At 31.1% G+C, this 69,871-nt stretch overlaps 5 protein-coding genes and 1 long non-coding RNA gene across 10 annotated transcripts in view; 2 read left to right on the forward strand and 4 right to left on the reverse strand.

The window, feature by feature from the left end:
- Positions 1–1,899: 1,899 nt before the first annotated feature.
- On the reverse strand, positions 1,900–2,368 carry LOC111700883 (uncharacterized). The gene is made up of 2 exons (XR_002765067.1): positions 2,230–2,368; positions 1,900–2,076 (listed from the first exon to the last, which is right to left on the reverse strand). It is a non-coding gene; the product is annotated as an uncharacterized LOC111700883 (long non-coding RNA).
- Positions 2,369–4,795: 2,427 nt separating this feature from the next.
- LOC111700880 (putative serine protease F56F10.1) lies at positions 4,796–16,255 on the forward strand. The gene is made up of 14 exons (XM_023471944.1): positions 4,796–4,854; positions 5,625–5,666; positions 7,353–7,444; positions 7,955–8,034; positions 8,361–8,442; positions 9,214–9,323; positions 9,772–9,862; positions 10,612–10,707; positions 12,028–12,192; positions 12,726–12,888; positions 13,005–13,147; positions 14,794–14,902; positions 15,741–15,814; positions 16,090–16,255. The coding sequence occupies exons 1-14, from the start codon at positions 4,801–4,803 to the stop codon at positions 16,220–16,222; spliced, it is 1,434 nt and encodes a 477-aa protein (XP_023327712.1). The 5' UTR covers positions 4,796–4,800; the 3' UTR covers positions 16,223–16,255.
- LOC111700879 (uncharacterized) lies at positions 16,248–26,748 on the reverse strand. 2 transcript variants are annotated; one of them, XM_023471942.1, is made up of 14 exons: positions 26,615–26,748; positions 26,295–26,404; positions 25,849–26,024; positions 23,770–23,858; positions 23,168–23,207; positions 22,434–22,581; positions 22,080–22,197; positions 18,785–21,602; positions 18,363–18,682; positions 18,245–18,305; positions 17,915–17,983; positions 17,784–17,854; positions 17,499–17,567; positions 16,248–16,456 (listed from the first exon to the last, which is right to left on the reverse strand). In XM_023471942.1, exons 1-14 carry the CDS (start codon positions 26,668–26,670, stop codon positions 16,417–16,419), a joined length of 4,185 nt encoding a protein of 1,394 aa, XP_023327710.1. In that variant the 5' UTR covers positions 26,671–26,748; the 3' UTR covers positions 16,248–16,416. The 2 variants fall into 2 exon arrangements, with proteins under 2 accessions (XP_023327710.1, XP_023327711.1); XM_023471943.1 differs by lacking the exon at positions 17,915–17,983.
- Positions 26,749–27,958: 1,210 nt separating this feature from the next.
- On the reverse strand, positions 27,959–52,585 carry LOC111700867 (uncharacterized). Its single transcript, XM_023471926.1, has 24 exons — positions 52,447–52,585; positions 50,962–51,019; positions 50,091–50,132; positions 49,867–49,941; positions 49,384–49,516; positions 48,566–48,634; positions 48,460–48,534; positions 47,873–47,945; positions 46,937–47,078; positions 46,204–46,298; positions 44,312–44,363; positions 43,661–43,805; positions 43,310–43,381; positions 42,790–42,902; positions 41,429–41,507; positions 41,106–41,207; positions 36,651–36,727; positions 36,283–36,427; positions 33,386–33,565; positions 31,022–31,130; positions 30,113–30,248; positions 28,937–29,084; positions 28,793–28,856; positions 27,959–28,685 (listed from the first exon to the last, which is right to left on the reverse strand). Exons 1-24 carry the CDS (start codon positions 52,508–52,510, stop codon positions 28,042–28,044), a joined length of 2,892 nt encoding a protein of 963 aa, XP_023327694.1. The 5' UTR covers positions 52,511–52,585; the 3' UTR covers positions 27,959–28,041.
- Positions 52,586–56,512: 3,927 nt separating this feature from the next.
- On the forward strand, positions 56,513–67,440 carry LOC111700870 (4-coumarate--CoA ligase). The gene is made up of 20 exons (XM_023471929.1): positions 56,513–56,605; positions 57,024–57,097; positions 57,769–57,822; positions 59,470–59,551; positions 60,128–60,193; positions 60,305–60,358; positions 60,729–60,794; positions 61,282–61,370; positions 61,615–61,680; positions 61,953–62,042; positions 62,412–62,532; positions 63,733–63,822; positions 64,152–64,301; positions 64,612–64,699; positions 64,922–64,997; positions 65,307–65,399; positions 65,723–65,805; positions 66,584–66,645; positions 66,864–66,998; positions 67,344–67,440. Exons 1-20 carry the CDS (start codon positions 56,570–56,572, stop codon positions 67,383–67,385), a joined length of 1,617 nt encoding a protein of 538 aa, XP_023327697.1. The 5' UTR covers positions 56,513–56,569; the 3' UTR covers positions 67,386–67,440.
- Positions 67,441–68,291: 851 nt separating this feature from the next.
- Positions 68,292–69,871, reverse strand: part of LOC111700871 (uncharacterized) — a 7,402-nt gene continuing 5,822 nt past the window's right edge. For all 4 annotated transcript variants that reach the window (XM_023471933.1, XM_023471931.1, XM_023471930.1 and 1 more), the window contains 3 exons: positions 69,145–69,365; positions 68,513–68,593; positions 68,292–68,455 (listed from right to left, as the gene is read on the reverse strand). In XM_023471933.1, the coding sequence (XP_023327701.1) occupies positions 68,425–68,455; positions 68,513–68,593; positions 69,145–69,365 (333 nt within the window). In that variant the 3' untranslated portion in view covers positions 68,292–68,424. The remainder of the gene's footprint in view (positions 68,456–68,512; positions 68,594–69,144; positions 69,366–69,871) is intronic.

Genomic DNA, 69,871 nt, shown 5'->3' on the forward strand with positions numbered 1-69,871 from the left:
TCCTGTAACTGCGACCATAATTCTTAAGAAAAAATGTCAGATTTCGCAGATTTTCTTTGAATTCCACCAACGTTTTTTTAAATTTAAATCTTTGTTTAGACTAATTTAATTTTCAACAGATATTTAAACCTTTCTTGAGTCCGATCGGTTCAGCCGTTTTGTCGTTTATTCGATGCAAACAAACAAAGAAGCAGTCAAGACAAATAAATATATACAAAGATGTAAACGCAACTAAAGTGTACTGTAGTTTGTTGGCAGAACACTACAGGGTTACCAACAAAGGATGAGACTTCAGAGACGATTGTTTAGTACCTTTTCTTATATTCAGGCTCCCCTGCAGGCCATCACATGGTTTATTTCTGTGAAATTAATAAACTTATAAGCAATTAGAATTATCATTTTTAAACAGAAACCAAAAATCAAACTGTACAAATCGTCATGTTTTAGGAGTTTTGGTCGTCTTTACTCTTTACAGGCTCTTTCTTCATGCATTAAGATGTTGTACAAGAATGTAAAAAAAAACACATTAGTAAAACAAATTCAAAATCGAGTTTTACAATCGAAGAATTGTATTTTAAGAGTTCTTGTTTATAATTGGATATATTGTATCCTCTTCAATATAAATAAATATAAATAGACACTGAAGAGTGGAGGGAGGGGAGGTGGGGAGAGGTCTGTTTAAAAAAAAACAAAATTACAATGTGAAATAAAAATAGCAGCTTGAAATTAAATGCATTAAGCCAAGCTATAACAACCTTTTTTTTCGAATTTTATTTTTAAATTTCATTTGTTGTACATCTATATAATAAAACAAGACATTCGTATATGTACATGTTGCGTAAAGCCGGCAAAACGGGTGGAAAGAGAAAAATTAGAGTCAAAAACCACAAACCATCTTTAACAGCTTATTTTATAAAGGGATTTCAACTTTTATGTGATCATTAATGTAAAAGATATCTGCACACTGTATCTGGTAAACAAACTTTAAATTATACCATCAGTCCCTTTAATCATTAATATATTTAGCTGCACACTGTATCTGGTAAACAAACTTTAAATTACGCCACCAGTCCCTTTAATCATTAATTTATTTAGCTGCACACTGTAGCTGGTAAACAGACTTTAAATTACGCCACCAGTTAATCATTAATTTATTTAGCTGCACACTGTAGCTGGTAAACAGACTTTAAATTACGCCACCAGTTCCTTTAATCATTAATTTATTTAGCTGCACACTGTAGGTGGTAAACAAACTTTAAATTACGCCACCAGTCCCTTTAATCATTAATTTATTTAGCTGCACACTGGAGCTGGTAAACAAACTTTATAAAAAACACTGATTAATAAAAACTAATCTGTAAAACTTGATTTTCAACAAAGACACGGTACATAGTTCAAAAATATTGATGTTAACAAATTTAAAATGATTTAACACATTTTAGGAACTGTCAACAGTGTTAAATATAAAATGGAAATGATTTTTACATAATTATACGGAAAAAAAGTTTGAAACATATTTTATAAATTATGTTTAAATTAATTAAACTTTTCTGTACACCATAAACAATGTTCAACCTGCTACGTATTTACAGTTTACAAAAATCATTTGGTTTGGCACAATAGGGTGAAAAAACGTTAAATTTATGTAAAATGTATGTATTGGAAAATCCGCAAAATTATTTTTCACAAAATACTGAATAAATTTAGACATATATTTAACATATTTTGATTCTTATTTAAACTTTAAGATTTGAAGAAAAAGTTATAATTTTCCTAGCGGGGGGTGTCGTATAGACCAGATTTAGTTTTTAGAGGATAATCTTTTCTATACGTAAAAACCTCTTTAATGAATCAGAATTATTTCAGTGCATTCACTGATAGAAAATGATTGCTATGCAATAAATTTGTACAATCGTTTATTTCAATATAAAATGACAAATAAACGAGTACTCGACCTTTCCAGGGGGGTTGGCGAGGTCGTCATCTCTAGCTTACTTCTATACTCCAGGCTCTCAGTATGCAGAGAGTCGAAGTATGAAGGGGAGGAGGGGAAGAGAGGAACGCCCACTCTAACCTCTACCAGTGATTTTAAATAATAGAATAATATTAACGACGATTGGCCATGTACTTTATAGTAAACCCTGAAACTATAGAAAACATCAAGAATAGAAAATGTAATCTTGTAATATCGATTTATGTGAAATGGGCTTTAATTAGTGTATTATATACCTAAATATTAATTCTGATTTACCAAGCAGCAGACTTTTGTCAACTGAGACCTAAATCTGGCTCAGAGCATACTGCAGTACAGTGTACAGTGCATACAGTACATGTTTATTTTTGTAATCAGGTTTCTGTATATTCATCCTTCTCCAGGGTCCCTGCAGTACAGTAAGGAGCGGGGGGAGAGAGAATATTCACACATTATGTTCAATTTCTTCTGTATTGTACAGCTTGTACAACAGGGAGGGTGGGCTTTTTAATTTTTCTAACTTTTCTGGAAACCAAAATTATTTTACAAGGGGAGGGGTCATACCCCCGTAGCCCCCCCCCCGGCAAATAAACTTCACATTAAAATTTGTTCACCCAGAAAATCTATCTCTTTTGAATAAACCACATTTTGACATAAAACATAAACTTTATTTGAAATATATTTAACAAAAGATAATTTATCTTTCTAGCATTGAATATAAATGATGATTCATTGTGAGATTTCTTACTGTATGCTGTCTGTAAAATATTCATGTCGTAGAAAAGGAATTTACGAAAATATTCTGACAAAACATTGAATAAATAAATTGAAAATATTAATAAAACTTTGTTCCTTGCTTTGTTTCAAATAGAGCTTAAAGAGACTGCAGACGTACTTTCAATTGACCCTGCAGAGTGCAGTTATACACAGTTTAAAGGGACTGCAGACGTAATCAAGATAGACAGTGAACTATTTATTTCAGGGATTACAAGAGTGATTGTCATTATTATTCATTTTAAACTTTTTAAAAATTTGTTAATTTAAACAAAAAAAGGGTGTTTCATGACAAATAAATTTGATTTTAAAAATAATGAATGCTTTTAGTGAAATTTTCCAAACAAAAGGAATCAATTAAAGAACTACCATCTTAACCCTATGTATAGCCTTGGAGGAGGGGCGTTTGGCGCCCCCCCTAGAAAAAGGCCTTAAAGAATAGGCAAAGGGTTAAAATGCATATTCATGGCCCAATTTTTCCTGGCGAGCTCAAAGAAAAAAAAATTAGACCGATAACTTTAACAGCTTGGGTGCTAGGGAGGGTGTGAATGCCTAAAAAAGGGTAAAATAAATGAAAAAAATCTTTTTTTTGTTTTAAGCAAATATTAAAGTGTGACACGTGTTTCTACATGCATTTTTCAAGGGCTTTTAAAAAAAAGGTTTTAGATCTGTAGCGTTAGTCACAAAAAAGTTATGGACCATTTTAGCTTTTTTTCACAGACCGGATTTTTTTTCCGTCCTTTACCCTACCCTATAAATTAAAGACGATTAAAAGTCACAAAATTTCACGGTGATAGTGTCAAAAATGAGAGTGCTAGGACAAAAAAATCTACAGTATCACTGGGGAGGGGGGGGGGGTTGTGGAAAGATTTCCCCGCCTTTTTACGGTTGAAATATAGTATATAACATTTTATATTTACTTCTTAGTTTACAGATCTGTAAAATCTATATAGTTGCAGTCTTTAGATATGAAACATATTTACAAATCTATATAATAAAAGAAGACATTCGTATATATATATATACATATATATTGCTTATAGCCGGCCAAACGGCTGGACCGATTGGGCTGAATTTTTTTGTGGACACTCAGGGGTGGTCGGGGAGTGTTATAGGCTAAATAAAAGAAAAAAGAAAATTTTCTTTTTCAATTTGTTTTTTTCAAAAAGAAAAATTCCACGGGCAACGCCGGGCTCTTCAGCTAAGTAAATAAAGGATTATTTATTTGAGACCTGAAAGAAACTGTAAGCGTTCTTTCAAACTACCATCCTTTCAAAGATTTCAATGCCCGATTTAAAACGGTACCTTAACACCTTAATCTGATCAAATATGTGGAAGATAACGACGGTTTCTGACTCGAACAGGATTTAAATCTGAAAATTTCTCCATTTTTTATCAGCAGGAATTGCGCATGTTATACTTTAACAGAGAGTCCAGAAAAAAAATAAAACATTTTAAAAAAAGCTTGAATATCTAAAAAGTAATTCTAGATTTAACAAACTTTTACAGGGTACCTTTGTAAATCAGACACTGCAATCTTCCCGCAGAGGGTCACTTGAGATTAGGCTTACAGTCCCTTTAAGATACAATGTTTCATCTCGGTTGGACTTTCGTAAAATTTTCCTTTCGGAGAAAGTTTCTTTCTGAATGTGAAGTAAATGTTTATCTTTAAAGAGAAGCTTCTCGTAAATATGTATTTTTAAATAAACATAATAAATGATAAGGACCTTAGTAGAAAAAAAGAAAAATGAATTTTTTCAATAAAATTTCCATCTACAGTGATAACCAGAAAACTCTGGAATAGGAAGACGACTTTCAAATTCAAGTTGTGACTTTAAATAGTCCAACGAGCATGAGACGCAGCAATTAAGCAGTGTAAATAGAACCACTTCATGTGATAAGTGATTTAATAACTTACAAGTAAAGCTATTTGCTTTGAAACAACACCAAATGCACTTCAATATTGCTATAATGTCGTCTTCCTATTCTACAGTTTTCTGGTTATAGCTGTAAGATATAAATAACATTTATACCACTAATGATTTCAGATGAATATGTTTTTTTTGCTTTTCTTATTTCACTTTTCTCATGCTAAACTGTTTCGTCAGGTAATTTGAAGAATTAAAGCTTATCTAAATTCTAATCCATTATTTGCTCTAAAATTAGGCCTTCAAAAGCAGGCTTAATACTCGAAAATGTCTTTCTTACATTAATGTATATAAAAAGGAGTGGCCGGCAATTTATGAACTGAGAATGTTGTATTGTGGACATTATTTTAGGATTCATTTGAGACATAATAATCGTTTTAATGATATATGATTACTGAGTTTGAGCTCAAAGTCAAGGTTCAAAATTATCCATTGAAACGTTTTGAGAATCGATTTTTTAAAATTTATTAAATAAAATTCCAGGAAATCTACAGAAAATGTTTGTAAACAATGAGACAGAAATCAATTACTGAATAAGATTACTTATTTTCCATGATAATAGTTAATTTTTGTTTTCTCAACCTGTTCCTAAACAACTTATTAGTTTACTGAATAATTTTTACTACAGTTTTCGTCGTCGTTATTGAATAATTTTTTAAAAACCGATTTTCAAAATCATCCCTCCAAAATGAACAATCTGTTAGGATTTCTCCACAATACTACATTCTCAGTTCAACTACCATACATTGCCGGTCCCTCCCTTTAATAATATCATTTTATTTAAAAGAGAACTTGTACATCTTAGAATATCAGAGCCTTAGGACATTAAGAATTTCGTTAAGATATGTAAAGCTTACAAGTGGTTTAACATTTTTAATATACATTAAGTTATTACAACGCCATTGAGTGTATCTTAATTATCATGTTTAATAACACACCCTGTGTTTCAGGGCCTACTACCTCCCCCAATGACCAATGTTCCTGTTCCGCAGGTACTGTTTTTAACAAATGAAACAAAAATATTTTTTTTAAAATTTCATTGTCACAATTTTGCATTTAAGGTTTAATTGTAAAAGTACAGAGGACGGTACGGTAACGAAAGCAAAGTTGAAAGAATTAAATTATTTTTACAAAAAAGTCATTTTTTACAAAAAATATCCTTTATCAATTGTTATAAAAATCATTATTCACATCAAACGATCTTTTTCTTTTTTATCTGCGAAATCGACAATTAATAAAATAAATCAAAAATCAGTATTTTACATTAATCATGATTTTTATTAAGAGTTTAATTAAAATCTAACGCATAAAAACTGTAAAAAAGTTTATAAAATTTAGATTTTCCAGCCCTTTTACTATTTATATATATATTCAAAATTGTAGATGGCGAGAAAAAATTCTTTACATTATTAGGTTTTATTGACATGATGTAACAATTTGAAAACAAATCTTAATTGTTTCTTTGAAAATTTTCCCTTTTTATGCCAAATCATGAGCTAATGGCTTGTTTGTTTGTTTGTTGGTTTTGGCGTTTATTTGTTTGGAAATTCGTCAAACAAATGTTTAAAAATCTGCAAGTTGTTTAGTTTTACAATTTATAAAATGGCATCAGTTGAACTTAAAAGATGAACTCCTTTAAAATAATAATATAACTTTTTTTAAAATTTATTATCAAGGTCCAAAAATTGTTTTATATTTACAAGATCTAAAAATTGAACATATGTTTAATTATAATTATAAAATAGAAAAACTTTTAAAGTCATCAAAAATACACTAATTTGAGTTAAATATCAACATTAATTAGAACATAACCATTCCTATCCTTCTCATCATTCTCATTATAAGTTAGAATAGAAAGCACTCTCAGCCTTTCATTGTTATTGTAAACATTCATTAAACATCACAAACACCAAACATTCTGCTAATGTTATAATTTCTGCAAGGGATGGGTGAATAGGTGAACTAAAATCTAACATAATAGGATTTAGGACGCTTGGTGCCCATCTAGCGTCTAAATTTCTACTTTTAATCGTGGCTTTATCTGTGAGCATCTTCTTTTTGTAACAATATAAAACAATAACAAAAACGTTCGTGGATTTAATAACATTTTGAAAATTTATCAAAAATTAAGAACTTTTGGACACACATTTTTTAAGTTTTGGTCATTCACAAACCTTCCTTATGTGAGGTCCTACACAAAATTTGGGCCGAATCCGTTCAGCCGTTTTGCAGTTTATTGAATACAAATGGTTTGGTTTGTAACTTCTAAGTTTAGTAAGTTAACTTTTGTAGAGAAAGTTAAGTATCCAAACAAAGCTGGGGTTTTCAGTTAGTTACTAAAATTTTCTATGCACAAAACAATTAGTTCTAATATTATGCAAATTTAGGATAAAGTGATTAGAGAAACTGATTACCCACCTCAAACTCTAATTTTCAATACTTGATCACGTTGACCCTAACAAGTTTTCAAATAATGAGGAGATAGTTTAAAAAGTTTTAAACTAGAGTTTGAAGCGTGTTAAAATGCCTTCCAATATTTGAATTTACAGTGATGACACACATGTAAATGCTCATATCTAGTATACTATAAACTGTCTATAGGAATCCTGGTTCAATTAAACCTTAGAATATTTTAAACCTAGAGATACAAGATCTAGTATACTATAAACTGTCTATAGGAATCCTGGTTCAATCAAACCCTAGATCATTTTAAACCTGGAGATACAAGAACCTGGAACCAAAGATATTGGATAAATTGGGAGCATTTCAGGTATTCATTTTTGTAAGACATAAACTTTCTTATAAAACATTTAGCGTTTTATTGTTGCTCTTCAAGTTGCCATTCTTTCTTTGTATTAGTAAAACTTAATTTTTTCATGGATTCTTCTTTTAAATTGGTATATTTTGAAATAATAAATGTCGAATTATTTTCTAGACAATATTTTTCACCTTTCACGGTCAAAATATCTTACCTGGGGTCATGTGAGTTGCAATAAATAATTTGGACTAAATCGGTTTTAAGTTTTTTTTTGATACGGACATCTAGATATTTAAACTTTTATAATCTCCTGCACATGTATCCAATAAACGATAAAAGGGACCCTAAAGGAGGTTTTGGCTTGTCAAAATTTAAAAACTTTACAAAAAAGGAAATCTGCGAAATTTGAAATGTACATACAAGAAAAGGTAGATATGTCAACAACAAGCTATAAGGTTTTTGAGAAATCAAAGAAATCTCTCCTCTTAGCCTATAAGTCTTGTAAATATTCCTTGATTTAAGACCTGGAGGCCCTGTTCTGCTGATGATTGGAGGAGAAGGAGAAGCGAACCCTGTTTGGTTAAATGCGGGTTCTTGGCTTGGTAATCTTTAAATTCAATTATTTTGAGATTTTACTTGTGTTTTAAAATTCCTCTTTTTTCTGATAATTTAATGCTTAGAAAAAGTCCTAATACGAAAACAAAAACCTTAGCTTTTCTCCCTCTTGGGTGTAAAATCTTGAGAAGTTTCAAGGTCTAAATACCTGTAAATGTAATTACTTTTTTTATATTGTCATGAAACAAAATAGGTAAATAACCCGTTAAAAGAACTTAGAGCATAATATAAAAAAAGAATTATTGTAATATTAAATAGAGACAGTTGCAAGAAAACTCTAGAATATATAACTCTAATAAGTGTATCTTTAAAGATTATGCCAAGAAGAATGATGCAGCAATGATGTTACTGGAGCATAGATATTATGGGAAAAGTCACCCTACTCCAGATCTGAGGTATAGTTAACAATGAGTAGTAGCCAGTTACTTGGTTCCCTGTTAAAAACCACATTTTTGTGGAGCCTTTAAATAGTAGGATTGCCACAAATTCTGCATTTTTTGCGCTTCCATGTGAAAAGAAATATTACTCGGAAATTTACTATTTTGAGCGGAGTTTGTTGCAAATTGGGGTGTGCAATCAAATACGCCAAGTTTCGGTATAATTTTGACGCAAATAGAGCGTGAAAGATGGAGCGCAAAAATTCAAATGTCAAATTATATGTCAAGTTTTCATTCGCTGGAAACCCTATTTTTGATGTAGAGTTAAGATCAATTCGTTTAAAAATGGTTCCGCCGTTAATTTTCAGAAAATTTTAAGGGTTCTGTATTTTCTTAATCATGCTTAAAAGCTTTAGGAAAGGTTCCGTAACTCGGAAGACCTATACGGATCCAAATTGATCCCCCCAAAAATCCTAGACTTCATTCATATCTACTAGTTAATTTTTAAATTCTCCAATTACTAGAGTTGTAAGTCCTAGATACAACAGTAACCTTAAAAGCTTTGTCAGATCAAGAATAAATGGGATATCACGTATCTCTTTGAAAATTGATTATTTTCAAATTCTTTACAAAAAAAACGTTTGAAATTATCAAGACTACAAAGCTAGAAAAACTTTGATTTTCCACGTCATTGATTATATTCAGATTTAAAAAGTACCATTGTGAATCGGACATGAAGGGTCACTTATATATCAACGACACTTCAGAGTGACGTTTACTCATGTTTAGTGTGAAGAATTTGAACTGGTTGAGTTCAAAGCAAGCTCTGGCCGATCTTTCCAGATTTGTTGTAGAAATGCAGGCAGCGCATAATCTTACTGGAAAATGGATTGCCCTGGGTAATCATTTACTTTATGTTAACAGAGATACAGAGAGAACAAGAAAACATTATCATATTGATACGTCGCTCAGAATAATATTATTTATTTTAAACATTTCTAAAACAGTGTCATGTACACCTTCAGTGATATAACAGTTGCAACAATTGCAGCAAATCACAAAATACAGTTCTTGAATAAAATGGTTAACAGCGACGATATTCAGTTCCTATCCTGGGTCTCTAGCAGCTTGGTGGTCCAGACTGAAATACATCTTATTATATAGGAGGTTCCTATCCTGGTTCTCTAGCAGCTTGGTCCAGACATACATACCTCTTATTATTTATGAGGTTCCTATCCTGGTTCTCTAGCAGCTTGGTCCAGACTTAAATACATCTTATTATTTAGGAGGTTCCTATCCTGGTTCTCTAGCAGCTTGGTCCACACATAAATACCTCTTATTATTTAGGAGGTTCCTATCCTGGTTCTCTAGCAGCTTGGTCCAGACTTAAATACCCTCATCTTATTGCTGGAGCAGTATCAACCTCAGGCCCACTTAGGTACACGTACATTCTACAAGAGTAGGATTTATAAAATCTCTAAAGTAATTGAGTCTTTGCCACAACCTCTGTAATTCTAATCCTTTAAACTTTGCATGACCAACTGTTATAGACATTAGATATTTCAAACTATGAATTTTGTTAGAAAAAATATTCTTGAAATATCAAAGGTTTACAACATCAGAGTCCGAAATTTAAATAATTTGAACCGCGTCGCTGAACCGCTAATAACCGGTTCCAAAAGAGCGCCGATTCATATCTCGAAACACTGATCATAATTTCAAGTGGAACCAACCATGTTTGAACCGCGTCTCATATTTGAACCACGTGTAGACGCGGTTCCAATGATTTAAACTCGGCCTCAGGTTGAAAAGAAAAAGATATGAATTTGAGTTTGTGGCTAAAACTCAATTGCTTTTATGAAAAAATCAAGAGTTTTAAATGTGCCCCTTTGTAAATTTTTTTTTTATGGATAATCACTTGAAAATATAAAGACGAGAACTCAAAGGAATCAGAGGAGCAGACAACATTTTAGAAATGGCAGGACTAGGAGAATTTTGGGGTTATTGTTTCAAAAATCAGATATGTTACCAATAAATTCAAAGATCAAAGACGACTGTCATTTTTCGTGAGACACCCTGTAGGAATTAGAAAATTTGAGTTTGTGGCAAAGACTCAAGCTCTTAAAATACAATTGTCATCCATTAATTTTCCATTGATTACTTCTCTGATTGTATTGAATTGTTTAGAGCTAAAACCAACTTCTATGAGTACCTTGAAGTGGTTCAAAATGCACTGGAAACTACCAAACAAGGATGCTCAGAGGTCGTGAAGGATGCTTTAAAGTAATTAAATAAAAGATTATATCAAGAATTCTATTTCAGGTTTCAACGAATTATACACACATATATATATACATAAATATATATATATATACACGAGTCGTATATTGCAACTTTCTGAATTTGAATGGAAGCAACGTTCTTCAGTTTTAGTCTTTTTTAACAATTTTCTAATTATAGAAAGTTTCATGCTTTAACTCTTTCGTTTTTCAAATTTAGGTTTTTAAATCTTAAAAAATTATTTTTTTCTAAATGAAACTTTTTTAGCATTTTATTCTTGTGTTTTTACTCCATCCCCTGTTGTGTATACAATACACATATACATATATATATATATGTAAACTCATATGTTTGTACTTATATTTATAGAAAAATTAGAAAGGTGTAAAACTAATTTGTAGTGATTTTAGATTTTGCACTTGCATTCGGTTAAAAGATGTAGTTCACCACTAGCAATTGTTTTCTATATACAGGGNTTATATTTATAGAAAAATTAGAAAGGTGTAAAACTAATTTGTAGTGATTTTAGATTTTGCACTTGCATTCGGTTAAAAGATGTAGTTCACCACTAGCAATTGTTTTCTATATACAGGGACACAAAGTATAAAACCGATTTTAGGAGATTGTTCAGTCTTTTTTCCCCTAACATTCAAGGTTTTCTGCAGCAGTAAACTTGCTTTTTTTTCTTTACCAGAGCTGGAAACTCTTGTATTGTGAATATCGAGATCAATGCTTAATCTTGATATATCGTTATTCTGGAGATTAATTTAATCTGTATTCGATATTCACAGTGTACATGCAAATGCACCTTTGAAATGCATGAATAGATTAAGGAGAGATCCTCAAAATCAAAGTACCCACCTCGGATATCGGAATCAATTTAATGCATCGTGAAAAAAAATACAGTTAAGACAGAAAACACAATCCAAATATAAACTGTTTGTGTGCAAAATCTCAACTATTATTCGTCTCTCTCACAAGGAACCTTGAATAGTTTTAAGAATAATGAATTTACCCTAACAGAGTTAAGAACTATTGAACAAGATTTAGTTTAGCTAACAGCGAACCTCCAAAACTTTTGAGTTTAATTCATCAGATTTAAATCTATCTATTATCATCCATTTTTTTATTTTCTTATCTCTTCGGGATAAATTAGAAAATTCTTTATCTTTTATTGGAAGCTCCAAGCTTTAGCCAATGAGGTAAAGGAAGAGGGATTCATAAGGAAGAGATCACGACTTTAACTTATAAATTAGAAATTAAAACTTAATCTATTTATTCAAAAGTTACAACCTGTTTTATGATTTATCATTATTATTTTAGGCGAGTCAAGTATCTGACAGCCCACCGTGTAGGATGGTCACTTTTAACCAAAAAGTTCAACTTATGTACACCATTTGACGGCACAGTATTAACTGATGTAATAAACCTTTTTGAATCTCTCATTGGAAACTTTGAAGGAATTGTTCAGTACAACAAGGATAACAGGAAGGACCAGAAAAAAAACAATATTATTTGAATTTTTTTTCTCATTTTTTCAACGTAAATTGAAGTAACCCTTAAAAAAGTTTCATGTCTGATTCACAACAGTATCTTGTAAACCTGCGAATGAGAAAACTGTTGGAGATATTCTTGTTTATTTTCTTTCTTGAAAATGATAATTTTAACTGCGGTAGAAGTGACATGGCATTTATGCAGCTTTAGAGAAATATAGAATTTGTTTTTCATTCAAAGCTGCCCCTTTAGTAAAAGTAAATTCAACCTATATGAAGCATAAAGTCTGGCCGCGTCAACCTTGTTGCACCGGCTAGTCTTGTCCAGGACTATCCGGTGCAATAAGGTACATATAGTACAAACTGGGACCGGAAAGGTTGACCCGGCTCGGAAATTAAAATTTACTATGGCTGCCCGTGTTTTTCAAGTTAGAAAAACTATGACATGTTATTCAGATAGAGGGTGAAAAGGCACTGTTGTCAATCGTGCATAACTTCCATATAGAACATTTCTGAACCAACAACTAGAGAGTTTGAAGGAGCCAAGTGGATGAACATAACAGTTGAGACTCTCTGTAACATTATGACTAATCCGACAGAAGGAACCTCCCTTGAACGATTAAAAATTGTAAATGATTTATCTCTGCTCATGGCGGAGGAAAAGTGCCTAGATCACACCTATAAAACTCAGGTAAAAACAAACAAGATGATTCGTAGTCCTCTTTTCAAAATTTTTTTAAAAATTTCAAGTAAGCAAAAAATGTTAAAACGATATAACTTGCAACCTTTGGACCAGTATATGTTTAGTTAGAAGAGCTACAGGGCACACTTTGGAACCAAACCGCAGCAGTTGGAGGGAGGCAGTGGACTTACCAAACCTGTACGGAGTTTGGTTGGTATCAGTCATCAGAGAGTCCTTTAAATCCATTCGGAGATATTATACCAGCAAGGTATCGTACAGTGGTGGCGTATATATCAATACAATGAAGACAACTTTACTATATTTTGCTTAAGAGCTTTTTCAACTTACAAGTTTACAAGTAAACAAAGAGAAGATGTTAATGGACAGTCTCTCTTTGTTTAATTACAGGGTATCCCACGAAACATGACAATTGGCGAAAAGTTTAAATGTCTTCTTCCATAGTTTGTTAAGTTGTTTAAACTCCAAGAGAATAATATGAAAATTTTCATGCCAGCCATAGTAAAATTAATTTCAAAGTAAAATATTTTTGAGTAAAAGATTTTTAGAACTAAAGTCTATATTATCTAAAAAGGATATGGAAGAAGATATTCAAAACTATTCTCAAACTGTCATGTTTTGTGGGACACCCTGTATGTTTATGTGATGTTTGAAGACTTCGTAGGAATCACAATTGAGATCGAAAGTATTCTTCATTGTTTTGCTACTCACGACGACGACGACTGAAGTATAATTTTGTTTACCGAAGCATTTTCTGGGTTGGTTTGTTTAATTTAAGAACTTCTATTACATTTTTCTTTACATAAAGAATATCTGTTTCAAAATTCTTGACAAGAAGATATTGATATAAATATTCTGGGTGGCTTGTTCAATTTAATAACTATATTACACATTTCTTTTTATAAAGAATATTTATTTGCAGTTGCACACTTCACATATGCCCATTTTGTACTTTTGCTGCAGGGTTACCCACAAAGGACAAGATTTCAGAGACGCCTGTACAGAATTTATACTGTCTATATCCTAATATGTTTGATTCTCAGCAACTGTAAACTAGTTTCTTTAGTTACCAAAACATATTTAATATTAGTCATTAAAAGACAATATTCAAAGCAGAAGACTTAATTCAGCCTTGCAAAAGTCAAATTTTAAGAGTTTAATGTCGTCTTTACAGACGCACCTTTTGTGGGTACCCTGTTTGTTGTCCTTTTGGATTGTTTTGTCTCATTGACCTCAAATAATTATTTGTAGAGTAAACTTTTTTTTTTATGAATGTAATTTTAACAAAGATTAACAAAATCTTAGGCTTGGAATAATAAAAATTAAAGATGGGATCTCAAGTAAAAATAGATTTCTAATCCTTAGTAAGTGCATTTACAGAAAAAGAACATTACATACATCGGAATTGCATAGTAATTCAATCATGTATGCACCTTTTTAGCTCAATACAATTCTTTTTAAATTCTGCAACTTACAATGGGTTAGAACTTACCAAGGTTGTATAATAAGGGTAGTTACTCTCGATGCGCTCGACAACGTACGGAAAATGTCGTTTCCTAAGATAGATAGATAGATACCAAATATGACGTCAATGATTATAGAGGCGATGAATGACTTCATATTGAGTACTTATCTAATCTAAAAAACTTATCTATCTAAAATCTTAAGTTTAAATTAAAAGGTATTAACTTCTTTGTCATTGCAATGAATTTAAACTAATACCTTTTGATATGGCTTTAAAATATCAAAGGTCTTCTAGAATTCCAAGCTCCAAAGGTATAAACAAATTTAAATTTAAGGGCAGGGGTGTATGTTTTCGTGAAAAATCATTTCCCTCCTTTTGAAAATGGTTTTGTTCACTTGACTTGCAATGACAGTCCTTTTTTATATTTTCAGGTTTTTTGAGTATATGTGTTCTGATATATTTGGGCCCAGATTTGATATTAGCTTGCTTGAGAGAGGGGTAGAGGATACCAACACTTACTATGGGGGACTAGATATAGAGGTATTAATTCATTGATGGCTATCGTTCAGGTCTCTTTACAAACATTCTAAGTTATTTAATTTTTGATTCATGGCTTTGAAATTTAAGGGTTTACACCATCAGGTTAAAAAGATATATGGATTGTCAATTCCTTTATTTAAAAAGCTTCAAAAAGGATTATAACAGTACTTTTAAAGCTTTAACATTGGAATCATCCTGTTATTTAATCTTTATATTTATAACATTAACACGTGCAGTAAGCTGATTCTAGATTGTGCTACTATGGCGCTTTACGCCCATCTTCGATTTTCCCTTCTCACACTATCAAACAATCACAATTTTTTAAAGGATTTATTGATTTTATTTTTTGTATTTTGAAAAAATCGTTTTTCAGGCAAATTTGTTTAATTCTGATAATCCACAAACTTTTCCTTGGGTCATGTGAGGTTCAACAAATTTTGGCTAGATTGGTTCAGTCGTTTTCACGTTTATTGGATACAAACAAACAAACGAACAAACAAACAACCAAAGTGTTTAAAGGGTTTAGAGGGTTTAAAGAGTTTAAATGGATTAAAGGGTTTAAAGGATTTAAAGGGTATAAAGGGTTTAAAGGGTTTAAAGGGTTTAAAGGGTTTAACGGGTTTAAAGGGTTTAACGGGTTTAAAGGGTTTAAAGGGTTTAATGGGTTTAAAGGGTTTAAAGGGTTTAAAGGGTTTGAGGGTTTAAAGTGTTACTGTTAGTTAGTGAATCATTTTATTCACAATATACATTTATACTTGGACCAGCATGAAATACTTCTATTCAACCATATTTATCAATTTATTCTAATTCTATTGTGTAGTCCAGATATTTATTTAAGGTGACAAATGTAGTATTTGTCCATGGCAGTATAGATCCTTGGCATGCTATGGGAATAACAAAAACAAACAAAAGGAGAATTAATTATGATAATCATATTTTGTAATTCAGATTTGTATTTTCAAAATCTACAAAATTGAAAACGATTTCTTAAAATCTCGACTTCTTGGGATTGTTTTCCATTCTAAAATTCGAAAAAAATTTTAAAAAATTAAATAAATTTAAAAAGTTCTGGTGCAACCTCTGCTTTTTATATTTCCAAGATTTAAAATTTTCAATTTTTATTCGAATATTATTTTTTAACGTTTTAATTCTACTATTTTTTTTTACTCATAAAAGATTTTATAAAGTGGGATGGAAGCCATTTTTATTGAGGGTACAGCGCACTGCGCCAACATGTATCCAGGGAGCAAAGACGACCCAGAACAGCTGAAGAATGCACGGAGAAGAATTGGCCAACTCATTTCCCAATGGGTGAAGTAAAAGTAAAGTTTGAAATAAATGAATGCAAGTTTCCACGCTTTATTTTGTTCTACAATACAAATCCAAATACAAATATCTAAATATTAATTATGAATACATTACAATAAAGAATAAAATACATTTTGAGTTGCGAAAAAAATTTCTAAGAATGTCAAAATCTGTAAATCTGCATCGAGATCGAGATATCCACAAAGCTAGAAAAATGAAGTGTAGTGGTATTCAGTCATCTTTACCCTGCGAAAAAGTGTTATTTTAAATTGGAATTTGAAAGTAAACATAAGACATTTTTTTGTAACATTATATAATATTATACAAATCCAATGTTTGATGTCCAAATATGACAATTGATACATCATTGGAAAGGTCTTATATGCTCTACTTTAGAATCTTCAAAATTTCTTTGCAAAGGAATTGAGTCTTTGACACAAACTCTGATTTTCTAATTCCTATATCTCTGCAACCCAGTGTCGTAGACCTTAGATATTTCAAACTATGAATTCTGTTGCATTAAATTATCTTAGTTTGAAATATTAAAAGTCTACAACATCAGGTTCCATAGATATAGGGATTAGAAAATATGAGTTTGTGGCAAAGACTCAATTCCTTTGCATTTTTTTTTTGCAAAATCCAGTTTGCAAAATGTTTGCCAAAAACAATGTCCAAAAAATGATACATTTTTTAAATATGCAAAAGTTTGTGCAAAATTTAAATAACCTGATGTGTAATTAAGAAAAACTAAAATTGTGTAAATTTCTTTCGACTGGTTGTACGTAAATACTTTAGCTAAATTTCTTCGTAAATCTAATGCAATCTGTTTCCTTATGGGTCAAAACAAAGATTTACTTTTTTTATAGGAAAAAGTAGTCATTCAGGCAGTGTGCCTGAGGACTCAGGCAGTTAGTATAAAAGCTCAGTTTTAGACCTAAAAAGAGGGCTATGAGTATTTTGGAAAAGTAAGAAAATTTCAACCGCCTCATACTAATACTTTTTGAGTTATGTAAAAAAAATAAATTAGGGGGGATTGACCCCTCCCCCAGCAGGACTAGGGTTACGCCTTTTTGTTCTCATTGGTTCACAATCAAACCGAATTAAATAATAAAAAATAGAAAATCAAACTGACTGAGATGGAAGTGTAAAAGCAATCTGCATTTCCTACTTTTCTAATCAGCTCGGCTTTGTGAAACAAATTGAAATCCTTGAGTAGAGTTGATTTTACATCAAGAAATAATTAAAAGTATTTGTGAAATCTAATCTTGAAAAATAATTAATTTATTACTTATAAGATGCCGAATTCTCTACAGTCTCTTCATGATGCTTTATCTCAATTTTACTGGGAAGTGGAACACTGAAAAATAATAAAAATTTCAAGAGTTTTTAGAAAAAAACATTTTTACTTTTTGGAATATATTTTATTCATCTCCTCATTTTAAGAATTGTTTTTAACATTCATGAAAATCCTGACTAATTTTGATAAAAATATATTTAAAATAAATTAAATAATCAAGGTTAAGTAATATTTCCTTTTTTTACCCCCAAATAAGAATATAATTTTAATACTGACTTTACTGAGATGTTTGCTCTAAGTCCGACAACTCCAAAAAGTTTACCATAACACCCTTGGCAGTAAATTCTCTAAACAAATTATTAATCTTCAAAGTTATCAATATTGTTATCAATAAAATATTCATTTACATTCTCTGCGCCTTGGAGCAGATTTGTGATCCCCAGTTGCCGATCACAGGAACAACATTTTAGACAGAGCTAAAATATAAATTTTAATATATTGGATAATATTGTTTAAGGAACCTTTATAGATCAATAACGGAGTGTATAGGTCTTCTACTAGACAGGGGTTGCTTTTGAAAACTTTTTGACTGTTATTATTATTAAGCTTTGATTTTTGGTTTTTAAGATTTTGTAAGTCCAAGTCCAAGAATTGTAAATATATAAAGGTAAGACATGCACTACACAGAAATAGCATTAAAAGATAAAATTTAAGTAATATGATTATCCATTATTCACCTTGTGGTATGTGTATCCATTAGTACTCACACCTTCTGTGGGATAAACAGTGCCATGACACCTAAATATAGACAGGAAAATTATAGCTGAAAACACGAGCTTCATAATCTTAATATACCTGAAACAACCTGACTTTTGATCTTTTGATTCAACATACATTGATTGCATGAGTTTCATAGAGTTTTCTTGATTGTAATTTCTCATAATTGGATCGTAGAGTTTATTATAACAACTGCTACATACTAACTGTTGGTTGAGTCCTGTACAAGAAGAGAAGGAGTCCAAACCTCGAAAACATTCAGAGCATGTAAAGCACAGACGATGATACGCATATTTTCCTGATGAAACTCGTTCAGCTTCAAAAACCTTTCCGCCACATTTAGGACATTTGTCTTTATCATCATCTCCTGCTTTTATTGAGGATGTATACACCATTGACTAAAAATAGAAAAAAAGATAGGAGTAAAAATATAGAGTAAATGTTCACAGAACATTTTTATCATAAATTGATTAATTTGTAAAATGTAGTGAAATTGTTACCTTAGTTATTATCTGGTGTCCTTCATCACTATCCAAATTGAAAAGAGAGTTCTCTGGAGATTGAACTTGGTTCCTAGATCCTGGACATGATCGTGATCTAGACCTTGGTCTACGGGAATATATTCCATATTCTTCCTTGTAGCAATTTTGGCAAAAGATTTCCCCATTTGGTCCAGCATTGCAAGTATTTGGGCTTAGATTACAAGAACATAAGTAGCAAGTGAAGCACTCTTTATGAAATAGCCCATTACTAGTTAACATTTTTTCTGCTGCAAATACCTTGCCACTGCATCTTTTGCATCTGTTGGGGTCTAAATTTGCTTCAAATTCAGTTTCGTTGAATTCTTTACGACTTACTGAACCAGCTCGACCTCTGACACCATATTGATTGTTATAGCAGTTTTTACAGAAAATCTTAGATTGGGGCCCAGTAAACAATGAACTTCTGCTAAGTGAGGCTTGACAGTTAAAACATTGAAGACAGTAGTTATGGTAAACACCATTTCCGATAATTATTTGATCAACAACAAATACTTTGTTTTGACATTTTAAGCAACAGTTTTTTTCAGAATCATTTGCTTTCACGTCTTTTTTTTCCAAATAAGCATGTCTGGTGTTAGAGTTTACATCTCTCTGATAACATGTTTTACAAAAGATTTCCCCATGTTGACCTTCTATAAATGTTGATGCATCTAACTTATGTGAACATAAACTGCAAGAAAAACATGCTTTGTGGTACATGTGATATTTTGTTTGTAGTTTTTCAGCCTCAAACACCTTGCCTTCACACCGGGGACAACCATTTTGTTCATTTGGGTCCGCTTTAAGTATATCAGTTGACTTATCTCTGTTTGGTTTGCAAGTAGCCAACATCATTGTGTAACATGACTTACAATATGCATCATCATTTTGACCAAGAAAAACCTTTAAAGTATCTAAATTTGTTCGACAGCCTGCACATGTAAAACAGTATTTGTGGAAGATCACATTTTCAGAAATTCTTATTCGTTCAGCTTCATAGACTGTTTCCATGCATCTAGTACAGGAATCCCCGTCACAGCTTTGTTTGATTTTAGAATTGTCTGTGTAACTCTCAGGAATGGTTCCTTCTCCAAAGGCTTGGAAGTAGCATGAGTTACAATAGATCTGTTTGTCTGGTGATTTGAATGCTGCCGCTGAAGCTGGTGATAATGTTGTTCTGCATCCATTGCAATAAAAACAGAATTTGTGCCAAACACCTGTTGAACTGCTTATTCTTTCACGCTCAAAGACTTTTTCTTGACACCTATTGCAAACATTGGGATCCATTAAGCCATTTGTCTTAAAAACTTTCTTCACTTTTTGATTTCCATCAACCCAATTTTGGGTCATAGCGCCCCTGTATGTAGAACTTCCAAAAAGCCTGGAATAACATCCGGTGCAATATATAAACCCATCTGCACCATTGCAAACACTTCCAGGTGTAAGTCGTGTAGAACATAAAGCACATTTTGTGCATTTTAGGTGATATGCTTTCCCATTTAGCATATTTTTTTCAGCTTCAAAAACAGCTCCTCCACAATTTGGACATCCAGAGCCATCAGATGGTTGACAACTTTGAGTTTTGTATAGAGCTTCTACATCTGTTTTAAATGTTTGAGGACCAAAATTCTTAGAATAGCATGTTGTGCAATACAACTGCAGATTAGGCCCATCAGTGGCCAAACTATAATTCAAAGGGCGACAGCATTCTATGCATGAAAAACATTTCTTGTGATAACATCCACTTTTCATTTTCATCTTTTCAGCTTCAAAAACTTTACCAGAACATCTTGGACATTTAAAAGGATCTCCATCATCTGCCGGTATGGTTTGAGATTCTACAATTGATTTAGCAAATATCAAGCTTCCATCCTCATCATGACCAGCAATGAGAGATTTAGATCTTTCTCTTCCATAACATTGTCTGCACAGAACCATTCCATTTCTTGAGCAAGCAGAGTTTTGGCTGGTGTGAAGGCTTATTGAACATTTGGTACACCTGTAGCAAGAGGCATGAAAGAGGCCAAAACATGTGGAAAACTTCTCAGCTTCAAATATTTTACCATGACATCCTTCACATTGATTTGGATCTGCAAGATCTGCTTGAAATGCTGAAACATTGACAGGGCCTCTTGACCTGGAGCGTGATCTACGTCCATGCAATGCATCATAGCAATTTTTGCAAAACATACTTTTGTCAGAACCCAGAAAATAGTTTGCTGTGGTCAGAGTTTTCAAACAGTTATTGCATGACAAACATGAAATGTGAAAGTCTCCGTGCTTAGTTAACACCTTTTCTACGTCAAACACCTTGAAACCACATTTTAAGCAAGCCGTCGCTCCTTCGGTTGCGGGTAGAGGATTCTTTTCTAGATACTTATTCTTTCCATTTGTAAAGAAAAGATTTAGGTAACAAGGTTTGCAGAAAACCTCCCCTTCTTTACTTTCGTACATATTACTATAATCTAATATGTGCTTACATTGTTTACAACAAAAGCAGGATTTATGGAAGATATATTTTCGAGTTTGTATTTTCTCCGCTTCAAATACTTTCCCTTCACATCTTGGACAAGATTCAGATTGAGAGCCTTTAATCAAGGATGTACTCGTCATCAGATTTAGAGGTTTATAACTTACTTTGGGATAACAGGTCTTACAATACACCTCCTCCTCATGCACAAACACTTGAAGTTTGTCATTTAGATATTTTTTACAGTGTTTGCATGTAAAACAACTTTGGTGAAAGTTTCTTCCCTTTTCCACAATTTGCTCTGCCGAAAACACTTTGCCCCCACACCTGAAATATGATAATGAAAAGTAATTATAAAATAATACAGAAAAACGTAATCAGAAAATGCAGTATTTTAAACAAAGCTTTAACAAATTATCCTTATCTTTATGAAATAAATATTGGTTTATCAAAAATTATGGTGGTGTAAAAATGAATTGAATATTTACATCCATAAATATTAGATATACTTTGCTTATTTATCTGTTTTTTTTGCATCCAAACATCAAACAGTCAAAAACATCAAAATGGTTGAACTGATCGGATCCATTTTTTTGTTGTATCTTACATGACTCCAGGAAATGTTTATGGCTGGAAAATGATGTCAACATTAATTATTTATAAAGAACAACAAAAAATATGCGAAATATTTTTGTTATTGCTGAGTATGATGAAAAATGGCATCTTGAAAAGAAAAGCCAAAATTGTTATTAAAAAGGGGGCGCGTAGAGTCCTACGGGCTTAGTTATATGATGTTTTTTAAACCTGGGACATCCATCTCCATCCTTCGCCACAATAGCTTTTAGATCTGCATAGGAAGGTGGAATACTCACACCAAACTTTTCACCATGACACTTTTTGCAGTAAACTTCCCGATCCGGTCCTAAATACTGTACATTAGAACCAACAATAGAATACAAATCTGACTTCCATTTTGCAGTAAACTTCCCGATCCGGTCCTAAATACTGTACATTAGAACCAACAATAGAATACAAATCTGACTTCCATTTTGCTAATTACTTTTGAATTGAAATCCTAAACATTTTAAATTATTCTTGATATTTTCAGTTAAAGTTTTATAAAAAAATCGCAAACATTTGAAATATACAGAAAATTACCAATGATTGCTCGAGCAAGATCCACATGAAGTGCTGTTTTACATTCTTTACAGTTGAAACAATCCTTATGAAAAGATCCTGTCTTTGTTCGAAGCAATTCACAGTCGAATACTTTCCCCTCACACCTTACACAGCTAGTGTCTCCAGGCTACAGAAAAAATCATCAAATATACTTTTGTCTTCTAAAGGAATTGACATGGTTAAAAAAAGTAGGGATGGAAAAAATATTAAACGAAAGTAAACAAAAAATGAACTGAAAGTTTCTTTAACAAACAGAAAGGAAAGTTAATCAAATAGTATCTAATTCGTTAATTAATTAACTAATTAATTAGTTAATTAATTCGTTAACTAATTTGTTCATTATTATGCAAAAACAATTCTTATTTAGAAACTATTGATAGCAAGTCATTTTAGAATGGTTACTTTGATTGCGGCTAAACTAAGGATCAGTTGAAAAAATCACATCTATTTTTAAAGTATATAATCACGGTGGACTAAGCCAGTGGGGTCGGTCAAATAGGCTTAGGATTAGGCTGGGTACTGTAAAAAGTCTGAACGCACCATGGGAGTTGTCTTGTTAGCCCTCCGACGGGACTATGCCATGAAAATTGACCCCTGTCGTATGTTAGTCTGGATAGGCAGGGCAGGTCCTGTTCGAATTCAAATTTACTACGGCCCAGAGTGTAATAAGTCTAAAATTGCAGATGCTGGTATATTGGAATATTCCTACCCACCTTTGGTTTTATTGATTGAAGCTCTGATGGTGTTGAAGGTCTAAAAGGAAAATAAATAAAAATCTTGATGATTCAAAATTAAACAAATTTTACAAAGAAAGGAAATGAATACTCTAGTTTTCTAATCCTTATATCTTTGCAACTGGAGGAACTTTGTTATTTCTAGAAATTCTGCTGATCATATTAGTCAAAGTTTGGAATATTTAAGGTTTCCAGCATAAGGTAGAAAAGATAAAGAGATAATAATATTTGAGTTTGAAGCAAGTTTTTATTCTATTAACACTAACACTTAAACTTTGCGATAGACGACTGAAGTTTAGAAAAAATCCAATACTTATTAGTTAAAAACTTTTTAGAGATTTAAATATTTTCATTTAAAAGCTGCAGTATTTGAAATTTTTTCCTTTATATTAAGAAACAATTATGGTTTACATAAATGTTACATGCATTTTTACAATGTAGTCTCAGTTATACTTTAAAACTTAAAAATTATATGTTCCCTTACTATGGCATAACACATTTTTTGAAAGATTTTAAACAATATCAGTTTAAAATACTGTATAAATTTTTTCAAAACTTAAATAAGAAACCTTAATATTAACCTGAGGATATGAGCAGTTTCTGAATCAACCCAAGTTCCGGTTAGAGCTCCCCTGTATCCTAAACCTCCAAATTTTCTTCCATAGCAAACCTATAAATTCATAGTTTTCACCCTAATGAGGGGGGAGGGGTGACCCCACTTTAATTTTTTGCCCTAGCACTCTCATTTTTGACACCTTCACCTCGATTTTTTTTCTTTTGAGGAATAGTAATTAAGAAAGAATTTTTGCATTTTTTTAAAGCATAGGTTTAGGTACAGAAAGGTAAAAAGGCTGGTCGATGTAAGCAACTCTTTTTAAAATTTAAGCTAAATATCTAAAAATAAGATTTTTGAAAAGCCAAATAAGCTTACACCCATAGATCCAGACTACTATAAAAAGTTGCAAACATTTTCAAAACTTTGAAGTGTCGTCATTCCTTGGCCATTAATTTTACCTCTCTAACTAACTTATACTCCTTCTTGCTGATAAATCAGGATTTATGATATGAATAAATTTCATCAGGTTTCATTCAATTTCTCAAGATAAAAATTGATTCACTTTGAACTTGAAAGTCGGGTTATTTCATGACTCATGGAAAAGCTTTTACACCCTGCTCCATCATAAAAGGTTTGCTGTCAATTATTAGAAAATATTACGAACATTTTACTTTAGGCCCAAGGGGGGCATCAAAAGCTAAATCTGCAATGAAATTCTGATAAAAACATCCCTTTTATTTGTAAAAATTCATAAAATTTAAATAGAATTTGTTGTACGAAAGATTTGATATCATGAATGCATCGCAAACGTTTAAACAGTTACAGTATCACATTTGCAAGCAAAGTAAAACAGATTACAAAAAGCTAAATCTTAAGAATTTTGATTATTTAATTTTGAATTTTTGATTAAATTTTAGTTTTAAATTTTAATACAACATTTTTTTCTAATTTAGTGATTTGCTTAGCCATAAAAAATTGAATGATTTGTCTATGTTTTTCAAATCAAAAATGTTTAGTATTTGCATCATTCAGATGTAACTTTGATATGTGTATTTCGGCAAGTTATACAATCGCTATTAGTGTTTTCTAATTCTGCTGATTTATCGCTTTAGTCTTTTCTAATCTATGTTCAGGTTGAGTCAAAAAAAAGTGTGATTTGCGGCAGCTGGTGCAAAATTGTGCTTTTTTTGTGCAACTCTTCTGTATGGTTTTTTTAAAGCGATAATTCAGCAGAATTAGAAAACACTAATAGCGAACTTATTTTTGTTATTGTTTTATATTGCCTAATATTTTATATTTTAACTGCTAAAGCTAGATATCCATATTTTGCAAAATACAAAACTATTAAGATATTCTAGAGAAAGGTTTTGGAGCATCTGGATTTTATAAAACTCCTGAAAAATAAATTTTTCATAATTTTGGGAAATTTAATTCCATCCCTGTCGGATAATAATCCCGGTGAAGCTTATCTTGTCCTTTTTTCTCACCCAATTAATCCAAATTTATATCTTCCCTGGGAATTAAAGGAATCCAGAAACTATTTAATACAGTGAAACCATCAATCTTCAGAAAAGTAAATAAACCAAATTTAGAATTTTAGATGAAATTTAATACTTCTAACTAAACCACCGGAACTCTAACAAAAAGTTTAATTTTAATTTAGATAAAGATTAATTTTATATTGAAAATTTTACATCAAAACGAAATGCTTATTTTATAACTAAATAAATAAAATAAACCTAAAAAACACGGTAAAAACTAAAAAAAAACATATTTCTTTTTGTACAGTGTTACTCACAAAGGACGAGGCTTTAATGACAACCGATAATGCTTTACAAATAATTACCAATTTATATTAAAGGTAGAACTTGGTCATCTGCTTTAATAAAGTATTTTAATGAATAATTTATTAGGGTTTGTTTTAGAAAGAAACAATTGCAGGGAATACGGAATAATAGAAAAAACAAATTCACTATTTTGAAAAAACAATGTAGAACATTTTAATTTAAACTTTAAATCTACAAATCTTAATAAAAAATTTCTTGTCAACCCTAACTTGAGCACTCAGAAATATATCTCTGAAAAGTTTTTATTAAAAACTTACTTTGCAATATACTTCAGTATCTGTTCCCATTCCTGGCAAGTAAGACGACCTGTCTAGTCCAGTATGACAGACAGCACAACTGAGACATCTGGCGTGAAAAGGTGTTCCTTTACTCAGAACCTGTTCAGCAGTGTACACAACACCACCACAGCGTGGACATCCCTTCACTCCAGGCCCTGAAAACAAATTTAGTAATTTACAATGCTATATTAATGTATGGGTGAACATTTTTAGATCACATCACATATAAAAACCCCCACTTCTTATTTACAAATACACATGGTTTGATTTTTATATAAACGTTACATTTTAGCTAGCAAACTCTAAAACTAAGTCTAATTTGTGTTTAAAGTTTTTCTAACGGCTGAGCAAAGTACTATCAACAGATACAAGTTTAAATTAATCAAAGGTTTTGTTACAAACAGATTCGTTGATTTTTGGTTTGCCTGGTTTAATAATTGAAGTATTGTTTGAATGAACTAGATCTTGAGCTTGAACTGTATTCCTTTTATAACAGTTCATGCACACCAGTATTTCTCCCAGGTCATGTGATGAACTAATAAAAAATTGATTGTTTATAAACAACAACAAAAAATAGCAATTAATCTACATATTTCATATAATTTTGTTGGAATAATTAGGCTTTTCGGTATTTATGAAATTATTCTGATGTTCAAGAATAAATAAATGAGTATTCTTAATCTAAAAAAAATTGCAAGTATGTTAAAAACTAGTTTATTATTTACATAGTGTAGATTATGTTTACCCAGTCTCGAGTTTTCTTCTGCATAATGTACAGTAGAAACAATTATCATGATACATTCTACCTCCTGACTCCCTTCTTTCAGCCTCAAACACTTTCCCACCGCAACAAGGACACCTAACAGAAAAAAAGTATAAAAAGAGTCTGAAACTTTTTGGACTGAAACTTTATATTCAACATAACATTACATTATATAAATGTGAATTCTTAAATAAGCTTACACCCATAGATCCAGACTACTATAAAAAGTTGCAAACATTTTCAAAACTTTTAAGTGTCGTCATTCCTTGGCCATTAATTTTACCTCTCTAACTAACTTATACTTTTTTGTATCCTTTGACATGTACAGTTTAGCCTATAAAGCATTTGTTTTCAGTTTTAGTTTTAATAAGTAATTTAGAAAATTCTCATTGATTTTTGCATAAGAAATTGAAACTTTTAAATTACTCTGAGTGTGCACACTATAGACTATATTATTTCTCATGTATCCCACCAACATCCTTCTTCAGGTAAATAAGTAGTTCAACTCAACTCAATCTTTATCACCGAAAAAAATCTGTAATGACAGTCATTGTCATCTAAAATTTTTTTATCGATTTTGATGGTTATTATATCGTTAGAACTGACGAGGGTCAACCAAGACCGAAATATATTTTCAATAAAATGTGGAACTACAATCTATTTTTTTTACTCTACAGAGGTTTGGTCCATCACCATCACCGAATTTTAAATTATAGAGCGTACAAACCTGTAAACCAACAATGAATGTGCTAAACAGTAAGTGATTATTTGTTAATTATCTAGTTTTAAATGGTTTGGTTCTTGCGGAAAAACAAATTAAGGAAACAATTCATTAGTTTCTGCTGAGTAGTAAAGCCTTTACTGCTAAAAACTACCAATGCAGACAGTGTGCAGTTTAATCTTTTCTAATTTTAACCTGGCAGGAGAGAATTGGAGATTTTAAAGGCAAGCCCATTTATAAAATGAAAATTTGATAACTCATAACCAAAATCTAATCAATCAGATTTTGAAGTAGCGTGCACATGTATATGAGTACAGACTACAGACATTGACCATGGGAACCATTACAAATATGTGATATTACTCTATTCAAGTTAAACCATGCAAGTAAACATTTTAAAATTATCATTTAAAATATTTTTTCTAAAATACACATTATTATAATCAATATTAAAGGTAAAGGAATTGAGTCTTTTCTCAAATTTTTTAAACTCTATAATATCTTTACAACCTTATTGTGTAAATCTTTGATATTTCAAAATTAGATTTTTTGATTTACCAGAATAAAGTGTTTGAAATATCTAATGTTTCCTAAATTTAGTTGGAAAGATGCAGAGGCCAGAAAATCTGAGTTTGTGGCAAAGACTCAATTCCTTTGAACCTGTACAAAAATTTCCCCCTAATGTTTTTTACCTAAATCGAAATGCTTGAATTGCATCAAAAACTCTGCTGCAGTCATTGCACTTGAAACAAGCTGGATGGAAAGCACCAAACTGAGTCAGCATTTTCTCGGCCTCAAACACTTTTCCGTCACACCCCATGCATTTCAGGTCATCATCTGAAGCTAGGAAAAACGTCATCTCTACAGATACCTTCTGATCTAATCTTCCATGCTTCACAGCACAACATGCCTTGCAATATATCTTCCTATCTTTCGCCTCTAAGAAGTTTGAAGAATTTAGTAGACGATTGCAATCTGAACAAGATAAGCATTTCCCGTGGTACTTCCCATATCTTGTAACTATCCCTTCTGCCTCAAACACATGAATAAGACATCTTGGACATCGATCTCCAGATGTATCTTCACTTTCAACCATATTGGAGTAGTCTAAGTAGCAGTTCCTTCCACCAATAAAGAATTTATGAAAATAGCAAGTTCTGCAATATATTTGAGAATCAGAACCCGTGTAAAAGTTTGCCAGGCCAAGGATTTGGCGACATTGAACACAATTAAAGCATTTCTTATGAAACATTTCCCCCTGTAAACAGAGTTTCTCTGCTTCATAAACTTTTCCCAAACATCTTGGACAGGTATCAGAACCACCTTCCTCACCTACAAATAATTTTTGAGCAGAAACAAGAATACAATTGTTATTTTCAAATTCAATTAAATTTTATGGTTTTCAAGCGAAGAAGAAAGAAGAATTTATTTTTGATTACCTTTTATGATGGAAGTGTCAGTGTTCAATCCAATTTGAGTGTGCATTATTTGTGGATAACAACCCTGCAAAACATTGGTAATTAAAGATAACCTTAGTTAAGTTTCTTAATAAAATGAGCCTAAAAGTTTAAAAACTAATTAACCTTGCAATAAATCTCTCCGTCAAAACCAACAAAAACTTGCATTTTGTCTAGTTGAGGTCTGTTACAAGTTTTACAGGTGAAGCATCTCAGATGGAAGTTCTTTCCTTTCTCCACAATCTCTTCAGCCTTAAACACTGCTCCTCCACATCTAGGAATCAATTTAAGTATTTGATATTTGGGATTATAGGTTGGAACTCATAAATTGTGAATATTGAGATCAATATGCTTGATTTCGATCTTGTTTTAATCCTAAACAGTTTGGGACCCTGTAGTTTTTTTGTCCTAGCACTCTCATTTTTGACACTATCACCGTGAAATTTTGTGACTTTTAATGAAAAGTAATTTAAAGGATTTTATGTTAAAAAAATATGTATTATGTATATGTATTACAGGGTAGGGTACAGGGTGGAAAAAAATTCCGGTCTGTGAAAAAAAATATAAAGCTACAGATCTATAAAACTATAATTTTGAAAATCCCTTCTTGAGTAATGCATGTAGAAACATTTGTCACACTTTGACATTTGTTTAAAAGAAATTTTTTTTTCTACCCTTTTTCAGACATCTTTTCAACCCTCCCTAGCACCCAAACTATTAAAGTTATCGGTTTAATTTTTTTTTCTTTAAACAGGCCATGAAAAANTTCCTAATAGATTCAGACACCCGGCCTTTATAGGGTTTATAAATTTAATCTTTATTCAGTATACTGTCAAGTGAGGAAAACAATCAACCAATAAGAAGCCATGGAATTATGCATTCACCAGGGAGAGAACATAAAGTATAGATTTCCAAAATCAAGAGATCAAAGATAAGAGCTGAAAACTTTAGAATGTGATATCCTTAATCCCGATCTATTAATTAATCTGTAGATTATTTTCATGAGGAGAACAAGCAATATTTAATCTGGAGATTAAGAAAAAGAGTGGATCAAGCATTAATCCAGATATCCTTCATTCAAAAGTTTTCAGCTCAGGCTAATGGGTATCCAACACAGAAGAGCAATCTAAAGTAATCAGTTGAAACTGTAAAATGTTTCGAAAAAGAGGACGGCTGACTGATTTTAAGTAAACTTTCCTTTTTAATCTTTAAATGGCTGTGAAAACTAAAAAACTAACCTTATGCCAACAGGGGGGGGGTAAAAACAATCTTTCTAAATTATTTATGGCAATTTTACAATACCTGGTACAACCTTGTCCCTCCCTCGGTTGGATGGTGGTAGTGTCTGCCCAAAGCTTTGGAGTTGTCCCAGCTCCAAACTTTGCGGAGTAACATTTCTTACAGTACACCCTCTCATCCGGGGCTTCAAAAGCATAAACTAACAACAGATTCTGTTAAAGAGACTGTTAACGTAATTTCATGTGAACCTCGATTCACAATTGTACCCTTGTCTGATCAAGTGAGTACTGTTTATAAATATGAAAACAGTCTATTTTCTATTGTGTTTTTTTTTTACTTTTCTACTTGGTCAAATTTGCGAATGAGTAGAGAAAATAAATAAAAAATATTAAACCAGTTGTAAATATGTGGTTCTGTTAGATTCGGTTAGACAATTTTCTACATTTTGATATAAACGTTGCTGGAGTGAAATTTCAATTACAGAACAATTATTACTTAAGAGTACTCCAACCCAACATGGTACTTAGAGAAGTGTATTTCATATAATACAATTCGTATCTAACATTTTTCTTTTAGTTTTAGTTGATTTTATAAATCTTTAACTCCAAGTTTGGTGCATTTTTTATTTTATTATGGGTAATTTTGTTTCTTTGCTGTTACATGGCAACCCTGAACTAAAACTAAATTGCGTTTTGAGTTTTCAAGTATAGTACAGAAGATTCTAACTTTTTTCATTTTAAATTTAATAACTAGTGTTTCCCTTTACAAGGAAAAAAACTCTATTATAATTTTGATGTGATTTTTATAATTTATCTTTATAATAAACGGTTTCAAGTAAGATGGATCTGAGTATACTGCACACTTGCTGCCTTTCATGATCATTGAACAATCTTAAATCATAAGATAAGTCTAACATTCGTATTCCTATTCTACAGTTTTATAGATCCCATTGTACAAGAAAAGTTTACTCACCTAGGGTAGAATCTAATTTTTTAGAACAGCCTTGACAATTAAAACATGTTTTATGGTAAACCAGGTTCCCAGAACTTATCTTCTCTAGTTGATATACAACTCCACCACACTAAATATAGCATATATTATAAATACACATATTTTATGGTAAACCAGGTTTCCAGAACTTATCTTCTCTAGTTGATACACCACTCCACCACACTAAATATAGCATATATTATAAATACGCATATTTTATGCTAAACCAGGTTTCCAGAACTTATCTTTTCTAGTTGATACACCACTCCACCACACTAAACAAAGCATATATTATAAATACACATATTTTGTGGCAAACCAGGTTCCCAGAACTTATCTTTTCTAGTTGATACACCACTCCACCACACTAAATATAGCATAGATTTTAAATACACATATTTTATGGTAAACCAGGTTTCCAGAACTTATCTTTCTAGTTGATACACCACTTCACCACACTAGATATAGCATATATTAAAAATACGCATATATTGTGGTAAACCAGATTACCAAAAGATGTCTTCTCTATGTTGATACACCACTCTACCACACTAGATATAGCATATATTATAAATACGCATATATTGTGGCAAACCAGGTTTCCAGAACTTATCTTCTCTAGTTGATATACCACTCCACCACAATAAATATAGTATATATTATATATATTATGCATGCATATATGTTGTGGTAAACCAGGTTTCCAGAACTTTTCTTCTCTAGTTGATATACCACTCCACCACACTAAAACAAGCTAATACATATATGCATTTATGTAAATATTTTATGCTTGTATGTTTGTTTGGTTACCAATTNAAAGTCAACAACTAGATATTTTTTATATATTTAAACTTTTTTCCTATCAAAAAACGTAAAAAGAGCCAAACCGCTGGGCCTCATAAACTTTATTGGGAACTTTACATTATGCCCAAGGAAGGTTTTTGAACAACGAGGAGAATGAAAAATGTTACGAAAAAGATGCTTTTAAAATTAGCTTTTTAATTTTGCTGGTTGCGTAAGACAAATATTATACTCTCCGTTCAAAAAAAAACCTTGTATTAAGAAAACACAAAGGTATAAAGATCTTGAAGAAAACTATGTCTTTTTCAGAAAACCTTATGATAGAAATATATGAAATATAAATCGAGAACTAAAGTTTTATTTTCAATATCCTAGTGTCGAGATTGTATAATATAAGCTGGTGAAAAAGATGTAATAACACACAATTTCATCCTTTTTATCATAAATTGAGGAGAAAGGGGAAATCTGTAAAAAATCTGCTCGGCTGGATATTTAAGTTTGTAAAGCAAATGTTAAAAACAAAACTTATTAATTTCCATTCTAGATATCATGCACTGCAGACTAAACATAAGGAGACGGACAAATTTATGCGACATTACTAGTATGACTTTGTTACTTTTGGGACATTTGTTTCCTTTAATTCGGATTTTATGCATAAGTATGAGAATAGCAAATTTATTTGGTTACATATGAGAAATTGAAATCTTACGTTCAATTTATTTTAGTTTAACTTTCATGAAATCTGATGATTGTTAATTTTGATGAAACAGCAGAAACCCATGTTTGCTAAATTTTACAGACGCCTGACATAACNAATAATCCGTGATTCATTCCTAATCGTACAAAATTTATAATTATGTCGCATTAATTTGATTACTACTTTTCATAAGGGGTAAAAAGGTGTCAGACGAAACATGACAGTTAAGAGACGGCTCATGGAGGTCTGTTTTGATATCTGATAATTATTTCTCTCATTCATTTGTTTACCTAATTTTAGAAGTAAAGTTCCTCAAAATTCCCCTTGTCCAAATACTTCAAAACTATGGCCTGTTTTTTTTTATTTAAAATTACTCAAGAAACGAAGAATTTTCTTCAGAATTCGACAAGTTTGATTTTATTATAAATTGAAATATAAACTAAATTTTTAATATCTATGTTAATATTCTAATGAGCACATGCAAATCAAAACACAGACCATATTTTGGTAATGCCTGGATTAGGAGAATTTTTATAATTGTATTTGATTCAGGTTGAATGCCGCATATTATTTCAAGGATCAAAGACGACCTTTAAGTATTTGCTCAAAAATTATGTTTCGTGGGACACCCTGTACCTATATACAGGTGTTAACAGTTCCTGGTTTCTTTAACCACTTTGACATTCGATCCTTTGAAAATTTGTTAATTGGAGCAATTCCCTTTAACTTCTTAAACATTTATAAAGGTATTTATTGCTGCTGGTTCCCTTTCGACCTTTCACATAGTTGTTTTTGTTATAAAATATGTTTAATTGTAGCTCCTGTTTCCCTTTAAGCTTGTTACATACCTTTATACAGGTGTTAGTATCTCCTGGTTCCCCTTTAACAGCTGTAACATCTGCTGTCTGATATCCTGGCTGTTGAAAGACAGACGAGTGACATGATTTACAATAAATCTGTCTGTCATTACCAACTGTTGCTGTCAAACCACTGAGATGCGTTGTGCAGAGAAAACAGCGTAAACAGCCCTAAAATATTAACAGACAACAGTTAAAGAGATGCAACATACATATTTTATAAAAAGGTTTCATATTAGAGTTTTTTTTTAAAGGGACTGTAAGTGTAATTTCAAGTGACCCTCCATGCAAGAGGGCAATGCCGCATTGCCCTCTGTCAATGCTCGATTTAAAGCGGGAGCCATTAAATGCTCGGATCCATTTTGAATTGTGTATCTAAGTATTTGTTTCTTTTATCTGTATTTCAATTATTTCAATTTGTAGGTTCTCTGCTTAACTACTTTTTGAGCAAGACAAACTTTTAATTAAATAACAACTATTTCGCTTGTATTTAGAATGAATTTGTTTCCATATAATTGAATGATTACTCGCCATAAGATTTAATTTTATTAAAAAATATCTTTGCAACCAGATGTTTCAGACCTTGGATATTTTTAACTACAAATTCTGTAATTCTGCTGGATCAAAGAGTCAAAGTTTGAAATGTCAAGTATTTAAGGTCCAAATCTGTTGGATTTGAGCTGTGCTCTAAACTAATAAAATGAGCTGAATCTTTGCCACTAGCTCAAATATTCGAACTCCTATATCTTTGCAACCTGAAACAATGCTTTGATACAAGAAAATTACAGTTTTAAATACATAAGCTTTCTGCACAAGGTTTTATAGTTAAAGATTTTTAGAAAATCAGTTTTTGTGGTAAAGACCACTGATTTGATTTGATTTGATTGAAGGATTTGAATAGGTGCTTCGAATTTGAACCGGTGGTAGGCAGTTCAAATTCATTAAATTCGGTCATATGTTGCAAAGATATGAGGATTAATAAGCTAGAATATGATGCATAGTAATTTAATTTACTATAAAGTTTATACCACTGGAAACCCCGGTTGTTTTTTAGTCAGATCATTTTTTTTATTTTTAAGTCAGATCATTAGATTTGCTACAGGGTGTCACAATAAACATGGGAATTGAGAGACGACTTGAAAGTCGTCTTTGATTTCTGATATTAAATGCATGGCACAGAAAGCAAAATAACGGTAAGCAAAATAAAGTGTTCTATTTTTTTGTAATTTAAAAATTGACGAAGATATTCGATATTTAGACAATTTTGATTTGATTAATAAATTGAAATTTGATCAAATTTCGCAAAATCTCTGTGAATTTTGAAGATACAAAAATGGTAGACCACATTTTGAAAATCTAAAGACCTGGCTTTTTCGATATTAAATGTTTATGCTGGAATACTGCAATAATTGTGTTCATAAAAAATGCCCCATGGATCGAAGACGATATAAAAGTCGTCACTGAATTCGACCCATGTTTATTGGGACACCCTGTACATAAACTCTTCATGAGTTTCTGTGAAATTAATAAGTTCTAATACAGGCTCTCTAAGCATCAATTAGTATTCAAATGGTTATTTTAAACTTTTCCTTTAAACATTTACTTCCTTAAACTTTGTCTGAGCTAGTGTAAAGTTTTCTAGCTGTTGCTGCGTAGACAAAACGTTTTTATTTGTTTTTAAGATTTATGAACAGACAAGTTATGGCGGAATTTCAATTATTTTTAGCAAAATTCTTTATTCTTCAAAGCAATAGGAGTTTATACTTTTGGGTATTTCTAAAAATTTGCACCTTTTGTAGTAAATTAATAAGCCGAGCTTTTCATAAAAAAAAGCAATATTTAAAGTAGTAAAATTCTAAATTATGGATAATCGTCTGAACTAAAAAGGAACTCAAATATTGCCTTAGATTATAATTTTCTTATTCAATTATTTCTTTGGTTCATGAAAAGGATTAGAAAGAAATGGAGTTTTTGCCACAAACTGAAATTTGTAATCCCCATTTCTTTTTAATCTGTTTGGGCAAACTTTAAATATTTGTTTAAAATAAAAAGAAATGTTAACCTATCTAGCAACCTTAAAAAGTAATTTAAAAGTAATTTCTTCCCAAAAACAAGCATATGGGANCGAAGAATTAACTTGGTATACCTCATATATTTTCAAAGGTGAACCTGTTATGTAGCATAACTTTTAGCTTCTTCTTCTGTCAAGATATATATACATATATATAAGTATCTAATAATCATTGCAAAGAAATGTTTGTAATAATATTTTAGAAAATACGCAATATGTGATGAAAAAATCTTGGAATTTTAGTTGTTCAAAGAATTGTAGCTACTGAGGATCGTCATGATAGACGTGAAACATTATGTTTAGTATAATTCTTTTTTTGATAAAAATGTGAAGTTTAAAACTGAAATATATATATATATATATAAATAGTTTGAAGTGTATAGTGCAGTGTATCTATACATAGATATAAAGTTGTAATCTCTGTTTGCCTGTCTGTTTGTTTTTCCAATCATAACTCAGGAACCCCTTTACTGATTTGCCTTAAATTTTAATTTGGGAGCTCATGGAAATGTTCCCGGTAAATTCGAGTAAACGGCGGAATTAACTATGAGTACTCTGGCATCGCTGGGTTCCCAAGCTATTATATCTATTTATATAAAGTTGTAATCTCCGTTTGTCTGTTTGTTTGTTTTTCCGATCATAACTCAGGAACCCCTGGACTGATTTGCCTCAAATTTTGATAAAGACACTCGGGAGGACTACGAGAATGTTCTTATAAGCTTGGTATTTTAAGTTGAGTGGATCGACTTTTATCGGGTAAATAGTTAAAATCGTAATTTACGGCAAAGCGCGGGTAATTAGTGGGACTAACTATGACCCAATGTGCTACTCTGGGTTCCCAAGCTAGTGTATAAATATTAGTTTGTAGTGATTTACCTGAAATATGAAATTTTTTCTTATAGCAGGGTTGACAATACAGATCAGATTTAGGACCATCACAAGCTGTCATATAATCAAGCAATCTAAGCAAAAAAGTGACTGTCGATGAAATTTCATTAAAATAGTTTTTTTTTAAAGGGACTGTTCACGTAATATAGTTACATTCCTGATTCATAACTGTACCATTTAATTTAAAGCTTTTTAAAGTAACAACAAGGAAACTATTTTCTAAAAAGCGTTTAAATATGTTGATTTCTTTCCTTTTCTATGCTGCATAAATAAAGTAAATGCACAATATTTTCTAACCTGGCACAAGTATCACAGGTAAAACATCGTTTATGAAATATTCCTGCTTTAGCCTCCATCTTTTCTGCTTCAAACACCTACAATAAACTTTAATTTAGAAAATCGGAAAATATCATGCTTTTTATTTTGTTTTATCTATTGGTTAGTTTGTTTCCAGTATGTTCGTCAAAACGGATGAACCAAGCGGCTATTATATGGCCGGTCAGAATCAAACAAATGCTCATTTTTTGATTTGCTAACTAGCGCAAGACGATCTACGAAATTTGTTTTTGTTTTTGTTGATTTACTAAGAAAAAATGCCCTTAGAGATGTGGAAACACCAAAAAACCTTTTCTGTTTTTACTACATATTGTGTTCTGCATACAGTTATAACATTTTATATTTTTTAGAAAATAACATTTTAAAATATTTACGAGAAACTCTTTTTTAATGCGCAATGTTTTTGAATTATGACTAAAAACATGCTTAAATAATTTAATTTTAAATCCGATATTTATGAAATGTTTTCCTATTACTCCGATCCTGTTAACATTCTTTCCCCTCATTTATTTCTGTCCAGTTTGAAAGGTAGAGTACTTTTAGATTTTACAGAATTATTTTATTTTATTTATTTCGCAGATTTATTCTCCATCTGTGGGGGTTATGGTTTGTTCAATATTGAGAAGTGAAAAAAACATATTAGTCATAAACTCGTAATTTTGCAGTTTTATGTTGTATAACCCCCTCATTATATCCATGATCACTACCTTTAACATGAACACGATTGCTATCTGCAGATCTAGACTCATATTTCCTCTAATATTTAATCTTGTTAATATAAAACTAATTAGATCAAGTTGGAAAATTTCAAAATTTGATGGATTAAAGGCTAGAAAAACTTGACCGATAACTTATCAGTAAATCAGCTTTAATTTTTCGGAATATATATACCGGGTGTCACGCATCAGATTGGATTGTTGATATGCTTTAAATTGGAATTTTTGGAAATAAAAATGAAAAAAATTGTATCCGGTCAATATTAACATCTGCATGCATAACAATAGAGTTATTAGAGTATTATTTTAGTGTTTTAGCTGACATTTAGTCTAGCTAATATGATGCAAAATGGGGCAAGCTTCAGTAATTTCCATAAATAAGCTTAGAATGTTGCCGTTGGGATTGACGATTTTCATCGAACATTCAACAATCTTTATAGAAATGCGCAAATTTGTCACACCTTTTATACATAAATGACAAATAAATCAAAAGATGATATTCACTTTGGAGAAAACTTAGTTAAAAAGCCAAAAATAACATGTTTTCTAAATATATTCCCCCCCCCGCCCCCAGCAATATTCTATTAAATGCAAATCTGTTTAATAATTCATATACCGTCTGCCTTTCTCTATAAGCACTAAACTTATTAGCTTCATTCTGTACAGTGTACGTATTTCAGATCCTGTACAATATGTACATTGTAGAACAGTACAACGTACATTTTATATCCTGTACTATTTTATGTATCCTATTCAATGTACATTGTACACATTCTCTTTATACTAACGCAAAAGGATGTATATCTTTGTGCATAGCAAGGACCCCTATACAGGAACGCCCAACTCAGATGTACGCAAATTGTGTACTTTACACTATGAGAGGAATGTAAACAAAGTTACAAACCCAGTGCCCCTATAGAAGTTGAAGGGAAAGGATGTGATATTACAGTCCAACAAAAAACAAGCTAATAAATCAAGTTAGAGCGAATAGTTATGATTTTTGGCTTTCTGGTCAATATGGAAAATGCAAAAGCAATATATTCTTATTCCACCCCTTAGGCCCCTTTCCCTCAAAATAATGCGTTGCCCCTGAATTCTTTGTTTTGATATCCTCCCACTGCAGTACACAGATTTGACGCATCTATATATTTCTTGGTGCATAGCATATTTTACTCAACGATATTTTGTATTCTGCACTCAAAACTAGGGTTTCCAATTGGAATTCCGTTGTGTGGAATTGCACTATAAAGGTGAACAAAGAAGCAATTAAATATTCGTGAAATTGCGCGGAATTGCTTGCAACGGAAATGCTTAGCAAAGGCTTTTCCATCTAAAAATAAATAATTTTGAACTGTGAATTACAAATTTATGCAGCTGATACACGTATGGAAATGGACAGAAGTTATCTCTGTAGATTTAAAAGTAATCGAGAGTTACTTGAAATTTTTAAGCTACTAATTAACAATTTAATATGATTCGTTTTTTTGGTTAAAATTGTAAGATTCATTTAATCAAAATTAGATATTTTGCTAGTTTCATTCCTACAGCCTTTGATAACAATTCTCTTCTAGAAAGCTCTGTGCACTATTTGCAGTGGCGCGCTGAGCAAGGTGTCTGCACATATGGAGGGAGGGAAGGCTAAGCGGACCTAAACCCCATGCTCTATTAGCTAGCCTCCTGCTTAACTACAGTACCCAGGGCCGCGTAGTCAAGAATTAGAAATAACACAGAGCTATATGTTTAATACTAATCTGGTTTTATATCCACTCCAATTAGCCATCGGAGCCCTTATTGGAAGGGACTTTTTCCTGCTTCCTGAGCAGAGCTGATAAAAGGGACAACTACGCATTGTGCATGCAGTGGTGCACAATAAATGCAATACTTCCTAAAGGAATTCCGTTGGACTGGGAAACAGTATAACATGTGGACAAATGGAGTGATTTTAATGAAACACTCATCATTGGATGGCATTGCGCACTATAGCCCACAATTGCGCGCAATTAAATTCACTTGCGGGAAAGTATACCCTACTCAAAACTAAACTTAATGGATTATATTATGTAGCTTATACTCAATCTATGCTGAACATATAGTATCCAAATATATTCTATAACTATACTCTATTTCCAAATATGTTCTTATATATCCTGTAATCATATACTAAGCATATATATTGTATGGAATGATATTATGTACAATATTTACAGTGAAACCCTTAATAACGAATACATCGAAAGAATTCATCAAAAAAATCTTCCGATGTATTCTTTCGATGTTTCACTGTATTTCTGTATCCTTTCCTCCTATGTTATATATATATATTAATGATGTAATGCATGTATTGTGGAGATCCGTATATATTGTCTTCAAGTCCAGAAGCTCTGGCTTCCAAACCAAATATATATTATTAACTCGTGTTCATGTATTTGCTCCTTTATTGGTCACTACACTTGGTGACCCCAACGTGATTTTTTTGTCGGAAATAATTATCACTCTCGTTGATGCATCTGAAATTGGTTTCTACAGAGTCCCTGCTCTTTTCATACAAAAACTGGCCTCCTTCATTCTCTAGTGCAGAAGCTCTCAAAGGTAAGCCTTTGACCCTGATCTGGAACCTAGAGATGAAGCAGTCCTTTGCAGCTGCCAAATGTGTCCTGCCAAATGTTCCAACTCTTGTTCTGCACCCTCACCCCTCCGCTCGGATACCTTTGTCAGTAGATGCCTTCAGTTCTTATTTTGGAACAGTCTCGCATCAAGAATTAGCCGGCTCCTGGGCTCCTCTGGCCATCTACTCCAAGAAGTTATCCTCTCCAAAAACCAAATACTTGTTTGCAGCCTACTCCTCTCTCTGTCATTTTCGTTATTATTAGGTAAAAAGTTTATATTGTTCACTGACCACAAACCTTTTGTACTACTGATTTTATAAAAACGATTTGCGACCGTTTTTTATAGGATTGTTTTTTAAAAAACGATCGCTTTTGAATTTTTTTTTTTTTGACAGTTATGTTAACAATCATCAACGAAGGGTCGTCGTTAACGATCATAACAAAGGGTTGTCGTTAGCGATCGTTAACGAAACGACGAACTTTTTAAAAACGGTTGTTTTTGGGAAAACGATTGCTTTTGGGAAAACGATTGTTTTTGAAAAAAAAACTACATATGCAACTTTATTGAATGTCGTCTTACATGAAGTTTAACAGTTGTGGGGGAGCTAAAACTTCTTGATATTTTCTTAAAAACTACTCATTGATAAGTACAGACGCCCTAGAGGTCGGTTTCCTCTTTTCGTTAACGATCATTAACAAAAGGTTGTCGTTAACGATCGTTAACTAAAGGTTGTCGTTAACGATCATTAACGAAGGTTCGTCGTTAACTATCGTTAATGAAGGGTCGTCGTTAACGATTGTAAACGAAATTTTGTTGTTAATGATCGTTAAAAAAGGGCCGTCATTAACGATAGTGAATGAAACGACAAGTTTTATAAAAACGATTGGTTTGAAAAACGATCGTTTTTCAAAACGATCATTTTTCTAAACGACCATTTTCAAAAAACGAACTTTTAAAAAACTATCGTTTTTAAAAAGAATCGTTTCGTTTTCGATTTTTCTTTGTCGTTTTCATAACGAAACGATCGTTTAAAAAAAATGAAAACGTTAATATCCCTACAGTTAGGATACTCAAGCTCAATCACTGATCTTACCTTACCCCCGCATCTAGGACAGCCAGGAACTCCTTGATCTGCTAGGATAGATGTTGTATCCACCAAGGACTTAGGATACTCGAGCTCTACCACTGATTTCTCCTGACAACGTTTTTCTTATGCCAAAGAACTTTTGATGGTCAGATGTAAATGATATTGCAACATTTATCTATTTATTTACTTTATTTATGACCACTGATAAGTTTTTACATTGTTTAAAACAAAATTACTTATTTAAATGCGTAGGATTTTCAATCAACATTCTGATCTATAATGCATGTTTATGCTTTAATAACAAATTAAAAAATGTTAGCATAAAATTCCTTGTAAAAGCAACCATTGCAAAATATCTTGTTCTCTGCCCCGCTGTTAAAGCTGTTGTAATCTAGAATCTGACTGCATCTAAACAAATTCAATTTTTCCAATGTTGTGATTTAAAAACTCAGTCTCAAGTCTAACGTTCAAAGGAATTGTGTCTTTACCACAGATTCAAATATCTTTGTAACTTGATTTTAAACTTTGATCATTTGATCTGTTAGCATTCATAGCTTCACATATCTACGACATTAGATTGCAAAGATAAAGAGATTATAAAATCAGAGTTTGTGGCAAACCCTCAATTTAGAACCGAGACTCGAATTGTTGAGTTTAATTGCCGAAGTGATTTTCTGGTTCCTAAATTAGACGCAACCTACCTCAAGGATCGAGCCTAATTTTAATCTAAATGGCAGCTTAGACTTGGGTTTAATTTTCCCTAAATTATTTAAATCGCGGATTCTGGTGAATTTCATAAATTCATTTTTTCCTCTTCCAAACTTTTAATATTGAGCATTAGAACTGATTTATTGCCTCATGTAAATAGCGATGGTCAATAGCTAGGTTCGTTTACAGAAACATTAAATATTTGAGACTTTGAAAAGGTTATACGACAAACTGAGAAGGGTCCAACATTTTAAAATTGTATTTTGTAGAAGTTTGTTTTTATCACACATACAAATTTGTTATCCTAGGTGAAAATATAAAGCGAAAACGAACCAAAAACTATCGTTTTATAATGAACGTTTTTGCCTTATATTTTCTCCTAGGGTAACAAATTTGCTTGTTTGATGAAAGCGAAATTCTACAGAATAAAGTTTTAAAATGTTCTGTTAAAAGTTTCTGTAAAACGAATCTAGCATTTGCCCATCCCTACCTGTAAACCATATTCAGAAATATATTCTCTTCAACCACGAAATATGACATTCAAGGTCTACAGGGGAGACAAGGAGGTGGTTTTCTGGTTTTAGTTTTTTAGTTAAAAATGCCGGGGGGGGGGGGGGTTGCGAATTTCTCGCCCTCTACAATATTTTTAGAAATTTCAATTTTCACCTTGAAATATCTTGACTTTTAAGAAATATTGATTTAAAGGATGTTTTGCAAAAACAAGTGTCACAATTTCGTGTTTGTCAAAAATAAAACTTTTATTTTTTCAGCTTTATACTTATACCATTTTTGTAACTTTTAGAATTGGTCTATGATTTAAGGCCTTTCTGAGATGATTTAGATTAGACACGTACAAAGCCTTTAGGTTGAAAAGAAAAGAAGACATTTTATGATAACATCATTTTACCTTTTATTATTTTTTTTCAAAGATTTAGTAATATTTGAATAACTAAAGAATATTCTTGAAAATATTAAATTTGACCTGTGACACTTAAAGCATGATGTATGATAGCAGCCATTACTAGCCGCCATTTTTTCAGCTGCGTAAACTTTACCGCCACATCGCAGACATCTTGTTTTATCCCCCTCTGGAGCCTTATTAGAGAATTAAAATGATGATGCTGTGTTTCATTATAATGTTCCATTTGACTATTTAAAATCATTAATGGAAGTTTTTCTATTTCAATGTTTTGATGTTCTACTGAATTTATGTATACAAGATAACATTTTTCTTGCTGCAGCCATTTTTTTTGTCTGTTTATGTTTAAATTAATTTATTGAATTTTCAAGAAAAAATGTCTGTTTCTTAAATGTGAGAATTAAAATGGGATTGTCGTTTTAATTTAATCGGTTATTTAAATTTGAACCAAATTCATTAAATTTGGTTCCGGATTATACAAAAATGTTAATAATAATCCACGATATTTATGACGAAAATCTTTGATCTCGAGTTTAAAAATTTAATAAAAAGCCGAGGTTGCTTGAAATAATCAAAGCTCTACCTGGATTAGCTTTGTATCTGAAGGTCCCACCGACTTTGCTCGTCTATGACCAAACAGCACAGCATAGCAAACCTGCAATGCTTTAAGAAATTATTTCACGCAAATCTTTAAAGATTTTTTCAAATGCACTTTGTAACCATAATAATTAATATATAATTTGTATAACATCTAAAGCCGAATTTCAGGAATTTGAGCCACGGCTTTAGTTTAAGCCGGGGCTCAAACATAGTTGGTTCCACTTAAAATTGTATTCAAATTTTTAATACTTAAGCCGGAGCTCAATTGAAACCGGTTTTTGGGGGATTTCATTGGGGGCTTTAATTCATTAAATTCGGACACAGGGTTTATTACCTTGCAATATATATCCCTATCCTGGGCTTCCATAAAGTTAGTTGCATTCAGACCTTTCTTACAATAAGCACAAGACAGACAACTTTTATGATAATGATGAACTTTTGTCAAAACTTTCTCAGCTTCAAATACAATCCCTTCACATCTAAAAGGGCAAAGTTAAACAATTAAAAATCTAGATTTAAAAAAAAAAATAATGAAAAAAATAAAGTAAGGAGTAAAAATTTATAACATAAGCAGTTAGAGCTTGTAGAAAATCAGTACGTTTGTGTAATACTTTTTTACTTTTATGCATAGCAATGCATTGAAAACCAAACTTAGGAAAACTGTCCCATACAGATGCTTATCTTGAGCACCTTAAGAAAAAATTATGGGAAAAACAGAAAGGTGTTAAAATGAACTAATTAGTTTTTGCAAAATTTAATTTTCACTTCTTATATCTTTGAAACCTTATGTCGTGAACCTTTGATATTTCATACAAAAATTCTGTAAACCAAAAAGCCAAAGTTTGAAATATCTTAAGTTTGCCCATTATTATGTCGTGAAGACAGAGAAAAGATAATTGATGTGTTTTTACTCGAAAAAATCATAAATCCTACGTTTGTGAATTATATAATTTAATTGTAATTTTATTTTTATTAATGTTCTTGCCTGGGACATTTAGCTCCATTACCAGCCTTGATAACTGAGGTACTCCCTGGACCTAAAAGGGAATATTGCAGTAATTATAACTGAATCCCCAGTTCAGTTTATTGACTGATTCACAACGGTACCCTTTAATTTCTTGGCTGATCAGGAAAAAGGAAGATATCATCGTTTTCCGATAAAAAAAGTGTTGAATTCTGCCAGTATCTTTTTGTCATCTTTGCTCAAACGAAGGTTACATGTGTATATCGTTGTTACCGTGAAATTACGCATACCAGATCCTTGAATGAAAGATTTAAATACTACTGAAATCTTGAAATTGTTAAATCTTAAACTTTTCAAAGTTTTTACTGATCTGATTTCTTCTTTCAAATGCAAAGTTTAGAAGATGTTTGTGAAAAGAATTCTCTAAATCCCCTGCTAGGTCCTGCTAGGTCCTGCTTGGATCTCCAGGATTGATTAGAGAATAGAGATTGATATACAGACTAGTCTTTCACTGTACATAATTGAGCAGAACAGTGAACCAGAGCATTAAATCTTAAAAGATTGTCGACTTAAGGTTTAGGGGGTCCGAAAACCGTACACTAGGACGGACCCAAAATATCAATTTTCACATATAAAAACCAAGATTCATTAGGCTCCGGCAAAATTGACAAGTTACCAATAATGTGAATCAAACATATGATGATATGTTGCAGTAAATGGAACCACCTTCAATGTCTGTGTTCAGTTATTTCATTTTGTATTTAATCGTGGTTTGGTTTATGTATATAATTCATTCATTTTTAAACTTACAGGTTTCTCTACTTTTTACTTTGAATCCTTTCCGTCGACAAAAAAGCATAAAAAAACAAAAAATCTATGTTTGGTTGGACAAGTGACATGTTGCAGGTAGTGATGGATCGTTTTCACGCTTTGAAAAATGATCTTTTCGTTTTCAAAACGACGAAGAAAAAATAAAAAACGAAACGATCGAATTTAAAAAAATACCGTATTTTAAAAATAGTTCATTTTCAAAAACGATCGTTTTTCGTTTTAAATAAGAAACGATCGTTTTATAAAAAGTGATAGTTTTTGAAAACGACCCTTTGTTAACGACCGCTAACGACGACCCTTCGTTAACGTTCGTTAACGACCTTTTAAAGATAAAATACATGTTTTATCGGAAAATCCGAGGTCAGTGAACATTCAAGTTATTTGTTTCGATAAATAAAACATTTAAGACAACATTCAAATTCCTTATCTTTCTGAAAAAAACTTGAAATTATTTTCATAAAACTCAGATTCATTAGCGATTTATAACCCTATGCAGGACAAGCACTATTAAATCAGTGTAAAAATCCTTTCTCCATACAATTGTATATCAAACTGTATAATGGCGAAAATGGGTTTAAAATGAGGACTTACTGACTAGAAAACTATGACAGGAAGAAGTATTCCTATCCGATGAAGATCTAGGATATGAAAATCTAAAATGATTTTGGAAGAAACTTAGATATTCTAAGATTATTAAACTTAGTTCTAAACCTATTCAGAAACTTGGTTTAGGGAGATCTCTCCTGCACCATTAATTTATAGAAGAAAATCAAAAAGAAATAGATACTCTAATAAAACATTAATAAGTTAAAACATTTATAAGTTTTTTCTTCACTTTGGAGTATTTACAAGAAAATGGTAAAATAACGGTATAAGAGGGGGGGGATTCACTCAGCCCCTTGGAAACATTTCTGTAAACGCCCCTGGTCTTGGAGGGTGACGCTTTTCTTTCATTTATAATGTACTTCAATTTTACTTCAATATTGATCTCTTGTCTATAATAGTCCTTAATCTAAATAAAGCCAAAATGTTCTTTTCGAGATTTTAAAAAGAAAATATGTACAACAGAGATAAATATTTACCTACAGATCTTGATCTTACATCAAAGTTTCTTCTGTAACACGTTATACAGAACACCTTCCCATCGTGTTCAGTACAACTGGAAGCGTCCAAAGGCCTATTAGAATTTGCAAAAAGTGAATAGATATTAGTAGGGTGAATATGGTTTGCATACAGTTTACTCACACCGGACTAACCAGAGTGAATAGCATTCGGTTTCTTCTATTTAAAATCAAACGTGTTTTGGTCTACAATTCAACAATCTTTTACGTTACGGATTTGTTTATACTATACATTTTCATTTAAAATGCATATGCCGACAAAAAAGTATTTAAGAAAAAAGGCTAAAAAATTATGTCTAATGGGTCAAATTGTGATCGAAAGTCACAGCTTTCTGTAATAATGACAGAATCGTTAAATCCACGTGTACTGCAATGAATTAAGAACTTTCAGGCAATGATTTAAAGGTACTGTAAGCTTAATTTCAAGTAACCTTTCATTAAACCATGGGTGGCCAAATTCCCTCACTTCTCCTAGAAAAAGGCCTGAGAGTAAAGGTATAGGTTTTCAATGCCATGTTCATNTGAACATTAAGAAAAGAGAACAGTGGAAATTGATCTCAAATTGTTTGTAAATATTGAATGTGAAGACAGAGAACTTTTGAATAGGGAAATTAAGCTAAAAACCCCCCAAAAAGTAACTTATTACATTTAAAAAATTAAAAATGTTAAAAACATTTTGAAATTTTATTTTTACCTTGAACACAGTTGGCATAGGAAACAGGTTTTATGATAAACTCCAGATTTAATCCGAATCTGTTCTGCCTGGAACACTTTCCCTCCACATCGGGGGCAGCCTGACCCGTCCTGGTCGAGTATACTTTTTAATCCAGGACTACCTGAACCAAAAAAGTTATTGTATTTGCTAGTCACTCAGACTATAGATACTAGTCTAGATGGAAAGGTGGCAGTATTTGGTTTGGGCTTAACAAGTCAAATAGTGCCAGCTACCGGTTTATATACAGGGTGTCCCACGAAACATGACAGAATGCAAGAAGACTTGAATATCGTCTTGATTTTTGATATAATTTGCTGCATTTATTTGTCAACCTAATTTTAGAAGTATCATTCTAAAGATAATAATCACAAAATACCCATAAGTCCTGGCATTTCCAAATTGTGGTCTGCCTTATTTGTGCATTCAATATTACCCAAGATATAAAAAATGAACAAAATTCTTACTATCTTCGGTAATATTGAAAGCACAAAAACGCAGACCACTTTTTGGAAATTTTTCAATTAAATTTTCTCTGCAATGTGACTTGCGCATTTCTGATTAAGAAACAATGGAGCAAATTGTCAGACTCAAACTAGATTTCTTCCACATCAATGTTCAGATAAGGTTCAAAGGTACCGTTGTGAATTACATATGGCTCTATAATGTATTTGACCTCTCCCCTCCATTTTTTTACTTTAAAATAAACTGATAAAAATAAGAAATAATAATTGTGATTGATAGTTTTTCCTTCATACTACAATTTTTTTTAAAAGAATCAAAAATTTAAACACGGATATTTAATTCATTTATACTTGATTTATGCCCAGGTGAATCGGACACGCCACTTAATTCATTTTCTAATTTTCTAATTTTCTAATTTTCTAAACATGTTTAAGATGTTTTGTTTGAATCTACCTGATAAAGGAGTGTGTTGTATATTAGGATAGCAGGAGGCACAGTAAACATTTTTATCAAACCCAACAAATACCTGAAATTTTTTTATTTTTAAACTTTGACAAAAATAATCAAAAATAAGACAACATTTGACTTTAACAAAAATTTAACAAATATATGAAAAAAAATTTAACAAACAAACATAAAAAATGTGCTATGAAAAACAAACAAAAAACGAAAATATGACAAAAATATGAAGAACATTGATTTGTCTCCTAAAAATATCTGATACGGCAAAAAGTTATATTTATAGTTTGAAGGGACTTTCATTGTTTTTCACTTAAAAATGGCTGTTTCACTGCACGGTGCCCTTTAAACCGTATATTCTAGTTTTAAAAGTGTTTAATTCTGACAATTATTCCAATGTTTCTGAAGCAGAAATACGCAAGAATTACATAGAGAAACCAAAAGTTTAAAAAATCATTTTTTTAAATGCGTTTAATGGAACGGTTGTGAATGGAACAGGCCCCTCTATGATGTTTAGAAATAACATGAAAAATTAGATATAAAAATTTTGCGATAAAAAACTCAAAAAATCTTGAATTTACCTGAAGTTTGTCATCCTGTGGTCGTCTACACTTACAACAAATGAAACATTTTTTATGATAATATTTGCCATTTTCTCCAACCTTAGTTTTGTTTGAATCTACCTGATAAAGGAGTGTGTTGTATATTAGGATAGCAGGAGGCACAGTAAACATTTTTATCAAACCCAACAAATACCTGAATTATTTTCTAAAATTTTGACAAAAATATCTAAAAATATGACAAAGTTTGACGAAAATATGACCAAATGACATAAATATGTAAAGATTTGACAAAATATGACAAAAATATGTTAAACTTATGTCAAAAATATGTCAAAAAACGATACAAGTAAGACAATAATATGACAAAAATATGACAAAAATATGTCATAGATATGACAAAATTATTACAAAAATAACACAATATATGACAAAAGCATAACAAAAATATTACAAAAATATAACGAAATATAAAGAAAAATATAACAAAATTTTAACAAAAATATGAAAAAGATGTCAAAAATTAAAAAAAAAATATGTCAAAAATTTAAAAAAAACGAAAATATGACAAAAATATGAAGAACATTGTTTTGTCTCCTTAAAAATATCTCATATGGCAAAAAGTTATATTTATAGTTTAAAGGGACTGCCATTGTTTTTCATTTGAAAATGGCCATGGCTGTTTCACAACGTTGCTCTTTTAACCGTATATTCTATCTTTGAAAGTGTTTAATTCTGACAATTGCTCAATTTTTTCTGAAGCAGAAATTAGCAAGAATTACAAAGAGAAACCGAAAGTTTGAAAAATCATTTTTTAAGTGCGTTTAAGGGAACCGATGTGAATAGAAAAAAAACATGAAAAAATGAAAATTCGTCCATTCTCCAATACTAATCCACCAAATAATAATTTAGCAATAAAAACTCAAAAAAAAAACTTGAATTTACCTGAAGTTTGTCATCCTGTGGTCGTCTACACTTACAACAAATGAAACATTTTTTATGATAATATTTGCCATTTTCTCCAACCTTTTCCGCCTCAAAAACGACTCCGCCGCAGTTAGGACATCCCTCCTCCGCCCTAGAAAATGAGTGAGGGGGCAAAATTATTTTTAAAAAGACAACAATATTTTTATTTTCTTCAATTACGGAGAGGGAAGATTTATTTTATTGAAAATTTAAACAAAATTCATTTTACATTAATTTTTTGTTCTGATTTCATTGCAGAACTCAATGTTTAAAGGGACTGTAGAGGTATTTTCAAGTGACCCTATATTTAAAGAGAGACTGTCTGATTCACAATGATACCCGATCTTGATCAGTCCCAGGTTTGACATGTTGTGAATCGGACCTGCCTGAAATTACGTCGCCAGACCATTTAACTTTCCATAATATTTTAATTTAATTGTAGAATTATGTTGTTAAAAATACCTTTGAGGTTTAATTTTAGAAGTGTCAGTGAAGAGGGCTGGAGATGGAGGCCTTATTGCTTGAGCATGACATGTCCTAAAAAGAGAGTGGTGGGCCAATTTTTATATTAGAGTGNCTATTACCTAGCCAATTACTTTCTTTAATTTAATCTCAGATCATTATTCCTCAAGTCATTCGAGTCGTCTTTTCAGTCTCATCCTTTGTGGGTATCCCTGTAAATATACCTGCAGTGTATTTTCCCAGTATGCAGATGCGCCGAATTAGAACTGATACAAAACTATTTGAACTTTTCTTCAAATTATTACTTCACAAAATAAATTACATTTTAATAGAATTAGGAAGTTTTTGAATGAGAGAAAAATAGAAAAACTATATTTCAGAAATCTTTTATTTTCAGATTTCTTCTTGATATTTCATCAATGTTCAAAGAAATTGAGTTGTGCCACAAACTCAAATTTTGTATCCCAAAATCTGTGCAAAACAAAGTTTTAGAAATTTGATACTTCAAATATGAATTCTGTTAGATCAAATAATCTAAGCTTGAAATAAGGTTTCACCATCAGGTTCCAGAGATATATGGATTAGAAAATTTGAGTTTGTGGCAAAAACTCAATTGCTTTTACCAAACTACTAAAGAAACAGCTATTATCCAACTAATACTATCATTTTCTAATCCTTTGTAAATTGGACCTATGTTGATCTAAAGCAGAATTTATAGATTGAAATAACGAAGGTTTACAACATAATGGCTTGAACAGATACAAGGATAGAAAACAAATGGCATAAAGAGGGTTCTTATCTAAGAGATGAATACTCTCAGTGATTCCCATAAAACTCTGGTATATGAAGAAGACATTTAAAAGCAATATTGTCTGTAGTTGGTTATGTTATAAAGCAAATTCTGTTACCGGTAACATCAACTTATTAAGTGAAATGGGTCTGTGTATACTGCACGATTGAAGTATTCGTTATCATTGAACTATTTAAAATCATTACTTAAGCCCAATAGTCGTCTTTTTATTCGACAGTTTTATGAGTCTCACTGTATCAAAATAGTTTTGTTGTAAATATAAAAAAACATCTTCTAATAGTTTCCTGAGTAGTTTACTACAGTTAGTGCACTTGAAGCAGGCTTTATGATATACACGATTCCCTACAAATATTCTAACTATGATACAGTCACTCCTGTATGCCGAGTCCATTAGCGCCTGATCCAATCAGGGTTCAGTCATGTGTTTATTGTCTATTCTGAACCAGTAGAAATAGTTTGGCGCTAACATCTATCTTTCTATCTATCTCATTTATCCAATCAAAGTTATGAATCCTTCAATTGGCGCTATCAGTGGAAATATTTACTTCTACTGAAACTATGGTGCAGTGATAACCAGAAAACTCTGGAATAGGAAGAAAATTATTACGCTTAAATGATGACTTTAATTAGTCCAATGAGCTTGGGCCACAGCAGTTGTGAACTTGTGCATTGTAAACAGGCCCATTTAATTAAACAGTGATTTAATATATATCTAGTAAAACTATTTACTTTGTAACAACATCAAATACACTTAAGTATTACTCTAAAGTCGTCTTCCTGTTTAAGAGTTTTCTGGTTATCACTGTATTAGTTTTTAGCTTTCGAGAATGACGAACGAATACTACTGTATCCAAAAACTTTAAACAAATTAATAATCAAAATGCAGAAGATTTAATTTTTAAAGTAAAACATTAATTTTATATTCCTTTAATTTTATTAATATTTCAAAGCTAAACTATTTGATATAACAACATTCATAGTTGGAAATATCTAAAGTCTACGAAATCAGGTTGCAAAGACATAGGGATTATAAAGTTTATGTTTGTGAAAAGTGTTCAGTTTTTCGAAAGCCAAAGAATAGATAAAAACAAATGGCTGGACTAAAAAGTATCAAATCAAAAAGTTTGACTGCTGTTTTCACAACGTGGATTTTGTTTATTCTGTTTGAGTTTTGTAAATGTAAATAAACACTTTCCGTCTGATTTATGTCCTAAGTTTAGAAAAGTTGAAAATTGTTGAAAAGACTTTTAAAAGTTTGAAGAGATTTCCAAGACTTAGTTGGTTTTACTTAACATTATAGATTGACCGATGCATTTGCGGGCTGGTCCTATTTCTTTATTTTGTATAGGGGGGGGGGGGGGGTGCCTTTTCGTTCGGTGGTAAATTATTATTTAGATGTTCACCGAACGGAGTTTTACTAAGTCAAATTCAATGATCTTCTAAAGTCGCCCATTAAAAATTAATTTTTAATGTTTTAAAAAATTACAACAAAAAAAATATGCAAAATAAAAAAGCATGGAGCTAAACTTGTATCTTGCTGTTGTTGTTTATACCATAAAGATACAGATTTAAACGTCCAATCAAACAATTTTTTTGAAAATAATTAAATCATATCTTTTTGTTTAAAACAAAATTGCATTAAACAAGATTTACATTTATAATTAATTGTTTGGATATCGCATCTTTAGGTTGACAGGGTTGGCTAAAAACGGCTGCAATCCAAGAAATAAAAAAAAGAATAAAAAAAATAAAAATAAATATATTTTGACCTGCTGTTATAGATTCTGCTTGATAAACCAAGGAACCACAATGTTCACAAGTTTCCCCTGCCATAGCTGAATATAACCTTGTTTTAAAGTCAACTCAAGCCAATTTCAGGCCCAAATAAATTCAGATCAGAACATACTTTTTTCTGAAATTAGAGGATTTTATGGAACAAATTAGCGTTTTCTATAATTGAATTTTTTTGTTATTAATTTTCAGAGATACGAATTAGTTAACTTTTAGAATGCATTGGGCAAGTAACTTTAACGCATTTTTGTCAAATTTTCATTTGAAAAAATTTATCTATGCAGTATTTGAAACTTTTCAGAGAATAATTGTTACAAAGCGATTAAATATATAAATAACACAATGTTTGTTAAATGATTATAATGCTACAGAAAAGAGAAAAAAACCTTTTATCAAATGATATTATGTTATACATGGCAACAAAATAATTAATTCTTAACTTAAGATTTCATTTTATTTTAAATTTCAATTTTAATAATTGAATAAACGAGATAATATTCCTATTTAGTACAAAACCTATAATTTTTTAAATGATATTAGAAACACGGAAACAAATTATGATTTTAAGATTTTATTTTATTCTATTTCATATTTTAATTTGCTATCTTGAGCTAGATATTCCTATCTGATGTGAACTGACCCAAATGCTTCAAACTACTAGTTTAGTAGACTGAGGCTAGCGCGGTAAAAAAGCTAATTCAATGCATTTGCATCAAGTCAGGTCATGGGGAAATATGATATATAATTTCTAAATGTTAAAGGAATATCCGTCAAAATTGTATTTAACAATTTTAGAGGGTCATTATATATTTACAACTAAATTACATTTAAAGTTATTCAGAATTTATGCGATGTTACTGATTCAACTTAGTGACCTCGTAGCTCCTCTAGTTTTGATTTTAAGTATAAGCAAAGCAAAGTTTTCATCTAGAAATTTAAAACATTTCTATTCTTGTTAATTTAGTTCTTCAACAGTTATAATGAGTAAAGGATACGCTTTTAATAATGTTGTGTTCATACAATATATCAATTCATTTTTGGAGTTTCAAATGAATTGGAATTTGTAGGAAATTCTATATATGGTAATTTAAGCACCGAAAGGCGCAGTTTGGAAATGCAAGGACAGATGGGTATTTAATGATTATAGTGTTAAGAATCTTGTTTTGTAGGCTATTCAATCATAACCTTAAACAGGCTAGGGGGGGGAGATGTTTCGACGCCCCCCCCCTTTTTAGTTCTTTTTGCCCTATCACAATAAATAGCCGATAACTTTTTGTGACTAAAGGTACAGATCTAAAAACTACATTTTTAAAAAGCCCATGCAAAATGGACGTTGAAACATGTGTCGCATCTTAATATTTGTAAAAAACAAAAAATCTTTTTTTTAACATTTTTCCGACCCTTTTTTTGGCTTTTTTTCGAACCTTCCTAGCACCCTAACTATTAAGGTTAGCGGTCTAATCTTTTTTCAATGAGCTGGGCTTGAACATGCATTGCAATTTTATACCTTTACTCTGAGGCCTTTTTCTAGGCTTTACATACTAAACCCCCTTAAAATTTAGATAGATCTTAAAACATTGATTTATTAGTTTACACAACTAAAATTTTAAATAAGTTCGGCAAATCTAATAAAGTTTATACGAAAAAGAAAAAATATCAAAGATGGAATTATTTCATAATAAATTTACAATGACCTAAATTTAAAAAAAGAAAAAAAACTATCTTTTTAATTTTGGGAGAATTTGCTGTCTGAACTGAGGAAGATATAAAATTTAAATAATTTGACTGAACACCATAAAACACAATTGAAAACTATTAAGAAGAGGTAGAGAGGTTCAAAAGATGTCAGAGGGGGGGGTGGGAGTACTAATATTCTGGGAGGTGGGAGGTTTTTTATATTATTTTATGTTATAGTTTAGACTAGAGTCGGTTTATTTTTCAGTTTCTTTTACATTTTGTTAAACAATTTTATTTTTAGCTTGAAGTTTTAAAATATAAGGTACTGGGAGAATTTTATTATTTAAACCAGTCATTTAAGTTTGAATTTGATGTTTACATTTATTAGCAAATACATATTTTTTCCTCTAGGGAGGGTTGGGGGGGGGGGGTTATCTATACTATAAAAGGCCTGTAATTGTTTTTTTTTAATGCTGTATTTTCAGCTTGAATATAATGTTTAGCTTTTATGATTATGTTTTGAAAACTGGTCCTTTTTGCTTGAGTTTGATGCACCTTATAATAATATAGTTTGAGATAGGTAGACAGGAAATTTTCGTACGGAAACTATAAATATTATTGTAAACTATTTGTATGTGAGCAGAGACTTGCATCGTTTTTGTCAAAGAACGAAATATTTCAAAAGTGACAAAAAATGTTATATTGTTATTCTTAAGGACTGAAAGTAAATGAAATAGGTCGATAACGAACAATTTTAATGAACAAATAAAAAAAGTCGAAGACGCCCATCTCAAATGTGTCTGAACAACTTAACAAAGGGTTCATGTTGGTTTTAAATGATATTTGTGAGATGGAAGGAGATGTCGTCTTCAATTAGGTCAGCTTAGGATAAAAGGCAATTAATTTAAAAAAAGAATAAAATTAGCGTATATTATTAGTATAAAATTTGCAAAATTGTAATTAAAAAATTCACAATTTTCAGTTCTGGTATAATTTTTACGGAAAAATTGATTTTCATTGGTTCTCAAGGTTTCAACCATAGATAAATTACATTTTTGGCATTTTTTTTCTCCTTCCCAACGCCCAAATTATTAAAGTTATCGGTCTAATTTTTTTTCAATGAGCTGGCCTTGAAAAATTGGGCTATGAAAATGCATTATAACCCTATATCTATTCTATAAGGCCTTTTTCTAGGGGGAGGGTGGGACGCCCCCAGGCTATACATAGATTTAAACCCCCAGCCTTTATATTGTTAAAAATCTAAAGATATAGTGAATTAGAAACGACGTAAGAATAAGAAGTAAGAAAAAACTACGATGCACTGCACGGTACAACTATTTTATTAATTACATCACACTAATTATGAACCAAAGCGACGTAAAACGTTGCAATTTTTTGTCAATGATAAAAATGAAAACTTATTTTGTAGAAAATTTTTGTTTAATAAAACCTTATCTGAAATTTAACAAATATTTATAATCCATAGTAAATGACGTGAAATACAACTGCAAGGCATGTAAACCTTATCTGAAATTTAACAAATATTTATGATCCATAGTTATTGACGTGAAATACAAGACATATATAAACCTTATCGTTATTTCTAATTCAGTTTACATTCCAGTATATTAAAGATATAAGTCTGCATTGTTCAGTGAAACTTTAACTTACAACTTTTTTTAAAATTGTACAGTTGGAACAGTTAAACTTTGGAATATGAAGACGACATTTTACAAACTATAAAATCATATGTGCCTATACATCAAACCATTCTACCAGATAGCTTGAATATCAACTTATTAAGAGTCTGTCGTGTTAATTTTAAACGACCCTCCATAAAAAGTTGAGCATATTTGATTCGCAACGATACCATAAAAACCTAAATCTAGTCAATAATGTTTTTTTTTTTGGCTTGAAAGCGTTTAACTTTGATAGTATCTCAATTGTTTCGGAAGCAACAAAAAACTACTTTGAAAAAAAATAATTCGCCAAAACATGTATTACAAGAAATTGAGATGCTAAATAAGATCATACTTAGTAGTACATTAATTTTCTAAATAAAATTCATCTTCTTATACAAAAAGTAAACATGGAAGGCGTTTTATCTGAAGACAGTGTCAATGTTTTTTAGATTAAAATAACAAGTGTTTTTCTTGCAGAAATATGGATCTAAGATTGCAAAACAGTTTAACGATAAAGTTTTATCCCGTTTATATAAATTTCAGAGCCGTCAGTATAAGAAAGTTTGAATGATTTTGTGAAAACATAAACAGTTTTATTGTTTTTGAATTAATCAGCACATTTATTAAAATGTCGTCTTTTAAAAAGTTGCAGTTAGATATTAAAAGAAAAGCTCTGGCATTTCTTTTACATTAAATTTCTTTGTTTAAATTAAAATTAAGAACATGATCTATTTTAGTGATAATGAGTGAAATTAGGGACAAAGTACTTTATTCTAAGGTATTTTATTACGTAAAAAAGTATGTAAATACCCTTTTTAAATAAATCTTTTTTAGAAATACATATCAAGTTTAGTTATGTATGTAAAGAGTTTTTTTTTCTGGACATGGTTAAAGATCGTAATGTTGTGTCTGTTACGTCTCTTCAAGATGAACAGTGAAGACGGACAAGTTTATTTTGTTTTCCTTACAGAAATTTTCTTGTATTACTGCGTAGCGTACCGTATGCAATCAAAACATAAACAAACAAGTTCTAAACTCTAGCAGTTGTAAATCCTACAATTACAGCTTTCTCAGTGGGAATCACTTTACTAAATCAAAAATGATTTAAAAGAAGATCTCGAAAGCTGAGCGTAATTCCCATGTTTGTTATATAGGACACCCTGTAAACAGATGTAATAATGTAAATATTAATTTAGGAGCCTTACACCCTTGATCCTGGTCAAGAGAGGATTATATTTAAACTTCTTGATCTTATACAAGCAGAACTCAGGTTAATTTACTCATGATGCTTCTTGATCTTATACAAGCAGAACTCAGGCTAATTTACTCATGATACTTCTTGATCTTATACAAGCAAAGCTCAGATTAATTTACTCATGATGCTTCTTGATCTTATACAAGCAGAACTCAGGTTAATTTACTCATGATGCTTCTTGATCTTATACAAGCAAAGCTCAGATTAATTTACTCATGATGCTTCTTGATCTTATACAAGCAGAACTCAGGTTAATTTACTCATGATGCTTCTTGATCATATACAAGCAGAACTCAGGTTAATTTACTCATGATGCTTCTTGATCTTATACAAGCAGAACTCAGGTTAATTTACTCGTGACGCTTCTTGATCTTATAAAAGCAAAACTCAGGTTAAATTACTCATGATGCTTCTTGATCTGTAAAAAGCAAAACTCAGGTTAATTTACTCATGATGCTTCTTGATCTTATACAAGCAGAACTCAGGTTAATTTACTCCTGCTTCTTGATCTTATACAAGCAGAACTCATGTTAATTTAAGCATTCTTCTTGATCTCATACAAGCAGAACTCACTTTTTTTTTCTCTCAAATTTGTTCAAGGCATTTCAGATATTATTCCTGTTTGAAAAGTATTCCCCCCCATTATAAAGCAGGGAACAAATTGTAAATTTAAATCCTATTTTCAGAGAGACAGGGGATAGAGACTGGATTTTGGATTGTACCACAGAGAATAGTGTTAGGTAATATTAGATCATTGTTCTCTTTTTCAATTTTTAAAGAATTTAAATGAAAATATAATAAACAAAGGAAATGAGCTTTTGCCAAAAATTTTACACCATAGGTTGCAAAGATGGAATTAGATCATTTGAGTACTAATGTTAATTCAACGAGGTTTTAGTATATCAAGTAATGTTGTACGCTAATCCTTTACTAATTGTACTGGCCATGTTCTCCACTTTCAAAGGTCAACCTGTAAGTTACAGTACTTGGGGGATTTCTAAAAATCAATATTTTAATTGGTCCTCCATTTTATAAGAGTGGTATGTCAGATTAAGAACGGTTCTCTCAAATGTTAAACATTAATTCTATTTAATGTTTCTTGATAGTATTTTTTAAGACCCTAGGACAATTACAGGGTGATCCAAATGAACAGAATATTTTTAGAAAGCTTCAATTTTAAAATATTTTTAAATTTATTTGTTTTTAATTTGATTATTTCTCTTGCTGCTTGCGCAACTATCTAAGAATGTTGTGCACCACTCACATTTTTCGAAATCCGTTAAAAACATTTTCTAAAAAAGTAAATGTAAAAAAATTAATTTAATAATATTATAAAATATAAACTATATACAAATGTGGCAAAAGATAATCGATGACTATAGGTTGTTATATCTGAATGATTTGTTTGAAATTTAATTGATTTTTTTACGGTCTAAGTCGTATGTTGCAATATCCTCAATTTGTATGGGCGCTACGTTCTTTGTTATAAGATGTCTTTAACAATTTTCTCCTTATTGATAAAGCAGCAGTTCGAGAGAAAAAACTACATTATATGTTAAAGGATAGCATAGATTTCATAAAAGTATGCTATCCTTTAATATATAATGTAGTTTTTTCTCTCGAACTGCTGCTTTATCAATACTTGAATATAAATTTACCAGAAATTCAGACATGAAAAAACGAAAAAAAATATCTGTTAAAATTAAATTTCGACCTTATTGATTTATAATTGTATGTACATGATAACATCGTAAGAAAGTTTTGTGTTAAACCCATATTAACAATCTTTTAAACTATAATAACCATGATACGTGAATAAATATCTAGATTTTAAAATTTTCTCCTTATAGACGAAACAGATAGAAGTGATATTAGTAGCGATCAAAAGCGCTTTTTATCGCATTAAGCCATACCTCCTTTCCTTTTTCGCGAACACTCCATTTAACACAAAAATGTAAGCAAAATACTGAAATGGAAGGAAGGAAGAGGACTTTAAAATGTACTGCATATTTGATGTGTGTACTGCATGAATAGGCCATAATCTCGTAATATCCTAAATCAGTAAGCTGTCTTAATTGTACACTCAGGCTAATACACACAGTCAGGTAGCTAAGTTCCAGCCCCCCTGTGTTAATTTCTATAATTCTTGTGATTTGAACCCCCTGTAATGTGCTAGCTATAAGTCATCATTATGAGAATAAAATTAGTTATGAATTATTTGGGTTCTTAATTAAGATTAATTTAAACTTCTTATCAAGCTTTAAAGATAAATTTTACATCAACAGTTCAATTAATTTTACCCATTTAGAAGTTTACAGTTCAGAATGCATTTTTCTGGGTTTACTTATACAAGGAGGTATATTTGTATAAATTCTTCACTTTTACAGGATTTCCCACATTCTTGGGAGGAGTATAAAGGTGGCTAGTGGATTAACTAGGCTTGGATTTAAACCAGGAGATACATTACATGTAAGTTGAATTTGAGGTGCCGGAAACTTTTTTAAACACAGCTAATTTAAATGAAGTCTTAATATATTTTTACGGTCACATGGTTCAGTGTGAAAACTAATGGAATAGATAGAAAATGAACAATACTTTTGAGAATGAGCAAAATCAATTTTTTTAAATTGATTGAAAAAAAACCAAAGAAAATGAGTTGTTGACAAACGATGAACAAAGGAAATGAAAAAGGCCGAACGCACTTTACCCATAGAAATAGCCACAGGATAGCATGTTTAAAATTTTTAAATCTAAGACAGTTAACTTTTAATCTATGGATATTCTATTCATAGATTAAAAGTACAAACCTAAGAGATCTGAGGATCACATCTCATTATCTAAGCTTAGGGGGTGCTTGAAGGGTTGTACACATTTTCGCTATAGAGAACTTAGAAAACAATTAGGGGTCTTTGGTATAAAGAAAAAACTTTACTTGTTTACAATAAAGACCAATTATATTTTCTCAATTAAATCTGAAAATAGATTTTAACTTAAACAGTATTGCTGTCATGATTTGTTTTCTGAAACTCTTTTCCTGTTTTTCAGACTGCCTATTCTACCTGCCTTGATTTCTACTGGCCTATATTCGGAGCTTGGTTATGTGGGGGAGTGGTAATATCTACAAAATTCATTAATTTACTTAATTATTTCATTTCTCTATTTTGTTAGCAGAATTTGTTCCTTTATTGCTTTGAAAATTTGATTATTTTTGGATTCATGTAGGTGAGTGTAGGAGATCCTGGCTTATCAGCCTCCAATTTGAAATCACAAATACAGGTGCAGCAATTTAGTATTAAACGTTTTTACTTTCTTCATGATTCATCAAGCAAAATAAGTAACTTTTATGTAATCATAATATATTCTTTATATCAATTAACTTTGTTTTTCTAATTGTATTTTTTAATTAAATTAATTTGGTATTGATCTGATCTAATAATCAAGGACTTGTATAATGTTTTAATCAAATTTTAGAAATATATACAATAACATCTACATTTTCTAAATCAATTATTACTTGTAAGTTCATTGTCTAAAAAGAATTTAAAATTGTAAAATATATTTACTTAGATTTTCTTATTTTATTTATTAATTATTATTAATTTAAATTTAAATATTTAATTATTATTATTATTTTTTAATTACTAAGGACACACATGCAAAGATTATAGTCTGTGAAGTGGAGAGCTGTAGTAAGTTTCTAGAGGCAAATCAGGTTCAGTAGAAGTTATTTTTTATTAAATAAATAAATTAAATACAGAAGTACACTTGAAGTTTGGTTTCAGAGGGCAACATTGTTGATTTTCAATCATTTGACATTTCTTTAAGAGGTCAAGTTATCCTCATTTGTGCCAGATTCAATTGGCATCTAACCCTTCTATAATTGGATATGATCAGATGCTAATGCTATTTGTAAAGTTTTGTCCTCCGGAATAACATCAATTAACTAATGAAAATTAGTTAATTGATTTCATAAAAAAGCTAAAAATGATTTATATTTTATATTAATTGAACAGATAAAAATCTTCATAAAACTCTTCATAAATATCAATTACTGTTTTCATGGCCATGCAACCTAAGACACTGGATAATTCTTTTTTGTCTTGGCAATGCTAGACATAAAAAACTATCCACAAGCTTTAAAAGTTTTTCCCTCTGGATTGATACCTTTAACTTTTATAATTTATTTCTGACCATTTAAGTCCCTTCTAAGTGCAGAGCAAGCATCCAACATCCTTGTGCTTGATCTAGAACCATGGCAGCCTATTCCTGAAGGAACATCCAGCTTTCGGTAATTTATCTAAATTTTAACAGTTTTCCAATCTCTTGTATTGATTCATCAATCAATACTTGCCTCTTATTACAAATAAACAGTTTTATTAAAAAAAAATGCTTCTTTCAATTCCTCTTTGTCTATCTACTTGAATAGAATCAATATTAAAAAATTTTTAGGCGTAATGTGAATTTAAAGAATTCTAATATTAAAATTTCTTAATGTTGTTTTATTTTGGAAATTTAGTGTTCACCTTTTACAGGTCACTGTATGAGGACCAAGGAGATCAATGTCCTGATCGAGCATCTTTGCCAGGATACATTCCAAAGTAGGCACCATGTTTGTTTAATTTTCTTTAGTAGCTAAAGCCATTTATAGTTTATAATGTTTGAAACTGCGGCTAATAATCACCATTTACAGCTCATGATAATATCAAGGGAAGGTAAAGGATAATAACATAGTATGCAAATATTTCCTAAATTTCATTTAATATATTTCTGTGTTTTTTAAAGCCACTTTAAGCTAACCAATATTCCAAGCATCTTCTAAGTTTCCTTAAGTGTAATTGCTGAATCCCTCCTTAAGTAAACATTAATTCAGAGAACCGGTTGTTATACATTGGACTAGTGGAACAACAGGGTCTCCAAAGGGTGTTGTCATGTCTCAAGAATATCTTCATTTTCAGATGAGGTAATAGCAAGCAAACATCAAGAGTCCATTAGGATAGCAAATATTGAGTGGAGATGGTATATATTGGATATTTAAGAAAAAGTCCAAGTTCCACTAAAATTACGACTTATGATTTGATGACTTAATATGGTTTCATTTATCTGCTACACAACAAAATAGGACTGAGGCCTAAAACGATACCCTTATCAGATTGACTTAAATGTCACATTTATCTACCAGATAAGGTAATATTGACAGTTCAATTTCTGAGAACTTGGGTAATTTTTTTTTTTTAAAGCTTAAATACCGATAATTGATTTTCATTGGTAATAATATGAACCCGTTAAAGAATAAATGTTTATTTATATAATCATATTAGATTATCTTCAGACAGAGCAAGCTTCCTGAGAAAACTATTGGACTTGCATCAAATACCTTCTTCCATGCAGGATCTTTCCTCTTATCCCTTGATGGAGGGATCAGGAACAAATTTTCAATTCATTTCATCCAGGTAATATTTGAATTTGAAATTTTTTTTTTACAATTTCATTTTTTTATAATTTTATAAAACAGATAGATGTTGAAAACATGGTCCACACTTCACACTCCACATGGCTGTAGGAACTAGCAGTTTCCTCTTGTATCAACTGTCTATGTTTTGTCTTGTTTGGTATTAGAATTTCCTTCATTATTCGTCTTAGCTAAATGTAACAAGAAAATGAAATCCATCTTTTGATTCAAAATTCAATTTTATTAAAACAATTTGCGATAATTTTTTTATACGCCTGTTTTTAAAATGATCGTTTTACAAAACGTTCGTTTTTCAAAAAGATCGTTTTTATAAAATTCGTCGTTTTATTAACAGTTGTTAACGACGACCCTTTGTTAACAATCGTTAACGACGGAACTTTGTTAACGATCGTTAAGGACAACCCTTCGTTAACGATTGTTAACAACAACCTTTGTTAATGATCGTTAACAATGACCCTTCATTAACGATCGTTAATGACAACCCTTCGTTAAGGATCGTTAATGACGACCCCTTTGTTAATGATTGTTAACGAAGAGAGGAAACCGACCTGAAGGGCATCTGTACTTATCATTGAGTAGTTTTTAAGAAAATATCAAGAAGTTTTAACTCCCCCACAACTGTTAAACTTCGTGTAAGACGACATTCAATAAAGTTGCATGTAATTGTTTTCCAAAAACGACCGTTTTGATAAAGTTCGTCATTTTGTTAATGATCATTAACGACGACCTTTTGTTAACGATCGCTAATGACAACCCTTGTTAATTATTGTTAATGACGACCCTTCGTTAACGATTGTTAACATAATTTTCAATAAATTTTTTTTTTCAAAAACTATCGTTTTTTTAAAAACAGTCGTATAAAAAACGATCGCAAATCCTTTTAATAAAAACGATCGTTTTCAAAAACGATTCCTATTCGTTTTCTAAAAGTTCAAAACGAGTGGGTCGTTTTTAAAAATGATCGTTTTTTCCGAAAACGAAAGGATCGTTTTTAAAATTGAAACGATTGTTTACAAAAACTATTAACAACCCTAAATGCATGTCAAGGATATGAAGAAAGCAATCTCAGAAATCTAAAATTACTCTAGGTTAACTCTAGGAAATAAATTGTGGACCATTGAGTATTTTTTCCTAGACTTTTGAAATATTTTTTGAGTCATGCATTGTTTTAATGTTTTAGCCTAAGCATACAACTGTTGAGAGCATCTTCCGCTTCATTGAAAAATACAAACCTATGTTCTTCATGTGTGGGGCTAATGATTTTGTTCAGGTAAAAATGAGGAAAAACATCACAAATGTATTCCATATGGTTTTTTATTACTATTTATAACTCATTTTGTTTGTCTTGCAAGACAAATCCGAAATTCCAATTTAATGGAAAAAATGAAAATGATAAAATGTATCCGTATGATTTATCTAATTTAAATATATGTACACATTATTATCGTAATACAATTGTTTAGTACATGTTGATAGTTTTGTACAATTAATCTTGTAAACTATAATAACCATGATACGTAAATAAATATCTAGATTTTAAAAAACTATTTATAACTATCATTTTAGGACGCATAATAAGTTTTTGATATTTCTGTATAGCTTGCATCAAGTGACCTGGCCAAGTTTGACCTAAGCAGTGTGAATGTAATAATGCCTGCTGGAAACAAGATAGCTAAATCTGCTGCAACGAGAATGAAAGAAAAGTTCCCTAATCTCAAGTTTGTCTATCAGTTCTATGGAAGCACTGAGGTAAAAGGATTTTTATTGGACTGTAAAAATTTAACTAAAAAGTGATGAAGGGCGAATCTTGAGAAACCATGGCTTTTTGATTAGCTAAATCATGACTGTTGGGTATTTGAAATATAAAAAATATTTTGCCAGAAGAGCACAAAATAATGCAACCTCTTTAAAGCAGGATAAAAAACAACATTTTTTTCTTAAACAGTCAGTACTATTTTGGTGACAACTATGACACAGGGATTTTAAAAAGTAGGGTCTCAATAACAAGAAAGATTACCAAAAAGACTGGTTTCAATAACCTTCTGCTGAATTTGGATAGGTTGGGGGAGTAAGTGGTTCCTTTACAGTTGAGAACATGGGAGCTCTGAGGGAGGGTGTTCAGACATATATTAGAGATCAGAAAACAGGTATTTACATCTGAATATTAATATATATATTTATGTCGTTGTAAAACAAGTACTTTTTCGTACACATGACACCCATTTCAATAATATATATTGTTTTATTCAATTTTGCTCTACTTATTTTGTAGCTGCCATATAATGTTACTTTATCACCCTGCTGCAGGGGGGATAAAAAAACTTTATCTGTAACTCTCTCAATCACCTAATCAAGTTGATGATGCTTAGGGGAAAAGCTGGGAGTAGGAGAAGTAGGGGAAATAATGGCAAAAACCCCAACCATGATGATCCATTATCTGAATAGGTGAAAGGAATCTATGTTGCATCAACTGTATTTGCATTAAAATCAAAAGTCTAAAGAGAAAGGCCAAAAGTGTTAGATTTTCACAGCTGCATGAAAATTAGATTATAATCTGTCCAAACAATGGCAGACAAAAGAAGTGAATATCTGCCCCAATTCTAGTTTTCTAATTCATATTCATATTCATCAGACAAGATTTTAAAAATGAAGTTCTAAGGATCAAGACCATTAGGAATTAGACAAATACCAGTGATCAGCTGGTTTCCCTTGAAGTCCTAAATTCCGTGTTTAAATTGTAAATTTAAAATCTAGACAAGATGAAAGCAGAGAACTACTTGACGAAGAAGGATTTGCACACATGGGTGATCTAGGTTACTATGATGAAAATGGTATCCTGCATTACAAGTAAGAGCTTAAGCTTTTTGTTGATTTAGAAATAACAATACAAAATTAAGTTAAATGTTTAAAGAATTTTGTTTATGAAATGAAAATTTATACAAAAAACTATAACTAGCTTAAAAAATTACATTATTTGATCAATACAAAGTTATTTATACAATACATACATTAGCCTGTAAATCATGTCACAACCAAACAAAATAGTTTTATGACTTAACTCCATGATCTGCTTACTTTGAAAATAATTCAGTGACAGGCACTTCCTACATTAGTCTTCTCTTGATGTATTAATTGTTTGTTTGAACATAAATGTTAAACTTTGTTTTTAGAGAGAGGATAAAAGAAATGATAAAGATTGGAAACTATTGGATTGGACCTGCAGAGTTTGAAGATAATCTTGAAAATATACCAGGTTTCCACCTCAAGCCTGATACTAGCCAAAAATTTGATAATATCTTTTTTATAATCTGGAATGCTTAAGATTGCGATTAAGTCAAGTTCAACCTTTTTGCCCTGAATTGGGTTTAACAGCACTATTCTATATAATAAAACAAGACATTGGTATATATGTTCGCTATAGCCGGCCAAATGGCTGGAACAAATGGGCTGACATTTTGAGGGAACCCATCAAAATATTTTTTTTCAAATTCCTCGGGCAACACCGGGCCCTTCAGCTACAGGGTGTCCCAATAAACATGGGAATTCAGTGACAAATTCGATATTATCTTTTTAAATAATTCTTTGATTTAGTATTGTGATACCTACTGAGAAAGCTGTAATCTGTAAAAGTTTTGTCTGCTATGTTCACATTTTGTTTGTTTATGTTTAGACCACATACGGTTGTACATAGTAAAACAAGAAAATTGCAGTATTAAAACAGAGCAAACTTGTCTGTCTTCACTGTTCATTTTGCGGAGACATTATAGACACATCTTTACAGTCTTTTACCCTTTTCATAAAATAAAAATAAACTCTCGCAGACATAATAATATTATGGCTTTTGAAATTAGGTATTACAATGCTAATTTAAAACAAAGACGATATCCAATTTGTCACTGAATTCCCATGTTTTTTGGGACACCCTGTAGTATCTGATATAAGTGAAAGTGAAAATTAGAGTTTTTTGTGATAAAGAAAAATTAATAATACAAATTCTAAATAAGTCTTTCTTTATCAAACATTTGATATAGGTGTAGTGGAAGCTGTTGTCTGGCAGTCGATGAATAAAGAAACAGACAACTACTACATTCATGTAATTTTTAGTTCATAATGTAATTATCAGTTACTGATTATCTTTATATAAACCAATAACACTGGTCACTCTGCTCATACAATTAAATATGATAAATATGATAAATATAAAGTTTTTTCTGAAGTGTAAACAGTGGAGTGGATTTGTTTGGATTGCTTTAGAAAACAATTCTAAGTGCATATATCGAATCCTTGTGACAATTTGGTCATTCCTTTCAGGGTGCAGTAACTCTACAAGCATCTAGTGGTCTCAACCCTGAGAAGATACTGGAACTAGCAAACAAGGATGTAGAAGTAAAACGTAGAATAGATGGAACTATTCATATTATAAATAACATGCCTCACAACCCACAGGTTAAACTATAATCTCTCAAACTATATATTTATTCATATTTTTGACTGAATTATTGGTACAATTTATGTTTGAAGTTATTTAACGTCCCTTGGGAAAATCAAGTAAAATAACAACCTGCTCTGTCAATTTTTTGTTAAAAAATTCCCACATTTGCATCTCAAAAGACTATAAATTGCATAAAACTACTTTTATCGGGAAATTAAAAATTATACAATCAATTTTGCATACAAAACTTCTCGCTGTGCTCTGGATGTTTTGTAGGCAAAATTGGTCTTGGGAAACCTTGGTAAAGTAATATTCTCTGTAAAGTAGTTGTAAATAATTAAAATTTTAATGATTTCTAGGGGAAAAAGCTGAGAAGAACAGTTCGCCAAATGTTTGAGTAATTGCATGAAAACATTATTGTGACACATTATGAAATAAACTGTTTTAAGCATTAAACAAATTTGTAAGCATTGATGAAAATGGTGTAACACTTAGTGTTGTATACTTTCTTAGACTTAAGCAAGTGTTCTTATTTAGCATTAATAGAAGCCAGGGAAGTATCTTGATTTGAATTTGAAGTTGATGCCCAATTTTAGAATTTGAAATAGATTTTATCTCAAGGAAAATTCAAAATAACTATCTGCAAATGATATCTAACTATTGGTTAACCTTGGACTAGGGATGGGCATTATTTTTACAAACCAAGGTTGGGGGGGGGGGGCGTTTCTAGAAAAAGGCCTTAGAGAATAGGCATAGGGTTAAAATACATGTTCAATGTTCAAAGCCCAATTCTTTAAGGCCAGCTCATTAAAAAAAATTAGATCAATAACTTTTATAGTTTGGGTGCAATATTTCAAAAAAATGCCATAAAAAAGGTTAAAAAAAAGTAATAAATATTTTTTTTTTTTAAACAAATATCAACGTGTGACACATGTTTCTACATTTATTTGTCAAGGGCGTTTTAAAAATATAGTCTTTAATCTGTACCTTTAGTTGTAAAAAAGTTACGGGCTATTTTAGATTTTTTTTACACAGACCAGACTTTTCCCTGCCCTGTACTCTACCCTATGCATAAAAAAATAATAAATAAATTACAAAAAATCCTTTAAATTTCTTTTTATTAAAAGTCAAAAAATGTCATGGAGATAGTGTCAAAAATGAGAGTGTTAGGACAAAAACTAAAGGGCGCCAAACGACCCCTCCCCCAGCCTGCTTAGGGTTAAGTAAACTAGTTTTTACTGAAAAAAGGATCAAAATCAACAGACTGAAAAGTTTAAAGGTAAGATTTACCTTTGTATGTAAGTATGTTTAAATACTGATAATTTATTAACAGAAATTTACAGAAATTTTAAAGATGCATAAGATAAGAAAAATACAAATTAGCATCATTATCATCCTTACATTCAAGCCATGATCAAGCATTCAACAATACCAATTGAATTAGCATCTTGTTGTAAAGTCCTCCAGTGCACTATAAAAAATGTATCATTAATTTCTTTTTTATCAAAATAAAGTAAATCCATTAAACCTGTTTTTGTGAGAGGATGTTGGAGATAATTTGGTTCGTTTGATTTGGTCAGTTTTGAGCTTCTTCTCTTGGGTGGGATTACTGCAAATATTTGACAATTAATCTTTTTCTTCACAATTTCTATTCGCTGTCAGTTCATATAGAGATTTTAAAATCAAAACGTTCGCTCCCCTCTGTGTTCATCAAGTAGTTGTTTGTTTTTACCTGAGAACTGAACAAAAAGTGAACAACAAAGTTGGTGTTCATAACAATATAATTTTTTTAAATTAATATTTCTCCATACTTTCCAATTCAAACCATGAATAGAAATGAAATTTACCATTATATTTTAAAAGTGTTCATTTATTATTTCTTTTATTATCTGTAAGTTTTTTCATGAACTGTAAATTTTTTTTTTGCAAATTAAAAATTAAAGGGTTTTTGTTCCTAAACACACTTTTCTGTTAATTTTCAAACACTGTTAGCCAGAAGAAAGGGGACACATCTGTGTATTTTGTTTGATTTTACAAATGATACATTTTTAAAGACTTGTAAGCTCTACTTAAAAAAAACCTTAGTTTCTGTAGCAATGTGATTGTGAGCAAATAAATTGTGCCATAAAGTTCCCTTTTTTATATATTACATGTTTTTACTTGATTGTATAAACTCTCTTTACATCTGCTGATGAACTTGAAGAACTGGACATTTCTCCATCAGATTCAGAATTATGAATAGAATCATAAACATTGTAAACATGAATAGTATCATTAGCATGATCAACTGTATCACTTGAAAGTGCAAGATGTGGTTGAGGATGAATTGAAGATCTAAAATCATTTGGTTCTTCCTCTTTTCTTTTCATCTCTTCTGTAGTCTGAAACAAAATCATTGAGAAACAAAAAGAAATTCTTTCATTTCATTTCCATAAGTCCACAGTGGATTGAAAAAAAAATATTTCTTTTGGAATAAATTCTTAGGTTCACTATTTTTGTTGGCCTTTTCAGTCTGAAAAACATACTGCATTATGCTTTAGATATTAATGGGTATCCTTGGTCTAATATTTTTATAATATTAAAGATTATCTGTCAGATATCCATCCATTTGAAGTACAATATTTTGTATCTGTGATTTTGTTATGCACTTTATGCTCTTTAATGTGCTGGCTTACCCAATATAATGTTTTTGAAAAACAATTTTGATTAAATTTTCATTTTAGTGCTATTAAGGTGCTCACTGGGGCTGGTGGAACGATCGTTCTTTCCCGGAAACGAACGGAACGATCCCATCGTTCCGAAAAAAAAACGAACGCTTAGAAAGCGTTCTTAAAAATATTGGAACGATTAGTAAAAGAACGGAACGGAACGGGAATTGCTTGAAAAG

Source organism: Eurytemora carolleeae, unplaced genomic scaffold (assembly GCF_000591075.1).
Source record: "Eurytemora carolleeae unplaced genomic scaffold, Eaff_2.0 scaffold403, whole genome shotgun sequence".
Lineage (NCBI taxonomy): Eukaryota > Metazoa > Arthropoda > Copepoda > Calanoida > Temoridae > Eurytemora > Eurytemora carolleeae.

Excerpts from the sequence above, each read along its gene's own strand:
- LOC111700879 (XM_023471942.1), bottom strand. The coding sequence starts at position 26,670 with ATGTATCATGATAATTGTTTCTACTGTACATTATGCAGAAGAAAACTC. Across the intron at positions 26,405-26,614 it reads AGAAGAAAACTCGAGACTGG|TTCATCACATGACCTGGGAG; the intron begins GTAAACATAATC and ends ATTTTTTATTAG. Across the intron at positions 17,568-17,783 it reads AGAGCAAACATCTCAGTAAA|TGTTCCACTTCCCAGTAAAA; the intron begins GTCAGTATTAAA and ends ATTATTTTTCAG.
- LOC111700867 (XM_023471926.1), bottom strand. The coding sequence starts at position 52,510 with ATGGCAGGGGAAACTTGTGAACATTGTGGTTCCTTGGTTTATCAAGCA. Across the intron at positions 48,535-48,565 it reads ATATACAACACACTCCTTTA|GAAAATGGCAAATATTATCA; the intron begins TCAGGTAGATTC and ends ACTAAGGTTGGA. Across the intron at positions 43,382-43,660 it reads ATAGGGATATATATTGCAAG|GTTTGCTATGCTGTGCTGTT; the intron begins GTAATAAACCCT and ends AAAGCATTGCAG.
- LOC111700870 (XM_023471929.1), top strand. The coding sequence starts at position 56,570 with ATGAGTGAAATTAGGGACAAAGTACTTTATTCTAAG. Across the intron at positions 60,194-60,304 it reads CTTGGTTATGTGGGGGAGTG|GTGAGTGTAGGAGATCCTGG; the intron begins GTAATATCTACA and ends GGATTCATGTAG. Across the intron at positions 65,400-65,722 it reads AATGGTATCCTGCATTACAA|AGAGAGGATAAAAGAAATGA; the intron begins GTAAGAGCTTAA and ends CTTTGTTTTTAG.
- LOC111700880 (XM_023471944.1), top strand. The coding sequence starts at position 4,801 with ATGTTTTTTTTGCTTTTCTTATTTCACTTTTCTCATGCTAAACTGTTT. Across the intron at positions 10,708-12,027 it reads GTCGTGAAGGATGCTTTAAA|GCGAGTCAAGTATCTGACAG; the intron begins GTAATTAAATAA and ends TTATTATTTTAG. Across the intron at positions 14,903-15,740 it reads ATGGGGGACTAGATATAGAG|GTGACAAATGTAGTATTTGT; the intron begins GTATTAATTCAT and ends TATTTATTTAAG.